The sequence below is a fragment of the Vitis vinifera genome, chromosome 4 (assembly GCF_030704535.1).
Source record: "Vitis vinifera cultivar Pinot Noir 40024 chromosome 4, ASM3070453v1".
Lineage (NCBI taxonomy): Eukaryota > Viridiplantae > Streptophyta > Magnoliopsida > Vitales > Vitaceae > Vitis > Vitis vinifera.
In genome coordinates this window covers 24,816,846-24,888,147 of record NC_081808.1, presented here as the reverse complement: position 1 = coordinate 24,888,147, position 71,302 = coordinate 24,816,846, and the positions used below count along the sequence as shown (strand labels likewise).

At 34.2% G+C, this 71,302-nt stretch overlaps 5 protein-coding genes across 11 annotated transcripts in view; 2 read left to right on the top strand and 3 right to left on the bottom strand.

Moving 5' to 3' along the window:
- The window catches only part of LOC100254013 (uncharacterized), an 8,997-nt gene extending 6,877 nt beyond the window's left edge, over nt 1-2,120 (bottom strand). The window contains exons 1-2 of the mRNA XM_002274272.5: nt 998-2,120; nt 819-924 (exon numbers count right to left, since the gene is read on the bottom strand). Of these exons, the coding sequence (XP_002274308.1) occupies nt 819-924; nt 998-1,186 (295 nt within the window). The 5' untranslated portion in view covers nt 1,187-2,120. The remainder of the gene's footprint in view (nt 1-818; nt 925-997) is intronic.
- A 136-nt stretch (nt 2,121-2,256) lies between these two features.
- On the bottom strand, nt 2,257-8,239 carry LOC100243772 (mitogen-activated protein kinase kinase kinase 3). The gene is made up of 11 exons (XM_002280646.4): nt 7,509-8,239; nt 6,611-6,916; nt 6,197-6,284; nt 5,963-6,025; nt 5,615-5,775; nt 5,451-5,526; nt 5,041-5,100; nt 4,733-4,840; nt 4,391-4,627; nt 2,997-3,100; nt 2,257-2,901 (listed from the first exon to the last, which is right to left on the bottom strand). The coding sequence occupies exons 1-11, from the start codon at nt 7,913-7,915 to the stop codon at nt 2,640-2,642; spliced, it is 1,872 nt and encodes a 623-aa protein (XP_002280682.1). The 5' UTR covers nt 7,916-8,239; the 3' UTR covers nt 2,257-2,639.
- Nucleotides 8,240-26,937: 18,698 nt separating this feature from the next.
- LOC100248918 (callose synthase 5) lies at nt 26,938-45,967 on the top strand. Its single transcript, XM_002274301.4, has 42 exons — nt 26,938-27,294; nt 27,385-27,593; nt 27,751-27,851; nt 28,395-28,516; nt 28,931-29,027; nt 29,141-29,380; nt 29,484-29,576; nt 29,869-29,960; nt 30,089-30,215; nt 30,334-30,471; nt 30,561-30,637; nt 30,731-30,812; nt 30,959-31,084; nt 31,189-31,306; nt 32,693-33,024; nt 34,249-34,301; nt 34,408-34,468; nt 34,564-34,645; nt 34,732-34,781; nt 34,898-34,984; nt 35,918-36,040; nt 36,137-36,231; nt 36,328-36,412; nt 36,486-36,646; nt 37,453-37,576; nt 37,689-37,783; nt 37,916-38,039; nt 38,125-38,276; nt 38,747-38,856; nt 38,977-39,102; nt 39,175-39,243; nt 40,138-40,327; nt 40,432-40,543; nt 40,624-40,743; nt 40,835-40,950; nt 41,055-41,138; nt 41,562-41,674; nt 41,752-41,981; nt 42,989-43,786; nt 44,309-44,359; nt 44,490-44,675; nt 45,452-45,967. Exons 2-42 carry the CDS (start codon nt 27,410-27,412, stop codon nt 45,680-45,682), a joined length of 5,757 nt encoding a protein of 1,918 aa, XP_002274337.1. The 5' UTR covers nt 26,938-27,294; nt 27,385-27,409; the 3' UTR covers nt 45,683-45,967.
- A 4,040-nt stretch (nt 45,968-50,007) lies between these two features.
- LOC104879179 (serine/threonine-protein phosphatase 7 long form homolog) lies at nt 50,008-54,673 on the top strand. 2 transcript variants are annotated; one of them, XM_010651073.3, is made up of 8 exons: nt 50,008-50,158; nt 50,391-50,417; nt 51,028-51,496; nt 51,577-52,224; nt 52,332-52,504; nt 52,590-52,677; nt 52,769-53,203; nt 53,289-54,673. In XM_010651073.3, exons 3-8 carry the CDS (start codon nt 51,053-51,055, stop codon nt 54,516-54,518), a joined length of 3,018 nt encoding a protein of 1,005 aa, XP_010649375.1. In that variant the 5' UTR covers nt 50,008-50,158; nt 50,391-50,417; nt 51,028-51,052; the 3' UTR covers nt 54,519-54,673. The 2 variants fall into 2 exon arrangements, with proteins under 2 accessions (XP_010649375.1, XP_010649373.1); XM_010651071.2 differs by lacking the exon at nt 50,391-50,417.
- Nucleotides 54,674-55,871: 1,198 nt separating this feature from the next.
- Nucleotides 55,872-67,705, bottom strand: LOC100266085 (transcriptional corepressor SEUSS). Of its 6 annotated transcripts, none has more exons than XR_002029942.2 (12): nt 67,411-67,658; nt 67,075-67,110; nt 65,273-66,236; nt 65,068-65,187; nt 64,567-64,615; nt 63,201-63,415; nt 62,980-63,048; nt 60,952-61,046; nt 59,550-59,643; nt 59,160-59,229; nt 55,946-57,348; nt 55,872-55,907 (listed from the first exon to the last, which is right to left on the bottom strand). XR_002029942.2 is itself a non-coding variant. In XM_010651075.3 (12 exons), the coding sequence occupies exons 4-12, from the start codon at nt 66,230-66,232 to the stop codon at nt 56,402-56,404; spliced, it is 2,619 nt and encodes an 872-aa protein (XP_010649377.1). In that variant the 5' UTR covers nt 66,233-66,236; nt 66,325-66,375; nt 67,075-67,110; nt 67,411-67,659; the 3' UTR covers nt 55,872-56,401. The 6 variants fall into 6 exon arrangements, 5 of the variants coding, with proteins under 5 accessions (XP_010649377.1, XP_010649378.1, XP_059592518.1 ...); XM_010651075.3 differs by adding an exon at nt 66,325-66,375 and having other exon boundaries at nt 55,872-57,348; nt 67,411-67,659; XM_010651076.3 differs by having other exon boundaries at nt 55,872-57,348; nt 65,273-65,937; nt 66,025-66,236; nt 67,411-67,659.
- Nucleotides 67,706-71,302: the final 3,597 nt, after the last annotated feature.

Here is a 71,302-nt window from a genome sequence, read left to right as displayed (position 1 = left end):
AAAGAAACACAAACAAACAAACAGACCTGTTGGATGTCTACAATTGTGGTTAAAATATTGATCACAAGGATCAAACCTGTCTCAAGGGAAAATAAACAGCCCCACCCAATTGCAAAATTTAGCTTGGGAACATACTCTTCCCCCTTCTATATTTCAATATTTTATATTATTTAACTGAGAGAAACCTATTCTTTCAGTGAGGCTAACTCCCATTTTGACAAATAAGGAGTTATTGTCCAATTTCTTTATTGTTTATATTTTAAAAAGCGGAATCAAGAGGGAACTAATCCACCTATCTACTCCTGTTAAAAGGTGGGACACATGTCTTCCACTTTTTCATAATGGTGAGCAAGGATATTGTATTGATGATTGTGTAACTTAATCCAATCTAGTTGAAGTTCATACATACATATTAACATAGAACTAGAACTAGAACTACTGAACCAAAATTTAGCACAACTTGAATTGAAACAATAACTGGACACGTATAAGAAAACAAAACAAAACATAGGCAGATTAACACAAATAAATAAATAAATAAATATATATATATATATATGTGTGTGTGTGTGTGTGTGTGTGTGTGATTTCTACCAGGTGGCAGAAGATGATAATGTCAATACAAATGGACTGTGAAACATATAATCACAGACATAAAAACGGAACAGAAACTAATCAGACATGAAAGTAACACAACAATAACACAAAATCCCAACCTCCATAAACCCATATAAGCAAAACAATAAAATAAATAAACGAAATTCAATTTAAAAAAAAAAAAACCAATAATCAATCTAATTAAAAAAAAAATCAAATACCAGGGCAGTGATTGGCATCAAAAGCCGTGACCCCAAATCTGCCATCCGGGTCGTCAACAACCATCGACTGTCCCACCTCGATACCCACAAACAATGAATCATCAAGCTGCAAAATCGACCCAAAATTAAAGCCCAATCAAATTTAACCAAAAAAATGAAAATGAGAAGTGAAGACAAACCTGGGGATATTGTTGAAGAATTAGGGTTTTGGTGAGGTGGGTAGAGTAAATTGGATATGCAGAGTGGGTGGAGATGCCAGAGGAGTGGTCTTTGTGGGCATGAGTGAGAAAATGGTGCCTCTTTTTCTTTGAAGATGGAGTCCATGTGTCCACTGAGAATGGTAGGCCTCTGGGCATCTCTATTGGCATCCTCTATTTGTTGTGGGTGTGTGGAAGGTGGAGAAATGGTAAGAGAAAATACGATGGAAAAACCGAAGAGCAGAGAAAATTGGAAAGAATGGTTGGGTGGGAGGGAGGGAAAAATTTATAAGGGGAAATAGGTGGGAAAATTGCAGGGGAAGATTGGGAATGATAGCCTGAAATCATCCGCTCCTCAAATTTTGCAGTCGCCACGGTGTCAGCATGACGTGGCAATACGTTAATAGAATCACATAATTTAAAAATATAGATGTCAAAATCAAATTTGGATCTTCTTTAAAAAAGAAATAGAATAATTAAATATCAAGTGTCTAGAAACCTTAGGGAAGTCGCTGTGCCAGAATTTTCAAGCCATCCGCCCTTCTTTCCTCTTCTTTCTTCTTTCTTCTTTCTTCCTTCTTCTTTCTTCTTTCACGTGGAAATGTCACCATCACTCAGTGACTCAATCCATTCCCCCTTCCCCTGCTTTTGAACCGCTTACTATTCCTGTCTATTTCATTAATCATTTATTTGAGATGAACAAAAAATGCCAATGGACTCTAGTGCATTTGGGTACCACTATTAAAGGCATTCATCTGTTAGGCTTGAAGACTTTGGTTATGTTCTTTAGATGGCTCAGTAGTAAGGATAAGAGAGTGTTGTCTTTATGATAGGCCTTCAATAATTGCATTCATCTACCTTTATGTAAACCCATACATTATGAATCTAGAAGGCTAAACCTAGACCTGAAGGAAAGAACAAACAGCTTGCTCCATTTCTGAATCCTGTGTTCTAATGTTTAATGTTGAATGTTGAATGTTGAATGTTCACAAGCTGCTCACAACTTTTCACAATGGATGTCATAATCCAACACCTCAATTTTGATTCATTATTCAGCTTGACTTCTTCATTTTCGTGGCATTCATCACATTCTGTTCTATGATATATGGGAACCAACATTAGTACTTTGGATTAGATTCAAGATAATCCTGCTATATAATACCTGTTCGAGAAGACCTCGCACATGAATAACAATTATTTTCTCCAACATGAAAAAACTAAAAGAGAAAGAACAGAGTGTGTGGCACAAGCAAACTATCCGGTACATTGAAAAAAACATCCTAATGTACAACAGGAATGACATCTTTCATCTACAGAGATAAGCCTGTCACAACTTACAAGAAGATATACCCACGTCTTTCCCATATATCCAAGTTTCCACTTTACCCATAAGACATTCCCTCTTCAACCCCAACCTATAAATAATCAATATCATGCCTTCACTATGGGAGCTAAGCTCTTCCATATTACAATCCTCATCCTTGGACCCAACTGCAGGCTTTGGAATGAGCAAGGGGGCAAGATGCCATTACCAATTTCTGCTAACCCAAAATGTTGTGTGACCCAGCAAACCAGGCATTTTCGCCCATCTGGAAGGATTTTGCCTTCTTGGTTTTTACTCAATTCAAATGGGTCTCGTTCTTGGGGATCCATTAGGTGTTAGGGATCTGAATGGGGGGTTGTCAGACCAAGGGTCATGTGTATATTTTGTGATTGCTCTTGTTGGATATAGTGAGTAATCGTTTGAGTTGTAACTGCTTTGTCCCACTATAGGATAAGATGGATGAGGAGGAGAAAGAAAGCAGCTCTTGTGTGCTGGTCCATAGTTCCGTAGTGGGCTTGAACATGGAGATACAGGCAAAGATGTGATCGTTCTCACACTGTCCCTGCATACAGAAATAAGATGGCAGAGTTAGTTTGAAGGTGTGAACAGATTCTAAGCGTGAACAGGGTGGAAAGGAAAAGAGCAGTGGTTTATTACCTTGAGTTCTTTGCAGCTCTCGAAACCGTGCCCACTGGTTTTGTCACATAATCTCCATCAAATAAAGTAAGACTCGTTCTGTTGGAATGAAGCTCTAATGCAGTCTGCTCAGAAAGTAACAAAGAAATCAGAACTTCAGCTTTACTTACGGATAAATACATTTCAAGGAGTACTTAATTTTACATTTCTAGAATGACAAGATGCTAATGAGGATATCCGATTATTTGATACAATAATGCAGTCAGGTGATGTCACTTCTTTACCTTTATTTTTATTGACATTTAATCCTCCCAAATCTGATGTGGAGAGCAATATAAGGTTTTGGTGAAGCATGTGCAAGAATACATGTAATGAAACTAAAATGAAGACATAAATCTACTGGCTATTTTATTGACAAAATAATCCTTCATGGGTAAGTTCGAATATCAAAAGGTACAGACAGGATGGGAAAGATACAAAGAACACCCAAAATAGACAAAGAAAAGAAAGAGAAGGACAGAAACATGTTGCAGTTACAGTCATCATACTTGAGTAACATGTTATAAGGATTTGAAAGGAAATATGCATGGGCCAACATGTCATAGTTAAATACTGCAGTTATTCATATACATAAACTAGTGAATTTCATTTTGAACACCAATTATATTATGCAATACATTGTCTGACAAATGACGTGCTCCTCTGCTCTGATCACTCAAAACAATTACACCCTAATCACACGCATATTATGATAAAATTATCAAATCCCAACCATTAAATAAATCTTCAGCTAGCATGATAAAAAGATTAACACCTCTCATTCTTATTACTTTTTAAATATGAAAAAAAAAAATTTGATCATTGTAAAGAAGGGTTATTCAAAACCAATTATGAATCCCTTCTCTCGTACTTCGAGCCCAAACTTCTTACAGAAGAAACAAGCTTTCACATCTTCTTAACTCAAAATAGCCAGGGACAGGAAAGGTTCCTCTTTTCATTGGATTGCATTATTGCACTTACTGAAAGGTTTTCTCATTCCTCACTCATTCGAAGACTTAATGAGATCATGTAATACCCAATTCAGTTCAACTTAGGATCCGAGATAAGCTTAGTCAGTCACATATCATGTTTCATGTGCACAATCTCCATTGAAGGAATTCCCTAACATAAAACTATGATAATAATATAGATTTCCTTTTACATTTTTTGTGGCTTCAAACCAGAAAACTCTCCCAAATATATCTCACACTAGCATTACAACAAAATACGGAATTATTTCAGAATAGGCATTACAAAAATTTGGGTCTAATATGTTAGACATTATATAAAAGCAATCTCTTCTTTTTCCTGATAAGAAATTATATAAAAGCAATCTAATACTTGACCAGAAAACATGAGAATGTTTAAGGTCATACCGGTGTGCGGCTTCCATCAAAGGTGGAAGGAAAGGCATCCTTTGTTATAGCAATATTAGCAATTCTTGTTGTGGCTTGGTCTCGAACAAAAGAGTGATCTAGTAGTTGTAAGGCTGTTGGCCGTGCCGATGGATCCCGTTGCAAGCATAGCCTTACAAAACTTTTTGCATCATTAGAAAGGTGATCGGGAATTTCAGGGACATCCCTGCTGTTTCCAATTTTAAAAATTGCAGCCACCTGTCACATTCAACATGATAAAATGGTTTGGTCTACGAACATTTCACACCTGACCTTAACAAAAATAACTACTATAAAATATGGCCCAAATATCCACAATCTCACCCCTTCATATTGACTCCAAGGTGGTTTTGATGTTGCCATTTCAAGAATTGTACATCCTAAGCTCCAAATATCCACCGCAAGGCTGTAGCCATTTGTATTCATTACAACCTGAGATTGGACACAAACACAAGGAAACTTGGTGTTCACGGAGAAAAAACATTGAAGCAAGGAAATAAAAAGAACATAACTGAAGCTAGTGTGCATGTTTATCTGTGTGTTTACTTGTTTTGTGTGTATGTGTGTGTGTGTGAGAGAGAGAGAGAGAAGGGGTGTTGGGGTGTGGGGTGTGGGGTGTTGTATGTAAATACCTCAGGCGCCATCCAATAGGGACTTCCCTTGAAAGAGAGCATTGAAGAAGAAGAATTTATCTGGTTCAGTAAAAATTGAAATCAGGCTTCAATAATTAACTGAAAAGCAAAACAAAACAAAATACTTTCCTTCACTTGCCAATGTGTTAGCTCTTCCATGCTTATGCTCCATTTGGTCATGAAGATAACAGAGGAAAAGAAAGGATAAGTTGGAATCTTACAACTATTTGAAATTGGAGGTCGAACAACATTCAAGATTTTCTTTCCTTGTCCTCTGTCTTCTTGTCAACCAAATTGAGCAGCATGGAATAAGAGATTTGTATGATCTTGTAATCAAATGAATTTTCACATCTATTTTTCTCAGTGTTCTACTAATAAGAATTTTGTCTACAGGCTAAGATGAGATATACATGTTTTGCCATGCCAAAATCAGCCAACTTGATCTCCCCATTAGGTCCCACTAATATGTTTGCCCCTTTGATATCCCTGCCATGAAAAAATATATTTATCTGAGTTGCCAGAAATAAGAGGAATCAGCAATCTCATACAAGTAATCATAACCACAACCCAGTACCTGTGCACAGTACTTCTCCCGTGTAAGTAGGCAAGCCCAGAAATAATCTGCCTAGCATAATTTTGAATGACAGGTTCCTTAAAGGGACCATATTCTTGAAGTAACTTGTGGATAGAGCCACCAGAGACATACTCCAAATAAACTGATAGTGTTTCTTCACCCTGACAACATGACAATCCAGAATGTTACAAGAACAGGGTCAAATACACCGTCCACTCACTTGGAATGAACAGATTGGAAAGAGATTGCATGTCGGGAAAAGGATAGCATTCATGTGTGTGCACTCATGCATGGGTGAGTAGATGCATGAACCCTAACTTTTTTAAACATTAGGAGAGTAGCTCATACCATTTCACTACCATAGTATTGAACGATATTTGGATGTGAAAGTTGACTGAGTAAATTTATCTCCTGTTGACAAAAGGAAAATGTGTCACAGATCCACCACTTGCAAATGATTATATGAAATTGAAACTTGTACACAAAATTCCCATCGAATTGTATAACGAACAACTAGAAATTAAATATGATGAGATGTAAGCATTATCCATGATTAATTCTAAAAAAAAATGAAAGAACTACCTGGTTCAGTTGCTTAAGGCATTCTTTTGATGTATGATCATCTGAAACAACCTTGACTTCTTTTATCGCACACATTTGCCCGTTTTCACTGTTAAAATTGCATACACAACATTTAGAAAAATAAAATAAACTGAATAAAGCAACAAATATATAGTCTCCTTACCATTTAACATGGGTTTTTGAAATAGCCATGAATAGAACCTGATATTATTCTTAAATGATTACACTAGACGTGTTGTTAAGCATAACTAGAATGATCATTAGTGTTAACTTTGAGGGTTTTTCAAAATAGTTCATTCATATAACATTATAACTCGATAATTAAACTCTCCCAAGATTTCAAGAACAGTAAATTAATTTTCAATTTCTTCATTTTTCTATTACCAAGCAATAAATAGGAAGAATCATCATCACCTGTTAAATCCAACGTAAACATGCCCAAAAGTCCCCCTTCCTAGAAGCCTCCCTTTCTTCCACTTTGACATATTACAAGTTGTGCTTTCAGTCACTACGCAAGTCCTAGTGCTGGACAAGGTAGAAGGGCTGGTAGGAGAACCCGGCGGAAGGGGCAACCGATGACAGCTCCTCCCTTCTTCCTGCTTTCCCGTCAGAGAATCTATATTCGAGGTACTAAACCGAGGATGAAGCGGTGATGTAGCAGATCGTGACCCTGGACCTGGACTTCTTGATCTTGTGTTGGACTTGGTTTCCCCCTGTCCTCTGGGATCAACACGGGTTTCCGTTAGAAGTAGCACAAAAGAAGCAGGAACTAAAGTCCAGTGCTCTTGTTTTCTCCATCTTCAAAGTTTTCCTACTTACAAAGTTTATAATAGCCTAATTGGCCACTAAACTTTGTAAAACCAGAAGAAAGCAATATGGAACCGATAGAACTGATAACTAACATTATTGCTAATGATGCAAAACCATGGATTCCTAACGATGAGTAATTAACTAAAACACTAAATTTTCTAACAAGTTTATCAATCAACATACGAAATTTCTTAGAACTCCATATACTTTTGATCACCGATTTATAGAGAAAGATCCAGATATGGAAAACAGACCAAATTGGAGAGATGGTGAGTCCCTTTTTTTGGGTGAACAGTTAAATGACAAGTTGCTATATATTGATAGCAATTTAATGAATTGATGATCATCCACATCATAGTTGATCGATCTATCAATCAATAAGAGTCTATCAATCGATAAGAATCAATCAATCGATCATCCAAAGCCCAAGATAAAATCAACAACAAAACAACAACCCAAGACCTAATTTTAAAAAATTCAAACCAAAACCCCAGAAACCCACCTATATACGCCAAAGGGAGCGTGATCATGAGGGCTGGGATGATCATCGGACGACCCAGAAGAGCTAACACTCGAAACCGACCCCGACCCAGATCCCACCCCATGTTCAATTCCCGCCGACGGCAGAGGCAGTGGGTGTCCCCTGATCTTGTCTCCACAATCCGAATCGAACCCGGAAAACCCCGACGACCCACCACCACCGCTGACCGTCAACGCCCCATAGTCCTTGCTGCTCCTGGGCGAATTTCGCGAAAACAGCCCCTCATCGAAGCTCTTGGGCTTGTCCTTGCCATTCTTCTTGTCGTTTCTGATCGAGATTTTCGATATATTATAGAGAGTGCTCTCTGGGTTCTGCTGCTGCACTTCTTCTTTGCACTTGCTCGACTTTCTCCCCCACCAAGCAGGCATTTTTCAACAAAGTCACCAAAAAAAATCCTAACGGATTCAACAAATACCAATCCTACAATCCCAGAGGAGGAGAGCAAAACTTGATTTGGGTGTCTGCAATTGATTTATATAGAAAGGAAGCTGCCAGGAAGAAGGAAAAGTGGAAAAAAGAAAAAAGAAAATAAATTAAAAAATGAAATGAAGATATGGAGAAGACATGTGTAGTTTTTTTAGATTGGGGCCAAGCAACAGTGAGAGACAGCTAAGCCAGTTAGGGACGGCAGCCGCTGGTTGGATTAAACCCCCAACCCCTTGCTGACGTGTGAATTATCATGTGGTGGTCCCCACCCCTTCTGCTGTGTATTTCATATTTGTGTATCCTCGAATCATTTTAGGTCATTGTGCATCTCTCCCTCTCTCTCTAGACCCTAGAGTGAGAAACCACACTAAATAAATAAATAATAACACGTAAATGGAGTAATAAAAGGTGAGAAAAAAGATCATGTGTGACAGTGAACAACCTTTTTTTCGTGTGTACCAGCATGACGTCACATGCCACATCATCGCACACGTATTGTGACGTCATAGGTACCTTCTAAAATTTTAATCCAATTTACAAGTTAAAGATATTTATCTACCGTTTTATTATTTATATCATATTTATAATAATATAATAATTGACTTATGTTATGGAGGCAACGAAGAACTTGACCTTTTATCCATCAAATGAAAAATGTCACTAGTAATGGGACCCACTTCCCTGATTTTAAAACATCCTTTTTCATTACATTTTCAATTACTCGTATTGAGAGAAAATGGGCGTTGGAGAGGAAAAGGTTAATGTGAAAGAACTAGGTTAGGGAATAATTTGTTTTATTTTATTATTATTTTTTAATAATTATGAGAAAGGCCAATGACTTCTTCCACTGCGTGGGATGAGAGTCTAGAGATGGTGACAATGAATTAGGTTGATGGGTATAAAATTAACCACCAAACCAATTATCTGAATTATTAATGAAGGATTACATGTCTTTCAATGGATTAAATTTAGGGTTTTTGTTATTAAATTTGCGTGATTTGAATTTGGGTGACCTACTTCTCACCAATTTTATTAATGTAACAAACCCGATTTCAAAGTCTTCGTCCACATTTAAGAGAATGATTACAAGAAATGTTTATAATATTTTTATTATAAATATGATATGAAATTAATTTACTGTCTTATTCATTGCATTGGTGTTAAGTCACAATTTGCCGTTGAGATTAAAAAAAAAACAACAAACATGAGGGGTTAGTCCAATAATAAGGTTCCATAATCATCTTCTTTAAAAAACAAGCATATTGGAAGTGAAAATTTGCATTTATTATAATTTAACCTTTTGTTTTTTTCATTACAATAATAAAATTGTGATATTTTGTATCAGATGGAGAATAAAACTCTTAATTCGTAAAAGTGTTTTAAAGTCATGTAGATCATTTTGATTTAAAATGGACAACATCTAAATGGTTAGATGCATGTAATTATAAATGATATAAAAATTAATTATCGATCATATCGTAAACGACTATTTATTTAACATCAAGATTGTTTGTCTGTTCAACCCCATAATTTTATGAGACACAATGATGTTATATTTGTATGAAGATGATTACAGTATCCCGTATTTAGATATAAAATAATCATTTCTATCATGATTTATTCAAAAAAAAAAAGTATATCGATTTTATGAAAAATCTCAACATCCATATGAAAGGATAAGAGTGGGTTTTGATTTTAAAGATACCCATGATATAATAAGAAAAAGAAGGGAGGTGTATATAGTAGATAAAGGAGAAGAACTAGAAAAAGAGGAGATTAGTTAAAAAGGGGAAAAGGGCGTGTTTGGGGGGGCGGGGATGGTTGGTGGGGTTCACACACACTCACTCACGCGGCTTTGTTTAGTATATACGTGAAAGGCGTGTGGTCACGTGCTCGTTGACTAATCGATCTGTGATTAATTAAATAAATTTAAATATTAACCTTAATCATTTTCTCTCCCTTGGAATAAGTCAATTCATCCCTCCCCAAGCATTTTAGTTTTTATCACACGCTTCTCCCTCCATCACTTTTAACTCCCTCCCATTTTTGTTATGTACCCTGGATTGCATGTGCATATTTAAATATGTGATTTTTTTAATAAAATATAATATTATTGGACATACTTATTTTACTAACACGATATTTTAAAATGATATTTAACGAAATATGTTATATTATATTATATTTATATTTAATTTATGAAATCAATAAAAATAATATAATATGGAATGTATATTATTTTTAATGTTTCAAATAAAAATTATATCACATTCTAATATTTTTTTATTTAAAATAATAAAATTTTTCTTATACTCTATAATATTCATGATTAAAATATTTAAATTTTGTAAATAACTTTTTTATATTATACTTGTATATACATATTTCATAAATATGATATTATAAAATAATATATCCAATAGATATGTTATGTTATGTTATATTTATATTTAATTTATAAAATAAATAAAAAATAATATAAAATATATATCGTCACAGTAGTACAAGATTAACATATTTCGCGTAGAATGGTTAAAGAAAGATGATAAATAATATATCTCATTATTTATCCTATATAATGTTAGGTTGAATATGAGATAAGATATAATATCGTTTAATTTTATCTCATATTATATCTGATCAATCAAATATATAGTTTTTTTCATATTTGATTTATCTTAAAATATAAAAAAAAATTAATTAAAATTTTATGTAGTTTAAAATAATTTAAAAATAAGGGATATGCATTTGAAAAACATGAAAAAAAAATCATATATAAGTTTTAAGTCTTTTTTTTTCATGATTATTTTATTTTATTTCCATTTTTCCAAAAAACCAAACAAAGGGTTAGGAAATGTAAATGAAGCAATATCCCATGAGTGTGACCTAAGAAAGGCCAATAAAATGTTGAGCCCTTGAGTACGGACGGACACATTAATATGGGGGTGTTCAGACTTCAGACTTCAGACTTCAGAGTCCCTAAAATGTCCTTTGAGTGCCCCGAGGCCACAAATTAATTTAGTAGAGGGATGGGTTTGTGGGTCACAAACTGCCCAACTACCATTTGAATTTTGGATGACTACCTTTTGGGAAATATTCCTTCATACCTCTCTAGTCTCTACCTACTACTATCTCATTCTTTCACATCTTTGCAATTTTCTTTTTCTTTTTTTAATTTTTTTAAAATTACATTTGTGAAAAAATAATTTGTAAGGAAAATTGGTTCAATTTCTTTACAATATGACCAAATATTAATTTCACATGGATTTTTTTTTTTATAATAATTCTATGAATATTATTTATTTATTGATCTTGGAAAGTTATGAATAGGGAAAGTATGGTGGCAGAAAGTCAGTGCATTCCCTCATTAAAAGGCTTTACATAATTGCTTCATTAATGTTTGTGCTGATATTTTCTTCCTGATGTCAACCATTCAACTTGTCCTTCTTCTGCTCTGCTAAACTTTTTACATGAAGAGAATTAATATATATATCTTTTTTCTTTTTTTTTTAATCGAAGAGCATCGCCTCCGTTTTTGAACCCAAAGGCACGAGAAGCCAAAATCAATGGGCTGGAAGGCAAAGGCATGATTAAGAAGCGGAGGATAATGTGGGGTTGGTTTCCTTTGTCTTTTTCTTTATAGGATTTGAAATTTTATTTAATATTTTCACTTGATTTTTTAGAAATTATTATTCGTGGTAATTGTAATTCCAACCTAAATAGAAGATTTTTGACGTTGCACCTATTTCCCTTCCTTTTCGATTTTTTTTTTTTTTTTTATGATTTTTATTTTTATTTACTTTATTAGTTTATTTTCATTGTTTATTTTATTTTTTTAACTTTATAGTTTTTAAAATGTATGATTTTAAACATAATGATTTTAAAAACTCGTTTGATAATGATTTTAAAAAGTATTTTTGATATTTTTAATATTTATTTTTTTTTAATTATTTAAGTGTTAAAAAAGTTAAAAATATTTTATAAAATTACTATCAAATATACTCTAAATAAATTTTTAAAAATATTATACCTCTTATTTTTTTAATAACTTTCTCATTTTAAAATAAGTTTTTGGTTTAAAAATAAAAATAAAATTTAAATTTAAATTTCCAAAACTAATTTTTCAGTTTTCAAATAATTTTATAAATTTTAAATAAAATTTTGATTTTTAAATAATATATAAATCATTATTTTTATTTTTTATAATTATTTTTAATTTTAATGATATATAAATTATATATTTATAACGTTATCCATTTCGTCACAGTTTAACCAATAAAAGAAAATATAAATAAATAAATAAATTTAAACTAATGCTTGAAAGAAAAAAAGTCTTTTTCATCAATAATTCAGAAACATTGAATCTAAATATCAACATTAAATTGAATGACAAAGACCTCCAACTAAGATCATTAATTTTTATGTTTTTTGAAAATGATGTGGACCCACAAATGAAATAAAAAAACATCCAAATTAAATTAAAAAAAATCAATACTAAATTAATTTAACAAGAAAAAAAAATATTCTTAGGTAGGTCAAACTTTAATATCTTCTAGTTTGGTTAAGAATCACACTTGGTCAACCCAATAGAAATTGAAAAGACAGATGAATTTATCCACCATATACTTATATTTAAATGCTGAGACCATTTCAATTTTGGTATGGTGAGAAAATGAAAATTGTGCAAAATTATTACACTTTTTAGAGTGGTCTATTACTAGGACTTTATGTAGACTCGGTTTGTTTGACCAAGTCTCTGACCTAGTCATGTATGTGATAAAAAAAAATGTAATAGTGGCAAACCCTTTGATTATGGGTGGACCAATTATAAATTGGACCATTATTTATTTATATTATTATTATTATTATTATTATTATTGGGCCAGAGGAAAATATTTAAATGGAGTGAGTCTTCACCCGTGACTGCTTGGTCCTCACCATTTTAGAAAATGGGGTATGCCTTCCCTTTTATTTCAATTTCTCGATAAAGATATATTAAAAAAGATCGGTGAATTAGGGTGGGTTTGAAGGTGATTTAATAAAAGTGTTTGTAGCATATATTAAGGTTATGTTTGGTTTCAAAAAATAAAAATGCTAAGAATAATAGTTGTCTCATGTTTAGTTTCATTATAGAAAATATAAAAGAAAATTAAATATGATTAAAATTAATTTAAAATTTATATATTTTTAAATTATTTAATCTTACTATAAGATAGAAAAATAAGTAAAATGAGTTTGAAGAAACGTATAAAAATAATTTATTAAATTTAATTTTTTTTTATCACATTTTTCTTTAAATTTTCGAGAAATCAAATATAGCAAAAATTTTGTTTTTTTTTATTTAAACAAAATATCTAAAAGTCAGACATAAATTTAAGAAATGAGGGGTACCAAGAATTTTTTTGATAGTAATTTCAAAAAACATTTCTTAACATAACCGAGAAAAATGAGATATCTGACAAAATTTATAAAATATTAAAAAATCACTTGTAATACCTTTTAAAAAGACACTTGAAATACTTATGAAAAACAACCATTCAATTAAAAGTAAATTTGACAATGATTTTGAAAAGTATTTTTAATATTTTAACTATTAAAAAAACTAAAGACACTTTTCAACATCATTCTCAAACATACTTTCAGAGTACTTCCGACCACCCCAAATAACAAATGTTTTGAGGTATACCTCCTCAAAAGAAAATATTAATTCATTTTTTAAAACCATAGCTTGTGGAATGAGATACAATGATAGATCATAGAGAGATATGATGTGGGCATGATTGGAATCATAAATTAGCTTGGGAATATATTGTGTGGTAGGAAGGTTTGATTTTAATTACATCAATCATAGCAACAAAGGATTATGATTTGTTTCCTTGGCAACATTATTATTAATGAAAAATACAAAGGTTGGTGACAAAGCCATCTTATCATAAATAATTAATCACAAAATGGTACCATATGAATACAAAGCAAAGGCCCCAATTTCCTAATGTGGCATATGGTTTTGGGTTTGTTATCTATTGTCCATTTTGGTTCCTTCCATTAGGTAGATTTAAGCAAAAAGAAAAAGGTCCCATATGAACACAAGCCACCTCAATTCAATATACGATTAGTCGGACCGACCATGAGAATATTAATAATTTAAGCGCATAATCTAGTTAATGTTATCATTAATCTAGAAGGATTGGGAAACACCCTATTCAAAAACCATAGTAGTAAGGATTAGTTTATGGTAAACGTGGTTGACAAAAGAGGACACATGTTGAAGATGGTCACATTTACGTACCCAGATGCCAAAACTACTTTGTAGTTTATAGAAGAGTTTTTGAACCCAACCCAAGCCTACCACTAGTCATTGGGCCTCAAGCAGGCAAGCTCCTTAGGCCTGTGCTTACTCCATTCCCTTTAATTTCTCATGGGCACTGCATTCACAACACAACCAGGGCCCAGTAATTCCTATAAATTTACAAATTAGAAGCTAGTTTGAGTTACTGAAGTTGTGGTTAGAGACCAAAACAGCATGCATGCATCATGCAGGTACAGAATAAATATGCAAGTATCAAACGATTTACCCCAGGCTAAATGGAACACAGACCAGTTCATCTTGGTTCGTCTTCAATAAACAGTCTGCAATTTTCCGTGCACAGCTTGGTTTTACAAGTCCACAGATAGAAATGGAGGAAGGATTGTCATCTTCCTCACAAGTTTTCTTCTGAGGAATGCTCCTATTAGAACTCTCAGCTGAATGGGATTCACACTTCTTGCTTTAAGACTTCAGCTTTTGTATTAAATAATGTTCCAATCCTTGACAAACTGCCATGTCCAACAAGCAATTTGGAGTGCAGGACTCACCTGTTTGTCCTACAAATTAATGCACTTTGACTGCTGTATTCCAGATAGAGATCAACAACAAGATGTCTGGGAACTACCTCATACCGCACTAATAGGATTTGCATCCAAAATGATTTTGGCCTCCGCCACTAAAATTGACAAAAATTTACGTAAATAAGTTAGATAGAGCAACACCATGGCGTGTTAACGTATATAACAGGAGTTTTTGCAGGTAAACTAGCTGAATACAACACGGACTTTAGTGATAAGAAACAAAAATCCAGGAGAAAAATATAAAGCATGAAATGACATTGCTTTAAAAGGGTGCTATAAATTCAATTCCACCATCAAACCAAACACAAGTGAGTCAACAATATCTCATGTCAGCTTTGAAACTGCGCTATAGGCCAGGTAAGAAGTTCTTTTCCACTGTCGTTACTGTTTTTCTTTTTTCTGATAGGCAAGGTAAGAAGTTGACTACCGCACCAGCGTTTCTCTTCCTGGTAGGGCGTTGATCATTAAGATCTTTGGCTCGTCTTTTCCTTTGCATTTCAATATTCTGAAATATTGAAGATATATTAATAGGTCTAGATGAATCTAACCATTAAGATTCAAATTAACTTCAGATTATTGGTTTTACGTCAAACTCTTCAGATAGTTTAGAAGCCACAAAATCAAGCCATTGATTAAGCTTGATGTAATTGTAGACTAATGGTGGCTGCTTGAGGTGATTGGCCTGATCCTTGAAAGGAAGAATGTAGGACTTGAAGAGAGTATTCTTGAATAATCTGAATTTGTCTCTAATTGATGACATAATGTTTTCCCTGCTCCTCATGTCCACCACGAATGCGCTCTATGTTAGAATAAATGTGGACTCACGTCATATTAACCATTGTTCAGGATTTAAATATATATATATATATGTAGAGTATGCGTCACCTTATGTGTAGAGCCCAATGTCATCACATCTTTTGAATAAATAACAGAACCTGTTCTCTCCCGCTCCCATCACCAGAGAGAATACTGAGAAAGGTGGTGTCCTCCACAACCTTTAGAAGATCCATAAATCTTCGTCAAACGCATAAATTGATTCAGGTTGGTTCCCTTTTTATAGAAATTTCTGGCATGGTTTCTTCACATGATTAAACATATGATTCTTGTATGATATTATGCGATTTGCAATGGAATTACTTTCACTCTACACATTAGGAATTCCTTCGAATCATAAGGTATTAAGTTGGAAGAGTCGAGAATGTACTAAATCCCTACATACCTGAACACAATCCCACAAGTTTTCTTTTAATTCATCGGGGAATTGCCATTATCACTGGCATAACCTTCACTGCCACCATCAAGGAGGTGGTTCTAAAATGGGTCAGAGATTTTTTTTAGCCTATATGTAAACAAAAAAATCATCACACACATACAAATTGAGTGTATAATTGGTCGATGCATGGAAAGAACATTATCAAAACTTCGGACATGCTCGGTTTTGTTTTGTTTTTTCTTAATTTATTGGAAGCAGAGCAGCCTTGAAACAAACCTCCAGATTTTCATTGCCAAAAGGGGCTGCATCATTTCTTGGAAACAGTTTTTAGAAACATTTTTTTGGTTGATTTCCATTTTGGAAAACAGAAAAAAAAAATAATAATTTAGGCTCTGTTTAGGAAATATTTTTGAAAAACATTTTTCGAAAACAATTTTTGAAAATTATTCTCTAATATTTTGTAGAACAAAAATATGTTTGGGAACTCGAAATGTTATTAGCCTATTTTATATATTTTTAAATATGTTTGAAATAAAAATTTTATTCATTGCTTTATTTTTAATCATTTTTCACATTTACATAATTATTTTTTAAAACAACCATCAGAAAATAAGTGAAAACAACTAAAAGATACTCTCTTAAAATACCGTGTTTTTTGTTTTTAATAACGAAAAAATGTTTGTTGTTTTATGATTGCCAAACATTTTTTCCTATTTTATTTGTTCTGAAAAATGGAAAAACTATATTAAAATATAGTTTCTAAACAAGACCTAATTATTCCCAAAACTTTATATCCAAAAATCATGACGCAATATATAACCCCATTAATCAAATCAAATTAGTTTACGAAACCAAAAACAAATGCTACAATGACTAAGAGTGTATTGGACAGTGATTTTAAAAAGTGTTTATAACATTTTTAATATTTGAAAGATATAAAATTTTAAACACTAAAAAAACTAAAAATACTTCCTAAAATCACCGTCATACACATAATTAGAAAACTTTGAAACCTTATAATAAATACAAAAACAGTGGTCTCAAACTTACAAATAAGAAAAGAGGGCAAAATCAGAACAAATCCAGAAAGAAATTTCAATTCTAAACCGAAATTTGCATACTTGCAAGAACAAGGTTGGGTCACTGAACTTCACTCAGATACCCACATGCTCCACACATCACAAAACCCTTCTCACAGGCAAACCCATATCACAAATCACATTTTGAACAAACCCCACAAGTTCCATATTAAAAAAGGAAGCTGCACACCTAGACATGATATTATAAATGCTCAAATTCATATATAAGAAAATCAATATTCCAAGTGTCTTGAGCGAATCACCCAAATGAAATCCAGCCTTGATAAGAGAAGGTGGAATCAGTGACGGACATGGTGATAGAATTACTAGGGTTTCAGCAGAGAAAAGGATTTGGGGTTGGGATGCAAATGAACAGGCCGTTTTATGTATAAATGTATGGGGGCTTTGGTGACACTTTTTTAAAAGCGTCAACAAAGAGTCCAATAGGAATGATCCAGACCGTCCACGTGTTGGTATTGAATTCTCCATTTATGGCCCAACATTGGAAAACGGTGAATATGGATGTGTTTTCAAAATTACAAAACAGTTAATATGGAAAATGAAAACATTTTTTGACAACTGGTTTTAAAACAATTTGAAAACTATTTTTAATTATTTTTTTCTGTTATCTAAAAAAAATGCATTTGACAATTAGAAACAATTTTATATTTTCTATTATTAAAAATAGAAAAAAAGATGTTTTTAGATAATATTGTTTAATTGTTTTTCATTATTTTTATTTGTTTTTTAAAGATTGTTTTATAAAATAATTATACAAACATATCAAATAATTTAAAATAAAATAATGGATATACAAATTATTTTTAAAATATATTTAAAAATGTTTAAAATATTTTAAATTTTCAAATAGAATTTTGTTTTATAAAACATCGTAAAATAATTTAAAAAACTATTTTTTAGAACTGTTTTTGAAAATAATTATCAAATAAAGCAATGATTACTAACTTCTCTTGAAAGCATTCTCAGATTAATTTTTTTTTAAATCATATACCAAAACGAAAAATATGTACTAGCAAAAAGCATAAAAAATAAAATAAAAAAGTAGTATGGAGGAAAAATTTTGGGTAGAGAAGATGGATAAGGAATTTTGTGAGAAATAAATGAAAAAGCAATGAAATTAAATGTTATATAAGCAATGTGATATCAAAATTTTATTTTGTCTTATTTATTTTTATCAATTTATTATTTAAATTATGCATTAAGATTATTAATTTAAGGATAAGTAAAATAGTAATTTATCTGTATTCTTCGAAATATTTTTGTTGAACTAATACAAGAATCTTAAGTTTCAATATATATTATTATGCTAAAATTTATATATTTCTAATTTCATATGAATAAGAGTATTAATTAGTAAATAATAATCTTGAATATATAGCTTTTATATGCTTATTTTATAATTTTAAATTAAAATTATGCTATTTATACACACAACATATATGCCTTGAAAATATATTTTAAATTAATTAGTGTAATTAATTTTAAAAAGGATAGTGCAAAATGTAATTTTTACAAACTTTATCAAAGTCACAAAAAAATATCCACTAAACATTCATATAATGAGATAATAAATAAATAAATAAATAATCTCATATGTCTTCACAAGAAGACAACCTATATCTAATTGATACTTTCTTTCTCTTTAGCTACCCATTAAAAGACTATTACCCAAGCAAAATGATTGAGGATAAAAGTCCTAAAAAAGTATTTTTAGTATTTCCAATATAAAAACAACAAAATTCATGACTTCTTATTGCAAATTAAGAAACTTTTAAAAATGACCCATTTCTCATACTTAGCAAAATCAGGTAAGCTAAGTCAACATACTAGATGATTTGAAATCTTCTAACCTATTAGACCATGTTATCTATACTTTTAAATGAAATAATTATCTAAAAACTTGTTATAATAAAGTTTAATATGATTATTATTTTATAATGCTTGAAAAACCTCAAGAAATTCTAGTACATCGGAATTAGAATTCTTGAATATGTAAATAAATTATTAGTATAATATAACATAAACAATACATCATTTTTCATTCCTTAATTCACACTTCAAGTGTTTGTTTGTGGATCAAACTTGGATTTTTACGTTAAACCATGATTTTCGACTCTAGGGTGTGACAATTTGGTATTATAGCCAATGGTATTAGGTACTAGGGACAAAATTGAAATAAATGAGGATGATTGCTTGATATGTACTTGTTAGGATAAAACTCTCAAAAACATGACATGATGTAACAATGAATGAATTTATTATTTATAATATGGTTATAGTTTCCCAATTTATCTAATCTTATTCATGCATTATACTTTCTAAGTATTTAGACATAACATTTCAAACATTTAGACATAATATTTATTGTATTGTACATGACTTGAGTGCATTAGGAGATGTATGAAAAATCCAAGTCATGAATGAGTTCATTACAAGTGGATAAGTTGTTTACAATTGATTCATGGACTTAAATAATCCATTTGAGGTTATAAAGTACACTTGTACTACCTTTTAATAGAGATGATGATTTTTTTTAGTAATCAAAATGATTTTCTCATGGTAAGTAAATTAGTATGAATAGCTACACATTGGATAAGACTTACAATAAATTATGACATTAATAATTAAATAGTTATTATCTCATCAAGTTATTATATTGTATGAGCTTTCAACGTTAATAGGATATTGAGATAGTGCTAAAGTTTTCAATAACCTTAACCTACGGGTGAGATCTTAAGGTGGTCATATATTATTTAAGCATTAGGTCACTAATTAATTGAGCTTGGTAGCAATAAGTTGTTGGGATTGAGCTCCTAAAGTAAGACATGATGTAACAAAATTAGACTTAAATGCCCCCTTGCAATCCCTTTTATGCATTAACATTAATTTGAGCATTCATCCTATATCTCTTACATTGTACATGACTTGAGTGCATTAGGAGTTGCATGAAGGATACAAGCCATGAGTTTCATGTGAGTAGATAAATTGTTTACAGTTAGTTCATGGATTTGGGCAATCTAGTAGAGACTATAGTGCATTACCTCTTAATTGGAGGGATGACTTGTCTTAACCATCGGAATGGGTTTCCTATGACGAGTATACTAGTGTTTGTGATGCACATTGGATAAGACCTATGGTGAATCTGACTTAAGGTTATAAGTTGTCATGATTCACCAAACTGCTATACTATATGGACTCTAAACTTTGAGAGAATATTGAGTTTGTGCCAAAATCAACAGGAGACTTTGACCTATGAGTGAGATCTTGAAGTAATCATATATCCATATTGATTGGGTCACTGTTGATGAAGACTGGTGGCAATGGGTATTCTTAATAGAGACACCATGATATCTCATGAGATTGAGATAGTGTGTCCCATTGAGTGATGAAAGGACATGTGATCATGAAATATGTGGTTAGAATAATTCATTTAATGGAATTTGACATATGCTCATTAGAACTAGAGTATGTTAGTTGATCACATAATAAGTGAGATTTGTAACTCAATGATTTGTGAGGTAATCTTGATAGGTAATAACACTACTTTGTTAGATTATAAACACTAGTTCATGAGGAGTCTACATCTAATAGATAGTAGGATATGAACTTGATTTTCATCTCGTTGTTATTTACATAGGGTATTGGAGTGCCATTGATTCTTTTTAGTGGAATGTTGAATCAACTTTAAAATTGTATTTCAAGAGAGCCGATACTCTTATGGGTTTCGTGGCCCCTACTCTAAGGTCATATACCATGATGACATGACTTACAAGGGTTGGATTGACTTTAGGTTACTCTTCTGCATAAAGGCGTTTTACTAATTACAAAAGCTTCTTTATCACTTCTTATTGATTGATAGTCTTCTCCGGTTTTTCATTCACCTTAGCTTCAAGGTCCTCTTTCTTTGTACTGCTTCCTTTCTTCTTTCCTTTGTTTTCTTCCATCTTCTTTTTCTCTGCTTTAGTCTCTGGTTCTTGCTCTGGCTCTTGCTTTGGCTTGGGTGTAGGCAGATCAACCTCTTTACCACTCCTTAGAGTGATCACTGCTTTGACTTCCCTCATTTGAGAAGATTTTCCCTCATGAGCCTCCACTTCATGGATAACCTTTGGATTCTGATGAGGTTGAGAAGGAAATTTTCCTCTTTCGTGCACTGTGTTGAGATTGGTAAGCCTTGAAATCTGGTATTGGAGGTTATCTATCTTCTAAGATAGATCATTGTGCTTCCCATCCATCATTCTGTCTCTATTGGCCAATTCTTGCATGATATGAGCATTTTCTTGTCTGATATGAGCATTGATGAATTTCTGGTCTGCAACAAAGTCTCCCACGACCTTGTTAAGATTTAGAATGGCTTGTTCAAGATTTGAAGCTTGCGAGGGTGCTTGGTTAGGTTGCGTGTACTGAGGTGCCCTTGGCTTCCAAGAGAAATTCGGATGGTTCCTCCAATTTGAATTGTAGGTGTTGCTATACAGAGCATTATTATTGGGCTTGAATTGTCCAATAAAATTTGCTTGATCCCCAAACATTTCTCTTATAGCTGGCATCATAGGACACTCTTCCACCAAGTGCTCAAAAGATTGACAAATTGAACACGACTTAGCTTGCATTGGTGTGTCTGAAATGGCCTGCACTTCAAGTTCCTCCATTCTTCTTCTTGCCAAAGTTGCATAATTTGCTTTCGTATCAGTTCCTTCATTCAAAGTATACATCCCAGCCTTAGCATTTGAAGCATTTGGTTGAGAATTCATTATTCCCACTTCTCTGGCATTGGGCTCATCCCATCTTCTTGAAACTTCAGCTACATAACTCAAGAAATCCATGGCTTCCTCCGGATTCTTACTCATAAAGTCTCATCCGCACATTGTTTTTAAGAGTTGCTTCATTGAGGAAGACATACCGTCATAAAAATAGCTCACCAATAGCCATGTATCAAAGCCATGGTGAGGACAAGTGTTGATAGCTTCCACGCATCTTTCCTAACATCCATAGAATTTCTCATTCTCCTTAGCTGAGAAGTTTGAGATTTGCCTTTTCAAGCCGTTTGTCCTGTGAGTCGAGAAAAATTTCTTGAGAAATTTAGCTTGCAAATCAGTCCAAGATCGGATACTCCTTAGTCTTAAAGAATTAAGTCAAACTTTGGCCTTGTCCTTTAAACTGAAAGGAAATAGCTTAAGCCTCATCAAGTCGATTGAAGCTCCTCCATCTCGGAAAGTGTTGCAAACTTCTTCAAATTCCTTGATATGCTGGTAGGGATTCTCACGGTCCATTCCATGAAAAATAGGTAGAAATGGCACAATATGTGGTCGGATCACTAGTTGCTCTGTAGGTGGCACTATACATGACGGTGCACTCATACGAGACGGATGCATGCGGTCCCTTGTGGATCGGTATGCGTTGAGATTTTCAGTTGGAGCATGTTGACTATGCTGATCTTCAGGTATAGCTTCCATGACTTCCACTTCCAATTCCAACTCTGTTTCGTGAGGATTTTTTATTTTCACAAGTCTTCCCTCACTGTCTCGTATCCAATATGGCATACACAACTAGCAATATTTGAAACAAAAATAAAAACAAAGAAAAAACAAGAAAAACAATTCTAGAAAGAAAGAAAATTACGACTAAATAAAAACTAATTAAAAAAATTAACTAAAAAAAATAGAGATAGATAAAAAGAAATAAAAATAAAGAGTTAGTAAAAGAAAAGAAAATTCACCAAACTTGTGATGAAGATCACAAGTATTCTAAAAAAATAACATCACTGTGAAGTGGCACCATCCCCAGAAACGACGCCATTTGATTCAGTGCCCAGTTGGTGTCTTCTAATTCAGTCCTTAGATGAGAGTAATCAACAAAATTTATAACTTATTTCACCATATACTAGGATAACCTCAATTAGCATAGCATAGTGGCTCTAGGATCGTTCACTGGGATGAATTTTCATTTCACACCTGATATTAATTTAAAGAATTGGATTGGTGTTTTTTCTTTTCTAAGTTAGCTTTAAAAGAAAACATAAACTTTGGTTTGAAAAGGTTGGTTTTAAGCTAACCAAAAAAATAGTAACTGAGTTTTAATTACAAAGAAAAGGGTCTTTTGGATTTTCAGGTTACTAAGTTCAGGCCCCTTATACAAAAGTGGAGATTCCGGACCTTTTCTCGCATTAGGGATTTAACTTATAGTTATCCTCCCAACCGGTGTGTTACAGTTGCTTCCCATTAATGGTTTCAACTCTAATTCCCTCTCACTAATGCATCTTGCAATGACTCATGCCTCTCACCTAACATTTGCCATTCAAGGTGATCCTTACATTGGATTACTCTTCACAGGCTCGCAAGAGATAACTAATGGATGTCTCCTTAGAGTACCAAGTGTTGGCTATTCTAAAAAATCCTACCTTTAAACCACCTACCAGAGGCTCACAAGAGATAAACTAGTGTAACTCAATGGATGGAGTCCACTTGCCTTACCAAGTGTTAGCCCAGGTGATTTTAAGGCGTTTTAAGTTAACTAAAAATATAAAAACCATTAACGGGTCACAACTTCCTCTTCATTAAAAACTGAAACAAGGAAAACTCTCACTTTTGTAGTCGGGTCCCTTACCAAGCTCCTTTCCGTCCAAGAGACAAAAAGTCTAGCCACTCATCCTTTGAGAAAACATTTTCAGAGGTTGTTTGGCTAGAATGAAAAATACAATCAAAATGAGAAGGTAAGGTAGACCAATGCTCTGTATATTTCTTACTAAAAACATGTACAAGTGATCTCCACTCCAATATCTTCCCCTCCTCAGAGAGACGAGAGATATCAGAGATGGTTTTGAGATATGGAATTGTATCGGGGATATCTATTACAAGGAGATATCTTAGGATATATAAGGAGAGGTATTTTCAACCTCTTAATTAGATATTCTAAATATCTTAAAAGATCTTCAACTGATTACAAGGAGAGAATTGATAATTTATACCAAATATCTTAAGGTAAAAAGATCTAAAAGAGTCAGTGTAAAATATCTAACTATTACATTTTCGCATTGGAGAAAGATGGTGCGAAAAATTTCGCATCGGAGAAAGTCAGTGCGAAAATTTTCGCATCAAGGAATGTCAATGCGAAAATTTTCGCATCAGGAAATGTCAATGCGAAATTCCTCTTCAGCTTTGCATAGTTTCCTTAAATTGGCCATAACTTCCTCGTTTCAGCTCCAAATTGCATACCGTTTAAAGCGTTGGACTCCTGACTTCTCGAGCTTCGAAATGATATATGGTATGTAAAAAATGGACTCCAGACCAAATTTGCCTTGAAACTGCTATCCTCTGAATTTCGCATAGCATGTGAAGATTTCGCATCACGATGCAAAATTGCTTCATGATGGATTTCTTTCTCTAATCCTCTTCGTTGAATCTCTTGATTGGCTTGGAAGCTTATTCCCAAGGGTTGCACAAAGTTCTCCCTCATTCTTAGCTTGCTTCAATGATCAAAAAGCTACCAAAAACATCAAAACTAGCCAAAATTTGATTAAAAACATTTGCAAGGGTCCTTAACGTGCTAATTGAGTTAAAATGTATTAATTACTACTCAAAAGTGTTTAAAAGAGTTTATAACAAGTTATAAAAGAACACTTTTTGAGTAGTAATCAATTTGAAATAACATGTCAAAGAGGTTAAATTCCTAAATTTTGGCATTGAAGTCATCAAAACCTTCCTTCCTTCTATTGTGATAAAGTTAAACATAGTTCAGTTCATAGGGAGTGGCTGTAAGGTTCTATTGCTACCACTCAAAAACTGTTTTATCCTAGGAGATAGACGTCTTGCAATTCTTAAAGCACTAGCGGAGAAGGTGAATATGTTTTAAGGAAATTGTGACTTCACAAGACTCGGTTTTGTTCCTTATTCCATTCTCTGCTATTTATTTATTTATTTATTTTTTTTCATCTTCATTTTCTTTTCTTTTTTCTAACGGATTAACCAAGGTATGGCTTACATATATAAAATTTTTTAAATAACTAAAAAAATGAAATATTTTTTTCCTCAATTTTTCTTAATGAAAGCTAAAAAAATTTAAATTAAAATATATAATATTTTGAAAATAAAATATTTTATTTCCCTTGATGTTTTTCTTAATAAAAGATGATTAGCCAACATTGTATTATATTATTTTTAAATAAATATTAAAAATAGAAAAGAGTAAAAGAACTTATTTTATCTACATGGAAGATGTCATGTCATTATTTCTCTTTTGCAAATTACATTATTCTTTATCATTTGTAATTAATAAATAAAAACTTTTATTATACAAATAATTACTATTTTATTTTAAATTGAATAATAATTAAAAAAATTGTTTCTCTTAGTCTTCAATTTTGTATTGAAAATTAATTTACATCAATTAATTATAAAATAAGAAATTAATTTATTTTTTTATATTTTTTTTTACATCTTTTGCTGTTAAATTTCAAATTAAAGAATAAATATTTTTAATTTTCAAGTTGATCTACTAAAATGAATTAAAAACTATTTATTTTTTTAAAAATAATTTAATACACTGAAAGAGAAATCGATAATAGATTTACTTTTTAAAAACTCAAATTTAAAAAATTGATAATATATAGATTTATTTTTTAAAAACTTGAATAAAATCCATAATTTATTTTAAACATTTTAGTTATTTCTTCTTTTTAAACATTTTCTGTAACAAGCTAAATATATAAAATTAATATGATCACTTACAAGAAAATTAAAATTTTATTTGGCCTTAATATTTCAAATCAATTAAAAATAATCGTGATTCAGTTAAAAATGATTAAGAAGCAATGTGGAAGTGAAAGAAAAAAAATAATAAATAAAATTTTGAAATTAAAATGTTTGTTATTTATAGTAGAAAGAAAAAAGAATATGAAATTAAATAATTTCTATTTTTAATAATAATTATTTAAATTAATTGAAAAATAAAATTTGAGCTAAAGACCAAAATATATATTTTTTTAATCCATAACTAATTTAATATAAAAATAATAATTTTTAGTGCAAATGAGAAGAAGGGCATATTTGGCCTTTCAAATGCATTTTCTAGTTCAAAATAATGAAAATGAAATGGGTGTGGACTAAGAATATTAAGACGAAATATTTAACAACACTTTTTGTTTTACAATGTAATTAATTTGCTTAACCATGTAGAGAATGTACCCAACAAATAGGTCATAATTGTTTATATCGTTTTTTTTTTTTTTCATTTTCTAGAAAACAAAAATATGATTTGAAAAGTATTTAGGCTTTATTTAGAAAGTGTTTCCAAAACAATTGAGAAAAACATTAATTATTTTATGATGTATTTTTTAGAACAAAAGTTGATTTGAAACTTAAAATGTTTTAATTTTTTTTATATATAATATTTCATTTTTAATCATTCTCTTGGTATAATTATTTTTCAAAATAAATTTTAAAAATTAAGTAAAAATAATTGAATAATGCTTCATTTGATGACCCTTTTAAAAAACAGTTATGATGTTTTATAAAATAAAAATTGAGACCTTGAAATATTTTTAATATTTTAAAAAATAACTTTTATATTTATTACTTTATTTTTAATTGTTTTATTTGTATACTTGTTTTTTAAAAATGACTAAAAAATAATTAAGAGAAGTTAAATAATGAAATATTTGGAAAGTGGATAGAGAATTGCATGGGGGTGGTTTTAGCGGGCGGTCGGCGGAGGGGCAAAAGCAGTTGGCAAGAAATGATAAGAAAGAAACAGAAGAGGGAGAGAGAGAAAAGAGACAGAGAGAAGAGAAAGGCGGAGGACCAATGAATCGAAGTGGAAGCGTTCAAATACATTCCACACTGTCTCCGTGAATCGTGTGCCTCCACTTCTTTCACCAACGCACCCTCTCACCACTTTACACCTTCCAGTTCAACCCCCTACCCAACACCCCTCTCCCACCTCTCCACCTCTCTCTCTTTCTCTCTCTCTCTCTCTCTCTCTCTCTCTCTCTCTCAGACTCAATCTTGTGTGCTAGAACTGTTCTTGTGGTTTATTAATATGGTGTGAGCTGGGTGTTGTGAAAGACTATGGTGTTTTTCTTGGAGTCTTGATCTGGATTTTTGCTGAAGGCGGCTCCCGAGATTGAAAGGTTTCTTGTTTATATCTGGATTGGAGATTGTTTTTTCTTTTGGTTGGTTTTGTGATGCTGGGTGTTGATCGGAGGCGTTTTTGTGGTTAGGTAGTGAGCTCGAGGTGGCAAGAGAATGTCATCCATCGACTCGGGGCCACAGGGCCTGACAAGGCGGCCTTCCCGCAGCTCCGCCACCACCACCTTCTCCACCGAGGTCTTCGACCACGAGGTCGTCCCCTCTTCCCTCGGTTCCATCGTACCAATCCTCCGCGTCGCAACGGAGATCGAACCCGAGCGTCCGCGCGTCGCCTATCTCTGTCAGTCCAGTACCTCGATTCTGTTTCTTCTTTTCCTCCATTTCTTGCTGAACATCGCGCATTAGGATTTCTTGGATGTGGTAATGGCCTATTCCACCTTGTTTCTACGTGGCTTTTGATTGTGTGTTTTTTTTTCTTCTCTGATTTGGATTGGAAGGTCGGTTCTATGCGTTCGAGAAGGCGGATCGCTTGGATCCGAACTCGAGCGGTCGTGGTGTCAGGCAGTTCAAGACAGGTCTCCTGCAGCGACTAGAGCGGGTAAGATTAGGTTTTCCGTCTTCGATATTATCACCTCTGTTTGGTTGCCGAGAAAGCGTCTAATGGGAAAAAAGGATGTGCCGTTTTTCCCATCTTTAATTTTCCTCGATATTCTCAGCATCCAAACGGAGGCTACGCTGAGTCCAACTACAAAGACACAGTCAGTGCATCGTTGCATGATGATATTTCACAAGCGTCGAAAACGTGTTTAAAAGCTGATTCTATAAGCTACAGCCTATGTGAGCTTGACACGTGTTATTAAATGGTTGGTTCCTAATGTGTTAGAAAAATGCACCCTTTTTGAATTAGCATTAATTAATGACACAGCCCTCACTAATCCTAATTAGAGAAATGCGTATGAAATAAGCTTGAAGGAATGAGATAGTAGTCACCTGTGCCTCTGTAGTTGGCAGTTTGGCACTCGTTGCTGAAAAATCTATGAGATGCGGAAATGTGTAGTTTTAAAATTTCAATTAGGTTTTATGAGAATCCTCAAGATCAAGAATGATCTCCTGATTGAATGAGAAAGTGGTTGGTGGTCAGGAAAATTCGTCGAGTCTGGCCTCTCGTGTTAAAAAGTCGGATGCGAGAGAAATCCAGAGCTTTTACCAGCAATACTATCAGAACTATGTTAGAGCACTGGACAAGGGGGAGCAGGCTGACAGGTATACCCTCTTCTTAATTATCCCTTTTTTTTCTAGTGAATGCATGCCATTGATAATCTCGATTTAGTATTGTGCAATAGAATTGGATTAAGAAAAAAGGGCGTTAAGGGCCTAGTATTGATATGTGCTGCTTTGGTCGTGGTATCACTATCAGAGCCTTGATTTACGGGTTTCTTGGGTTTCTGGGGTTTAAACCTCTTCAGCTCTTTCTCCATTCATTGAGCCCACTCACTGGGCGTGACGCCTGAGAGAGGCTGCATATATATTGTTGCCCATTAGCTAAGCGTTTAAGTTTTTGGGTTAATGCCGTAGTTTAACAAAGGGGGACAAATGTGGAGGCATAATTCGGTTACCACGTGACAACAAATGGAATGAATGTTTCCCATTGTAATACGATTTCCCGTTTTTGGACAGAGCCCAACTGGGCAAAGCTTACCAGACAGCAGGGGTGCTTTTTGAAGTGCTTTGTGCAGTTAATAAGACTGAGAAAGTTGAAGAAGTTGCTCCTGAGGTTAGTCCCATCTCGAAGACGTTTTTGTTTTTCTTTGTTTTCCAAAATTGGTACTATCCTAGAGTTTCTGTATGCCAATCCTTTTGCCTTTTGTTTTTGTATTCTGTGAGCAGATTATTGCGGCTGCCACAGATGTCCAAGAAAAGAAGGAAATCTATGCACCATATAACATTCTTCCTCTCGATTCTGCTGGGGCCACACAGTCTATCATGCAGCTTGAAGAGGTCAAGGCTGCTGTGGGTGCACTATGGAATACTCGTGGCTTGAACTGGCCTACTGAATTTGAGCGGCACAGGCAGAAAGCAGGAGATCTAGACCTTCTTGACTGGCTCAGGGCCATGTTTGGATTCCAGGCATGTGGTGTTTGCATGAAGGATGAGATGTTAATCATTTACTCTCTATATGAGCATGAAGAAATGATTCTATTGGCCTTTTGTTTTAATTTGGTGATTGCAGAGAGACAATGTCAGGAACCAGAGGGAGCATTTGATTTTGTTACTTGCCAATAATCATACAGCTTTGCATCCCAAGCCTGAGCCTCTTAATAAGGCATGCACAGACCTCTCCTTTGAAGTTGTAACATTTTTGCGCTTTTTCATCTCAAATACTGATGACAACAATAGCATCACTAAAGATTTAGATGCAAATAAATGGGTTGTGTTTTTGCATGTTTAGGTAGTTACTTCTCACACCCTCGGGACAAATTTGTTAGATTCTCCTTGTTGATTTTTCCTCTCAAATATGTTATTGTAATGCATTCTGAATTCCATCTTTCTGGTAACTTCTCCTGTATATTTTTCTCAACACTTGGACAGTGGTTTAACCCATTTCTCTCGTGCAGCTCGATGAGCGAGCTATTGATGCAATCATGGACAAGCTGTTTAAGAACTACAAAACGTGGTGCAAGTTTTTGGGACGTAAACACAGTCTACGGTGAGTTGTGTCCTACATTTGTTAGTGTTCTTGTGATGCATGATTGTGCTCTTATTTGCTGAATTGGAGCTTTTTATGTGTGATTTGAGATTTGTGATAATAAATTATACAAATGTTATTGCTAATAGTCTTCCTCAAGGGCAACAAGAAATTCAGCAACGAAAGATGCTTTACATGGGTCTGTATCTCCTAATCTGGGGTGAAGCAGCTAATGTGCGCTTCATGCCAGAATGCCTATGCTACATTTTTCATAATGTGAGTATTGTTCATTTATCTAGGTCTGTCTTCTTGGTGTCTGTTAACCTATTATGCGTTTCTGTGAAGCATCATTCTGTATCACTTGTTTACTAGCAATACCCCTATCTACATTCAGATGGCATATGAGCTCCATGGCTTGTTGGCTGGAAATGTCAGCATCGTTACTGGAGAAAACATTAAGCCTTCTTACGGTGGAGATGATGAGTCTTTCCTGCGGAAGGTTATAACGCCGCTTTATCGTGTAATTGAAAAGGTATGTTAAGGGAAACATTAGATGTCTTCAATCTTTAAGTTTCTATTCTTGACATAATGTGGAGGTGGTTAATACTTATGATATTCCAGGAAGCGAAGAAGAGTAAACATGGAAAAGCTCCTCACTCATCTTGGTGCAACTATGATGATCTTAATGAGTATTTTTGGTGTGGAAAAATTTAATGGCAAATCTTCAATTCTATTGGATTGTTGATATCTTCATTTGTTTTAAAATTTGATTTTTTCCACATATCACTCAGGTCGTCTGATTGCTTCTCTCTGGGTTGGCCTATGCGCGATGATGGTGATTTCTTCAAATCAACGCGTGACATGGTGGCTCAGGTACTCTTAAATTCTAAGCAGAATCCCCTCTCACCACTCTTCTACTCAAGTTAGTTTGCTAGTTCACTGTTCGCATAATTGCAAGTTTCTCCCCCTTAATTCAAATTAGTCTATTGGTTCACGGCTTAACATAACTACTTTGCCAGGGAAGAAAGGGATCCAATAGAAAATCTGGAAGCACGGGTAAATCATATTTTGTTGAGACACGGACATTCTGGCACATCTTTCGAAGTTTTGATCGTTTATGGACCTTTTATATACTGGCTCTGCAGGTATTTAATTGCAGCAGAATATAAATACTAAGAGACACTATCTTTTCTCTTTACTTTTGGCTACATTTATTAATAATGAAATATTTGAAACTGTTTTATTGCAGGCAATGATAATTATTGCATGGCATGATAATCTTTCACTATCGGACATCTTTCGAACGGATATGCTGCATAACCTTTCCAGTATTTTCATCCCAGCATCCTTCCTTCGCTTCCTTCAAAGTATAATATTCTAACTTAGTTGCTACTATGCTCAAGTTGAAACATCAATAATGAAGCATTTTGAATCCAATAAATGTTGTTACAGTTGATGCTAGATATAATAAATCCAAAGATTTTAAGTAGCATGACTTCTAGTACAATGCATTCTTTGTTAAAATTCCTTCAATATTTTATGTTTGAATAACATAATAACGAAGCAAAAAATTTAATATAGTCATAATTTAAGCCACACAGATTCCTATGTGTTGATGAAACGAGCAAAAAGGAGGAAAAAATTGAATAAAAAAACTTGGTTGAGTTCTGCTATAAAATTTAATAAATGAATATATACTGTCATATTTCAACTTGTGTTCAAATGCTAGTTCCTTAAATGATTGATGCAGTATCATGTGGTGGAACAGATATTAGTTTATCTGTGATTATGTCTTAGAAAATTTTTCTTTCAATGTTTTGGCATCATTTCTTTTTATATTTATAGACAGATTAGAAAAAGGGGCAAATCTTGAAAATTTTCTGAAAGCCTTGTAAAACTGAATATTTTGGTTTATTGGATACACATTTGGTTTAAACATATAATGACTATAGAGATTTTGTTTGTTTAAAGAAATTATGTAGAAAAAGATATCAAGGAATTTCAAGTTTATAATTTAAATTAATTACTGGAAGTATGTTCAGAATTACACCCCATTTTTTTTTTTTTTTTTCCGGGAGTATTCAATTTAAAGGTCCATGTCTTCATTTTCAAAAAGCAGATTGCTTTACTATTGACTTGTTTTTGTGTATCTTGTTGTGATTTGCACATTCAGTGATTACTGAATTGTTGGGGAGCCTATTTTGGGGTGGTCTAATAAAAAATGACTCTTCCTTGAAGCAGAGTGGGCATCCAAAGACTATCCCTTAAACCTCCTCCTCTTGTTGGTTGTGATAGTGCCATTAAAATATCTTGTTTCTTTGCAAATTTATCTACTGTTGGAAACTTGACTACACATATGCACCCACTTATCACCTATGAATTTATTTTTTATTATAGGATTTTTATTCTTGACAAAGCAAAGAAAGATGAAAAGTTTTGTTAGTTGGCTTGAAAATCTACATAGTTACGACTGGAAAATTTAAATATGTTTGAATTTCTTAAATCATTTCATCAGGAATGTCCTGGAGTCATAGCTTGCTTCTTTTCTTTCAGATATGTAGGATATATTTAGTTGTCTGAAGAATGCCACTTAGTGATTATGCTGAAAAAGGAAAAGGTGCCATTTAGTGATAATGCTGAAAAAAGAAAAAGCTACCATTTTTGTGGATCTTCATTTTCAGATTAAGCATTGAGTTTAAAGTATTGAGGAAATGTTCTTATTGGTTCTTCTTATTTCTGTCTTTATAATTTAGGTATTTTGGACCTTATTCTGAACTTCCCGGGCTATCATAGGTGGAAGTTCACTGATGTGCTGAGAAACATTCTCAAGATGGTTGTTAGTCTTGCATGGGCTGTCATTCTTCCACTGTTCTATGTGCATTCCTTTGTGGCCCCTAACAAAATTAGAGATGTGCTGTCACGGCTTCATGAAATAAAGGGCATTCCTACTTTATATGTTGTGGCTGTGTTTTTATATTTGCTTCCAAATTTACTGGCAGCAGTGTTGTTTATTTTTCCAATGCTCCGACGTTGGATTGAGAACTCAGACTGGCATATCATAAGGTTTCTTTTGTGGTGGTCACAGGTATATATCCATGTTTCTCTGGGTTACTTTTCTATTTTTCATCTATTTATATATCATTTTTATCTATCGAAGGTCTGATTGTTTAACTGTTAGAGAATTGTGGTATGATTTGTTTAATTAAAATATGGAATCAAAGCATACCAAGACCCTATGAGTGAAAATTAATATTATTTTCTAAGAAGCATCTCTGACTGAATTATGTACATAATTGAGCAGCAGTTCATGTGCAGAGTTATCTTCCAGTTATTAAATTCTGGGGCTTTATATAGGATGCAGTCTTGAACTCAAGCATCTGATATAGGAAGGACTTAAAGATTTTCCTTTAGCTACCAGACCTTGTTCTTAGTAAGAAATTTTCTCACATGAGAAGCTCTTTTATATAAATGATTTAGTAATTGAAGAATTTATGCAATATTGAGTTGCAAAGTTGCTAGTAATTTCCACTTGCTTGCTGCAGTCATGGATATAGAAATTGCATAACGAACTAAAATGTCTATTCAATGAAATTGAAGTGGTTTCTGGCTAGAACTGCAAGCCTCTCTCATGGTTATGAAATGGAGCTTCCAATTTGCTCTTCATTGCATCAAGTATTTATTCTTGACTGATTCAGGTTTCACAACATTCTATATACTAATAATTTTTTAATGAAACCAACCTGGTGCCATGATTTACAAGTAATAGTCTTTTTCTTTACTATTTAATGGTGTTTGCAAGATTTATTTTATATTACTAATATAAGAATGTAGGTTTTCAATAGATAAATACATGCAGATTTGTTAGATGGCCATTTTAGGGAAATTGAGCATAATAAATTAATCGGTTGTATCAATAAAAAGGTCAGCTTTGCAGTTATTCCTTTGATGTCAAAAGATATTGAGTATATGGATCTTTGTTAATCTTCAGTGGGGCTTTAGTAGAATGTGCTTACAATTTACAATTGATATTCACAGGATTAGATGAATGCATGAAATGGAGTCTGCATCATAACTTTTGTAAAAGTATTTTCTAGTACTTAATAAAATGTGTATACTTTATATGTTAAATTATTAGAGAGCCTAATATTTTTTGAAACAGACAATCATTTACTAACACTTTGTGGTACTTCCTCGCATAACATTTTCAGGATTATAACCACTGCCTGGTTCTGTGCTCTCATATTTCATTTTCTTAAGGTATAAACATGTATAGCTTCATCTCATAAATGAATCTGTTTCTTTTCTACAGCCCAGGATTTATGTTGGAAGGGGGATGCATGAAAGTCAATTTGCACTTCTAAAGTGAGTTTGATAAAGAATTTTTCTTTTCTTGGATCTGGATTGATAAATTATTGGGGTTTAATTGGTTGAGGTTTGCTTCTCCACTTAAATATATTTTCTGTTTTAGGTATACTATATTTTGGGCTCTACTTCTGTGTTCCAAATTTGCATTTAGCTATTTTATTCAGGTAATTGTCAGATCTTTTATTGTTATGGTTCATAGAGAATAGAGATATGTGAGGCAGGTGGGTTCTCTTTAATCCATTATGTATTGTTTCTCCAGATAAAACCTTTGGTGAAGCCAACAAAATCTATAATGCGTATCAACCTTGTTCATTATGCTTGGCATGAATTTTTCCCTCAAGGTATTCATCTGTTATTGGTCATTGTTGTCGTTGGCTTCCTTTTTATTTGTTTGTGGTTTGATGTTGACATAACTCTGTCGATGCAGCTAAAAAAAACTATGGTGCAGTTGTCTCTCTCTGGGCACCAGTTGTTTTGGTGTGTCTTATCATTTCCTTTTTAATTTCAAACATTCATTACTTGGCTCAGCTTCTGTTTGATTCATATCTTGTCCATGGTGAAGTATCTCATGTGATTTTCCAAGTTTTATGCAGGTTTATTTTATGGACACTCAAATTTGGTATGCTATTTACTCAACCTTGTATGGTGGTATTGTTGGGGCCTTTGATCGTCTTGGAGAGGTAGTCTTTTTGAATGTTGTTTCCTATATTCTTTTATGACTCTTTATCAACTGTTCTCAGGCCATTCAGGCAGGTATTCTTTTAGTTTATTTGGAATGGATTGTTTGCCTGCCATTGTCACTTGTGAAAACACGAGTCACGGTTGCTGGGGCTGGAGTGATATAAGTTTAAAATCTTACTTGAGATGGTGTTGGATGGGAAATGACATCTTTGGGATCTATTAAGAGATTGTATTCTTGTATTAGATCCAAGGTTATCATAATCAATTTCGGATTCTTAAAATCTTTCGTTTTTTTTATTCCTATCCAATATAGTTTCCCTTTCCATCTCTAATGTCAGAATTGTCATAGACTTGCTATAGAATCATTAGACATGGGAATTGGTTCATATTCAAGCATATTATTAATTACTTTTATGGTGAAGTATTTGCTTGAGCCATTAGGTTGGCTTTCTGAGGAAAGGATGGGTTATGAATATCATTTCATTTTATTTAAATTTAAAAACAAAAATTTTAGATTTGTGTGTTTTTAACAAACTCAGCTGGGTTCACTTTTATTTATCCTTGTGGGCCTCTTGCACACTCACCTTTAGGGGTGTTCTACTCATTGTTATTCAACTCAGCTGGTACTTGGTTTGGAATTCAAAAGAGGTGGATATTATGAGAGAGTTTTGAGTCTTGAGGAGATTTGAGGTTGTCTATATGTATAGTCTTCCTTGTACAGCATAGGTATTTATTCTTTTGTGTGATTTTTGTAGTAAGAGGGGAGGACCTCTCATCCTTCTCTTGTACTTTTTCCCTTTCTAATATATATCTTGTTTCCGACCAAAAAAAAAGGGTAAATAATGTAATTTGCATGACATTGACACTTTGACTAGTTGATGCTTGTGATGATTTTAATACATTAACAGTGTTGCTAGCTGTATTTATTGCAGATACGAACTCTAGGGATGCTAAGGTCTCGGTTCCAGTCTCTACCTGGTGCTTTCAACACATGTTTGGTGCCCTCTGATAAGACAAAGAAAAGGGGGTTTTCTTTATCAAAACGTTTTGCTGAGGTTGAATCTCTTGTTCCTAAAAAATTAATATTTAAGCACATTCTAAGAAGAGGAGAAACTTTTGGATATAATAATTTTGTCTTTATATCTGAACAGGTTCCAGCAAGCAGGAGAAGTGAAGCTGCAAAATTCGCTCAGATATGGAATGAAGTGATATGTTCTTTCCGTGAAGAAGACCTCATAAGTGACGGGCAAGGCCTCCATTGGGTTGAATGGTTTTTCTGTTCAGCCTATTAGTTTTTTTTGTTTATTATGCTGAAATTAAACTGGGTGTTGTTTTGATCCAGGGAGATGGATATGTTGTTAGTTCCTTATTCATCAGATCCTAGCCTGAAAATAATTCAATGGCCACCATTTTTACTTGCTAGCAAGGTCGGCACAGTCCTCTTAAAATTTCTGATATTTGTTACTTTCTTCTCCTGTAACGTTTCAATCACCTTTGCAGATCCCTATAGCACTGGACATGGCTGCTCAATTTCGATCCAGGGATGCTGATCTTTGGAAGCGTATATGTGCGGATGAATATATGAAATGTGCTGTGATTGAATGCTATGAATCTTTCAAATATCTCCTGAACATTTTGGTTGTTGGAGAAAATGAGAAAAGGTTGTCTTTGATACTTTTCTCTGCAAGCAATTTGCTAGCATTAAGTGTTGTTCATTATTTGATCCTTCTAGTAAGACATGTCTTCCATAAGATTTGTTTCCTAGATTAATACCAAGAGTTGAAGAAATTCTGATTTTCAAGTGTATCTCATTTTTGGTCTATGTCATCCTTTAAATGCTCAACTTAGTGGCATCCTTAGAGCCATGGTTCAGCTTATAATCCCAATATATGTTTATAGTTTTTCAGATGTATATTCTTTTTATACCTAAGTTGGTAAAAGAAATATAATGTATCATAAAGGTTTCTAAATTTTTTGCCTCTCTGGCCATGTTAGATGGCCTGGATGCACTTGTTTGCTTGTTATTGTTAGTCTGATATGCATTCTTGATTTGTTACCCAATAGCTTAAGCTTTTGGGTCAATTGGTGGATTAACATAGTATTAGAGCTCTGGTTTGCTAGGGGTCCCAACGTTTGAGTTTCTATTGTATATTCCCTCATTTATTTCTTTGTGATCCATGGCTGGCCAAGCTTTTAGGTCAGTCGGTGGCTTAACAGTTACAACATAATCGTGTTTTTTTGAAGTTGAATTGCTTGGTCACTGACAGCCATAGTTTATCTCCTCCTTGAGTACAATCTGATGCTTGAACCAGATATTCTGAAGAGTAGCATTGCATCCTGCAGGATTAGAACTTGAAAAGAAGATTTTCTTTATTATGTCTATTTCATATTGATTCATATAAATACTGTCATTTTCATTCTCTTGTTCCAGTATTAGTATTTTTAATTCTTTTCTTTTATGTTACAGGATGATTGGCATCATTATTAAAGAAATTGAAAGCAACATTTCAAAGAACACGTTTCTTGCAAATTTTAGAATGAGTCCTTTGCCTACTCTTTGCAAGAAATTTGTGGAACTTGTGGAGATCTTGGTGTGTTGTGTTTCAAAAAATGCTATTCTTTTCTGCTTTATATATTAATAAATATAAACATCTTCATTATTATGTATAGATGCTTACCATGTTCTTTTCTTTTATTTTATAGAAAGATGGTGACCCGTCCAAGCGAGACACTGTGGTGCTATTGCTACAAGACATGTTAGAAGTAGTAACCCGTGATATGATGGTGAATGAGATTCGGTTGGTGAACTGGCTTTGATATAATTGGATTACAGTTATTCTTTTGATTTGCATTTAGAATTTTATCTGGACAAAGTCTTTATATCATTGCATCTTTACAATGCTTGCGTTTTCATATGTAATATTTGTCAGTGAATTGGCGGAACTTGGTCATGGTAACAAGGATTCTATCTCTAGAAACCAACTTTTTGCTGGTACCAACCCAAAACCAGCTATAATATTCCCTCCTATCGTTACAGCCCAATGGGAAGAACAGGTAAAATAATCTAAACCAGTCTATATTTCTTGATCCCTTGTTTTCCCTAATAGATTATATATTGGTTTGCTTATTATTGTTTCAGATAAGACGTCTCTATCTCCTCTTGACGGTAAAAGAATCAGCCAGTGATGTTCCAACAAACCTTGAAGCAAGAAGAAGAGTTGCATTCTTTGCTAATTCATTGTTCATGGATATGCCCCGAGCTCCTCGAGTCCGTAAAATGCTTTCATTCAGGTCTGGATCATGTTTCCTTTGTATGGGCATATAATATATGTTGATTTGGTAAGACTACGTTTTCTAAGACAATGGGTTGTCAGAAATGCTTCTTTCTTCATGGATATGCCCGCTTGTTAAATTACTCTGAGTTCAATCATCTTCTCCATCCTGCACATATTCAAGAATAATGGAGCACCTAAAGATTGCATGAGCTAAGGAAAAGATCTATGTACAGCTAGTTATGGTTGATGCTTCTGTTGCTTTTTATTAATTTTCTTCTTCTTTTTTTTTTTTAATTAAAAAATGGTAGCATATAGTGCTATCATATCCATCATAAATCTGTAAAAGCCACCTAGAATTACTTATTGATTTAGAACAAAACTTGTCCAGTTATGTTGTTGGTCACATCCTGAGTACTGTTAATTTTTTAAGCTATTGTAATTCTTCACTTGTCACATCTTTATAAACATTTTGCTTGCCATTGGCAGTGTCATGACTCCATATTATAGTGAGGAGACCGTCTATTCTAAAAGTGACCTTGAGATGGAGAATGAAGATGGTGTATCAATCATATACTACCTACAAAAAATCTTCCCAGGTTTCAAATATAATAAACTTCTGAAGCAGCACTCTGATTCACATATGATGAACTCTTGTTTTAAATGGCTTCAATATGGTTGCTATTACTGATTTGTCAGATATATTGTAACTTTCTTAGATGAATGGAATAACTTCATGGAGCGGCTGAATTGTAAAAAAGAGAGTGAGGTCTGGGAAAATGAAGAGAACATTTTGCATCTACGTCATTGGGTGTCCTTAAGAGGACAGACCCTCTGTAGAACAGGTAGATTCTTAATTATCACCTTCAGGCTTGTCTTTCACATTTGTCTCTTATTAATACATATTGTTTTTGCAGTTAGAGGGATGATGTATTACCGAAGGGCACTGAGGCTTCAGGCCTTTCTTGACATGGCTTCTGAAAAAGGTTAGGGAGTAGGAAAACTTTTTCTGACAATATTAGAATGTCTGACATGTGAGAGGGGCGAATCATCATTTTTTCTACTCCTTGCGCCTTTGGGTTTTGTTTATTTTTTCTTTTCTTATAATAAACAAATGAATAGAGATAAGATGAGTACCAAAAGAAATACAAAGTCTTTCAATGAAAGATTCAACTTGTTAATACCAAGTACGAAGCATCTCTGTGATTCCATGCACCCTAATTCAAGATCCTAAGCTTCCCATAAATTCAGCAACAGGTATAAGAGAAAAATTTGATTGAGATGTTTTGCAGTTAAAGCCTAATCAAATTATTATAAGACAAATAAGCTGGACGGTATGTTGCAACCAAAATCTAGAAATGTGCCTACTTGTCTGAAACAATTAAATAATAGGTGTATTCTTTAAGAAACAGAAAATCAGGGCCTCTGGTTTCAAGGAGAGAACTGGGCTTTTAGTGAGGGAACTCACAGCAATCAACATATTTTATTATCATGAGGTCACTGTTTCCATTTCTCTGTGCAATCATAAAATCCCTTAACTGTCTCTTGTATAAGGAGAGAACCATTTTTTTTTCTTCCTCTTATCTTAGTTTAACCAAACATAGCAAATTAATTAGTAGCTTAAGAGATTCTAGAGAGTGAAAACAAAATTAGGTTTATGATTTGATGTCAAACATCTAAGGTAAACAGCTTTGACCTGTGGTTTCTAAAGAAGTATAGCATGTATTGGCATATAACTTTTTAGTGTTTTCAACCTGTGGTCTCTGCCTTGTGTATATGTATGCTTTTAAATCTACATCACTGAGGTTATGCTTTGTGGTGTCCACTGAGTTATTTTTGGAGGTATTGGTTCCTGACACGTTATGTTGTGAACTGATCAGAGATTCTGGAAGGCTACAAAGCTTTTACAGTTCCATCAGAAGAAGATAAGAAAAGTCAGAGATCCACATATGCCCAATTAGAGGCTGTTGCTGACATGAAATTCACATACGTGGCTACCTGTCAGAACTATGGGAATCAGAAGCGGAGTGGAGATCGCCGTGCCACAGACATTCTGAATTTGATGGTTAAGTATGTTGTCCATCTAGTGAAGTTCTCCTGCAACCAACTTCGTTGAAAATTTTCTTCTATAAGTTCCATTTATTTGAGAACCTGATTCTGGTGGTTGTCTACAGCAATCCAGCTCTCCGAGTAGCATACATTGATGAAGTTGAAGAAGGAGAAAATGGAAAGGTACAGAAAGTATATTACTCGGTCTTGGTTAAAGCTGTTGATACACTTGATCAGGTAATTATCCTTAAAACCATAACAAAACCACCTTGTTCACTTACCATGAATGCTGATTGCCTCTGTTTCCTATCCTATAGGAAATCTACCGTATAAAATTGCCGGGCTCGGCAAAAGTAGGAGAAGGGAAGCCTGAAAATCAGAACCATGCTATAGTTTTTACACGAGGTGAAGCTCTTCAGACCATTGACATGAATCAGGTAAAATTCTAGAAATGTGAATAACATTAAAGTTATACTATGGATGTTTCAGGCAATTGGTCATGATTCACCATGCCTACTTTTGTTATAGGACAATTACTTGGAAGAAGCTTTTAAAATGCGTAACCTTCTGGAAGAATTTAAGGAGGATCATGGAGTGCGTCCACCTTCAATTCTAGGTGTTCGTGAGCATATCTTTACTGGAAGGTTGGATGGCCATTTCCTGTTTTGGAACTATGAGCTGTTTTTTTGGAAGTAAGATCCTGTTTTTTTTCTATTATTTCTGACATTTTAGTACATCATCACTGCAGTGTGTCTTCTTTGGCTTGGTTCATGTCGAATCAAGAAACAAGCTTTGTCACCATTGGACAAAGAGTGCTTGCAAGACCTTTGAAGTATGTTTTTCTTCTGTATTTACCTTCTCATGTTATACAATTGGTAATCATTTCAAGAAAGTTATGTGATGGCAGCATTGATGTTACCCACAAAAAATAAATGGAATAAGATTATACAATCATTGTGTGATGGTACACTTATATTGAAGATTGTTGATGTACGACCAGAATCATATAAAAACTTTTGGAAACCCTTTAAAATGTGTCTTATTATTCCAACAAAAAGATCTGTGCTCCCTGCTGCATCATTTTGATTTCACCGCTAAATCCTCCTCAATCTCTGCAGATGAGTTTTAACAGCCTATAATACCTGCCTTAGAAGGAGACTGATATATTCTTTGCTTTCCTTCATATGAAACCATTTAATTTTATCCGGGTCACAGAATTTTATTTGTTTCTCAAAGTTGTATTGGTTGGTTTTAGGGTTCGATTCCACTATGGTCATCCTGATGTGTTTGATAGACTTTTCCACATTACTCGTGGTGGCATTAGCAAGGCTTCTGCGGGCATTAATTTGAGCGAGGACATCTTTGCTGGTAGCATTCTCAATGCATCCCCCGTCTTAGAGGAATGTAATTTAGTTTACTTATTGATGACTGTTTTTCCTCCATAGGTTTCAATTCAACACTAAGGCGTGGGAATGTTACTCACCATGAATATATTCAAGTGGGGAAGGGACGTGATGTTGGGCTCAATCAAATCTCACTGTTTGAAGCAAAAGTGGCCTGTGGCAATGGGGAGCAGACACTCAGTCGAGATGTCTATCGATTAGGTCACCGTTTCGACTTTTTCCGCATGCTGTCATGTTATTTTACAACAGTGGGATTTTACGTCAGCTCAATGGTAACTCCTGTTTACAAACACATTATAATCTGGAAGAAATTGGACATCTGCTCTGAATATTTGAATTAGAAGCCAAATTATGTTATAGGTTACATTTTTTTTTTTTTACTAAATTAGTATACATATAAGCCCTAATAAACACTTAATACTTTTGAGCTAGGTTGCAAAAACTCGCACCTCTTGGATAGAATTCTTAATTTTGCATATGTTTGCCACTCTAGTTGCTTTGGATATGCTGGCTGTAAGGGTAACCATGGAACAATTTATAAAAATTGTACTTCAAAGGGAACCGACGACAACAGCAAGGGTTTAAATTGGAAACACAGTGTAACAACACTGGGATTTAAACTTGTAACTATAAGGCTGTCTCTTTCCTTATTAATATGTGCACATTCTTGATTTAGGCTGTTCTTTTAGTTTGTTTATATCTTAGATTTACAATTATTATGTTCGTATAATTTGGATGTGGTCATGCCATTTTGAATTTTATGTACTGGTCTGCATTGAAGTCCATGAAGCATCTTTTAGAAATATCTTATGAACTGAAGGAAGACTGTATGAAATAGTTCATCGCTGTCCATTCCCACTTTCTGTCTGGCACTTGATAAGATATTCTTGCAAATTCAAGATACATGGACTGTTAGCACATTTGCAATTCATTTCTTCTCTTTTCCCTGTTTCAAAGAGGCGACTGAGGGATTTTTAGAACCCAAACAAATATTTATTTAGATAGCATTTTTGCCTCTATGAGCAACCACCATTTAATTTTGAACCACTTCTCTAACTGAGAATTTGATTTCTGTAGGTTTGCATGAAACCCTCATTAGTACTACCCTCCATTTTCAAGAAATTTTTTTAGGAGTTTGGACAGAGGGGGTGTCTTTCCTCCCCTGTATGATATGCTATGCAGAACACTATGGACAGATTATGAGAAAGTTTACCAATTTTGTTTGGCATAACTTCTCTTCCACTTCTTCAACTCACACAAACTCCTTTCTGCTTTCCAGATTGTTGTCATTACTGTCTATGTTTTCTTGTACGGCAAACTGTACCTATCACTGAGTGGATTAGAGGAGGCAATAATTAAGTTTGCTAGGTCTAAAGGAGATCATGCTCTGAGAACAGTTATGGCTTCACAATCCCTTGTTCAAATAGGTCTTCTGATGGCTTTGCCCATGCTCATGGAGATTGGACTTGAAAGGGGCTTCAGAACTGCATTAGGTGACATGATTATCATGCAGCTTCAGCTGGCCTCCGTCTTCTTCACCTTCTCACTTGGAACGAAGGTGCATTATTTTGGGCGCACAGTTTTACATGGTGGGGCTAAGTACAGAGCCACTGGCCGTGGTTTTGTTGTACGGCATGAGAAGTTTGCAGAGAACTATAGAATGTACTCAAGAAGCCATTTCGTGAAAGGAATGGAGCTGATGATATTGCTTATAGCATATGAGGTTTATGGGTCAGCAGCTAGTGATCCTGCTACTTATATTCTCTTCACGTGCTCAATGTGGTTCCTTGTGGCTTCTTGGTTGTTTGCTCCTTTTCTTTTTAACCCTTCAGGATTTGAATGGCAGAAGATAGTGGATGATTGGGATGATTGGTCAAAGTGGATGAACAGCCGAGGGGGTATTGGTGTTCCGGCAAACAAGAGCTGGGAGTCCTGGTGGGAGGAGGAGCAGGAGCATCTTCAGTACACTGGATTTCTAGGACGGTTCTGGGAGACTGTTCTTTCTCTGCGCTTCTTTATCTATCAGTATGGAATTGTTTATCATCTACATGTGGCCAATGGTGATAAAAGCATTGTTGTAAGTATATCACCTATATATTGGCATATTGGGTTTTATTGGTTTTATATGCTGTCCAAGAAAACTTTCAACCGACTTTCAGAAATTTCACAATTTCAGTTTGATTATCAACCATTTAAAAATTTAGTCCTTCCTGGTTTATCATTGAAATAGTTGTGATCTTTTTTTGACTTTTTTTTAAAAAAAAAAAATTGATATTGCTTTTGAATCAAAATTAAACCCTTGTGTTGCCAATTAAGATCTATGAGTGCACAAAAAGGATGCACACAACTATCTGTTACTTGTCAGATCGAGATTGTAACAGCAGGGTGATTGCAGTAGTCTAATAAATAATCTCTCTCATGATGACTACTCACTTATGATAGAGTTCCTTTATGGTGCTGTGCACTTTGACTAGGCTAAGATGTTAAAAAGTTAATTGCTTTAACACAGATTGCAAGATTATTGAGCTTGTTTATTGTGATGATTAAGATGTAATTAATACAGTAATAATGTTTTTGTCTAATTTCCCTATCATTTCAGGTTTATGGTCTTTCATGGCTGGTCATTGCTGCTGTGATTATCATCTTGAAGGTAAGTACTCACATCCCAAATGGCGAACCTGTGTGATAAAGATTATCCTGAACGAGAAGACTCTGATTCATTGATTTCTGGTTATCTTTCTAAAATTTATTTCATTAATTTATGCATCCTGCAACTGCAGATTGTGTCTATGGGTAGGAAGAAGTTCAGTGCAGATTTCCAACTGATGTTCAGGCTTCTGAAGCTGATCCTGTTCATTGGGTTCATAGGCACCCTGGTGATACTATTTGTATTCCTGAGTCTCACAGTAGGAGACATCTTTGCCAGCCTACTGGCCTTCATACCAACTGGATGGGCACTTCTTGGGGTACATTTCTCATGCTCTATGTTTCATTTTGCATATTGCATGATTATTCAAAGAAACTGCATTTAAGCAACACTGCTAAACTTTGTATTATGGTATATGCAGCATATTTGCATTCATATGCATTGTTTTGATTTTGAAAATATCTTTTATGAACTTTTTAAACTTTGCTTTGATTTTTCACCATTTTGTAATTAATAGATATCTCTGAATCTTGAGATTTCTTTTTGATGAAATGTTATATTCCATTCAATTAAAAAAAGAGTAAAATTCATGTGACAGGGTTCTTTTTCAGTTATAGATTTTTCCATGATGAATGTTGATCTACCAATTTGCCAAAAAGCTTAAGCTTGTGGGACTTGGGTTTACAATGTATAACATGACCTTTAACACCCTCCCACACTTGTGGCCCCATACCCACACTTGGAGAGATACACAAGCCCATAGGCAAACAACCACAATTAGTCTCTTTTAAGCTTAATAAATTGAGAAAATAAACATGCGGTGATGTGGTTCAAACACTAGACCTCCCGCTAAATGAGGTCTGATACCATATCATGTTGGATATGGGAAATAAGAGTGTCTCATTCGTCAAGGACCACCGTACAAAGCAAAATAACTAAACTACCCCTTATCCAATAACAATACTAATATCTCTTTAACAGACTTCAAAAAATAACTACCCTTTTAATTTTTATTTTTTTTTATTGTTAGATTCAGCTGCAATTTCGGTGTTATTTTCTACTGTTTTATACTCTAAATATGCTGTTGCATGACAGATATCACAAGCATTGAGGCCAGCAGTGAAGGCCTTAGGAATGTGGGGGTCTGTAAAAGCTCTAGGACGAGGATACGAATACATGATGGGGCTGTCGATCTTTGCACCAGTGGCTATCCTGGCATGGTTCCCATTTGTCTCAGAGTTCCAAACCAGGTTGTTATTCAACCAAGCCTTCAGCAGAGGACTTCAGATCCAACGTATCCTTGCTGGTGGGAAGAAGAACAAATGAAACTAGCAGAGTGAGGCTGTGATGATAGAGCCCAGCAAGAAGAGACAAAAAGTGACTGATTAAAGGAGACACAGAGAGACATTGAAGCCAAATGACAGAGATGGAGAATGCATACTGTGATATATGTGCTCAAATAGGTGTTTTCTCTCTACCTCCTGTTTCTTCTGCTTCTGCTTGGAACCCTCCTTGTACTGTGTGGGGAAAAAAAACAATACCAGTTGCTTGTCTGTAAAGTCACTTAGAGCAGCCAATAAATGCTTCAGTACCATGTTTTCACTGCGCTCATAGGGCAAACCTGCCTGCTATTGAAATCTTCTCTGCAAAGTCCCTAACACATTCACCAACAATCATAGAATATAAGAGAGTTTAAAACGATCACGGAGTCTCAATTCAAGGCAGCTGCAGATTGGCAATGCCCAGGGTCAGGTTCCTACTACAACCCCAACTACCTATCTACTTGGGTATATGCATTCTATGTTGATGTATAAATCTTGCAAGATGTCCCAGTAGAACTCATGATTCAAGTTTAGAAAGTTCATAATTTCAATAAATACTTCTTTTTTAGTGACCATTTTATTTTTATATATCAAGAACATTTTACAAACACCTTTAGGATTTTAAAAAGATTATATTTTCTTTAAAAAGGATTTGTATTTCACAATTTTTTTTCTCTTAAAGAGAGGTTTGATAGAATTGGCAATTAAGAAATGACAAAAACTTTATTACAAACTATATTTACTAAATCTTTAAGTATTGAATTTGTAGAGGGTAATTCTACGGCCCTCATGGAAAGTTAGGGGCATAGTTATAATTTTAGAAATTGATAGAATGATTATGGATTTTAAACAAATTGCTTTGAATATTTGGAATGTTAATTATGATTTGGCCCTTAGCTCAGCTTTTGAGTTCTCTTTTTAGTCTAAATGAACTGAAGGAAAAGGAAGGGGCAAGGAAAACTGTTGAGGCTAAAATTTGGGTTTGACAGATGTAGGTGGATGTGAAGAAGATCAACAAGATGCATTCTCTCTTTATCCTTTTACAACAATTGCTATTTTTTTTTTTATTTTAAAGAAAAGAAATTGGGTATGTGAAAATATAGTTCTTGATTTTTAAGCTCATGAACTTATCTACTGGCACAATATATTTTGGAATTCTTGAGCTAGAAAGTAAAGTTTATGAAAGTGAACTCCAATAGATATTTATGAAGGTGAAAAAATGATAGTAACCTATGTTCTCTAAAATGATATTTATTCTTGCTACTTGATCTGTTACCTTCTATATGAAGGTTTGGACATGCAATAGGTCAAAAGCTGTCCTAAAAAAAGCACTAGTTTTTACAAGTTAAGGGGCAGTGTTGACAGATCAATTAAGAATCCTTGTATGATAGAGAAGTCAAGGTTTGATTATTAGCTTATTTTCAAATTTAGAAAATTTCCTATTTTTCCATGTAATTCCGATTCTTTCATTCCTTAAGTAGTTATTTTTCTATTATTTGTAGGCACCCATAAAGATGGTATGTATTTATTATTCAAAATACATTAATACATATTGATAGAAGAAGTTTCGGTTTACAAGAAGAACCTAGATTGAATGTTCCATTAAGTTATTAACAAATTTTTTGTTTCTAGTTGTGAATGAAATTATAAATATGATAACCATTATTATTTTTACAGCACAAGGGTCTTGATCTTTATTTTTGCGAAGAAAACATAAATCTTCAAAAGAAGATTTATTTGGAGAGAAAACAACTGCATTCTACTTTTTTTTTTCGAAGAGAGTATATTAGCAGTTTTTGGATAGTTATAAAACTTTCAGAATCTGTTATCTCTATTTCTTTATTTATTTATTTTTGTTCATTTATATTATGTCGAGTTTAGTTGGGTGAGCCTACTTGGGCACTCAACCCATTTTCAACATTGATTAGTTTGAAATTGTTCATTAACTAGCATAGTAAATTATACACACTCGCAACATTTCATGTATATAACACCTCATTTACCTTGATTTATCAATAAAAGTGCCTTAAGCATTTTGTAAGTTTTGCAAGAAAAATAAGGGCAAAAGATGGCTAAAATGTGACACTTTGGAAGGATTAGCAATCTTAGAAGGAAGATGTCTTAATACCCCCTTAATTTTGCTTCAAAAACCACAAAAAAAAATGCTTTGATTGGCTAAGAGCCTAGCAACTTCCATGCTTTTTCTCAATCTTTCAAACCTAAATAGCCTCGTGACCTTCCTAACTCTCTCTTTCTTAATTCCTTACTCGCCCTCTCTTTCCATTAGTAGAGATTTGAACTTTAAATCACTAAATTTCACCCACGCCTTCCCATTCCCATCCTTCATCTCTTATTTCTCTTCGAGTATAGCTCACTAAGATAATTGTCAATGCATTGGGAGGTGAATCAAAGTTGCTATACAAGCTCCAACTACCATGGCATGCATGACACCGGACAAGCATGGAAGGTCACCTTGTGTTTTCGTTGTTGAAGATTAGCAAGGTAAAGAGACACTCTAGTTGTCTTCTTAGTTGACTGTCTTCCTACCTTAGCTTTTTCTGCTATAAATATCAATCATGAAGGGAGCAATGAATGTAGTTAGAAAGTAAATAAGAGAAAGCGGGGTTAATGGAAGCTTAGTTAGGTGGTGTTTGTTTTTTTACTTAATTCTAAATAGAACCTTAATGCTTAATAGTGTTAAATATTAGGTTGTTTGTTTTTGTAGTATTTTATTTCTATTAAGTATTAAAAAGTAAAAAAAACCAATATGTTATTTTTTCTAATTAGAAAAAGTTACATATTTTTGCTTTTTCTATTTAGTAAAAAGTTTATAATAAGTCATGAAAAAGTAAAAAAACAAATAACCTAAATTCTAAAACTAAATTACTTTCAGCAAAAAGCCAAAAAAACAAACACCACCTTAGATTTTTTTTCTTTAACAATAAGGCACAATCATCTCATTGATCGAAATGACCACTTAATTCTTTTATGCAAAAAAGTTCAATTGTCATGTTTTGAAATTTTTTTCCTCCTTTTCATTTTTAGTTACTATTAGGATCATATGTTGATGCATAGTTCTTTATGTCAAGTGGAAAATTCTCCCTTACTTAAGTTTACTGGCAGTAGAGTAAATGAGGGAATTAAGTGAGGTGAGTGAGTGATTTCCTTCTTCATTGGGTCTAAGTTATAGAGCCACAATTCTTGAGGTTGATTTCAGGTTAGTTGAGAAAAATTTCTCCATTATTATCATCACACACCGCTAGTGCTTGAGGAGATGGTGGACGGTAGAGTGATAACCATACCCAAATATCCCTATGAATATTTTGGACTGATATGGCGAAAGCCCTTCTAGTGGCATTTATCATAGATGTCACAACATTTGCACTGAGGAAACAAGAAAATGAAAGTAGGAACTCTCTCATTCTCTATGATTAATTTTTAGTCAATTGATTGCTCATTTTAATCACTAAGAATTTAGAGAACTTTCTCCTCTTATTTTCTTTAATACACCACATTTCAACTCTTCTTTCTCAAGATTTGAGAGTAGTATTCTAAGCCACAAAATTTGACTTCAACCATGTTTTTATCTAGGGTTTTAGTCCAACCATGTTCTTAAAGCAAGAATTTGCTTTGTGAATTTCATGGTTAAAACCAATCAAAACCTTTGAAAAAGTTTGACTTCAACGAGGCTTAGAGAAGTATGATCATGGTAGTTTGAAGCCTAGGTCAATTTAGGTTAGGTACATAAGGATTTCCTCCTCAAAATTCATATGGAAAGTTGTTAAAAGAAAAAGAAAAAAAAAATCCTAAATCTAGTCTCTTACAAGTTTTAAGGTCTTCACTTTGGTTGAAAAACTTCTCTACAACTTCGTTTACAAACGCAAAGATTAAAAAGATTGAAATTGACATTAATTAATTTGGATTTGCGTGTACGTGTCAAATAGTTCAACCTGATCAAACACTTGTCAATCAATGACAATAAAATTCAAAGTCAATCGAACTCCAAGAATTAGACACATGTTAAAGGTTAAGTTACGATTTAGTCAATAAAAAAAAAGGTTATTTAATTAAAAGGGCCTCTCAAAATCTAATTTTTGAAATTTAACCTCCTACTATTTTTTGGTATTATTTGGACAAAATTACCCTCACTATATTTTTGTAAAAATAATCATTTCTTTTAAAATCAACATATAAATACTTGAAATAGAAAATGACATTTATGTCAAAAATGAGTTATTTTTTCAAAAAAAAAAAAGAAAAAAGAAAAAACATAGAATGAAACAAAGACCCCGATTTGTAAACATAAAACATCACTATGTGAAACCGCTGTTTCCATTCCTTAAATGAAACTAAAACCGCTACTTGAATGGGTTTCCTGAATTGACATCAATAGGCGCTAGCGCTGGTGGCGGGTCTTGAGTGAAGCAGCGGAGAAAAGGAGGGAAAAAGGCAGGGAAAAGGGTGTCCACCATTTCAGAAGGTACTCTCTTCCTCTGGAGTTTGGTTTCCCATCAAAACTCTGCTGAGAGATTGTTTGGTTGGGATTTTGGAAGCGATTTTCTTGCTCCCCAAAGCAAAAAATTGCTCTCTTTCTTTCTTTTTTTTCGTTCTTAAAAGCAAGAAAAACACTTCCACCACGCCAAAATTGGATTGATTTGAAATGGGCGTCCGGTGGAATGGCTTGGGAACTTTGATTTGCTTGTGTTTTGCAGTTGAATTGCCCTGGCTGTGGATCACAGGTGATTTTGACAGACTCTGAAACTCTGGTTTGGATTTTCTTGCAGTTATTGTCGTTGTCGTCTTGTCTTTTCCTTCTCTTTTTCCTCTTTTTATTTTTATTTTTTGATTTTTTTATTTTGACTCTGCTTTGGTTGATGGGGATGGACCAGGGTCTCAATGCATGTTAAGGCAAATGGACCTAGATTTGCATTCACATGTTTGATTTGCTATGACTACTTTTTTTTTTTTTTTTAATTGAATTTTTTCCAATTATGCTTTCTATGTGAATATCAGTTGGGAAATTTGTTATTCTGGGAATGCCAATTGTGTTTTATTTCACACAGAAGCTGCAAAAGAATTAGGAAAGTGAATGAACGCCATTGAGCTAATGTTTGGTATGTAAACACATATAAATTGTTTAATCTGAAGGAAAGAAATGGACTTTTTCTTTTTCGGTTTTCTTTTCATGAATTGGATGCTCAACAATGATTTATCCTTTAACAATTTGCAGCATCTACTGCATGCTGTATATAATCTAATAATATGTATCTCACCATGCACATGGCTCACACTTTGCATTGCATTCAAGTGTAAATGTTTCAAGCATTGCTGATATAATAGCTTTTTCAGTGGTTGTGAGTGCAAATGCTAGAGTATGGCTAGGGGGAGTGTCACACTGTTGTGTTACTGGAATGGGAAGAAGACAAAAGGAGAACATGGCATTGCTTACGAAGGCGCTGCTCCAAGGCCCATCAGGGTTAACCATGGAATAACCCACAATGAGTTGTTGGATAAGATGTACACTATTAGTGGGTTTGACAGAAAGCAGTTTGAACTGAAAATCATGTGCAGGTATCCAGTAACATTAATGGAATATATAGCTGTGCCAATAGAGGATGATCAGTCAGTAGATCTTATGTTGGAAGTGCCATGCAATCCTGGAGTGCATTGTGTAGAAATTTATTTGGAACAAGTGCCGATTCGCATTGATAGTCAAGCAAATACAACACAGGAGGACATGTTTAATCCAGGGCCTATTGATGGTTCTGTGCTTGTGCTACAGCATGAGCACAGATCTGGAGCAATTTGGACAGGACAAGTTAGTAGTGTATTGTTTACTTCATTGATTCTATAAAAATGTACTCTAAATTGATGGCTGTACTTTATATAACCCTGCAGAATCGCAACATTTTGACATGTAGACAGAGGTTGGCCAGATTTATGCGGGAGTGGCCTCTAGATCATCGTGTGCGTCCATACATCATCCAAGCTGGATTCTATGGGGTATACAGAGTTGGATTTATACAGTTGGACTGGACATTAATTACAGCTTTAGTAGAGAGATGGCGACAGGAGACCCACACCTTCCATCTTGCTGTGGGTGAGAGCACTATCACTCTACAAGACACAGCAGTATTATTGGGCCTTCGAGTACATGGTGATCCAGTTACCGGCACCACTGATGTACAGTGGCCTAACCTGTGCGAGGAGTTGTTGGGGAGGAGACCTGATGGCAATTCTCTTCAGGGGTCAGCTCTCAAACTTAGTTGGTTACGGATGCATTTCTTGCAGCCACCTTCAGATGCAGACGATCTTATAGTGCAACAGTATGCCAGGGCGTATATCTTGGCATTGATAGGTGGTGCCCTCTTTGCAGATAAGTCAGGATCAGATGTCCAGTTAATATTTTTGCCCTTACTTAGGGATTTTGTGGCTGCGGGACGACTGAGTTGGGGTAGTGCCACGTTGGCCCACTTATATCGAGAGCTCTGTCGAGCCAGTAAGGCAGGGGCATCAGAAATTGCTGGCCCTCTTATACTTCTACAGGTATATATTATGTGTTCTAATCATGTTATGAATTTGTGTTACACTTAAAGCATGGTTACACATAAATAATATGCATAGTCTTCTTATTAAGTTAATAGCTGTTATAGCTATGGGCATGGGAGCGATTGCATGTTGGTCGGCCTGAAAAACGAGTTTCCCGGAGTCAACATATGGTTATACCAAGGGGGGAGTGTGTAGGGGCAGAACCACCATTTTTGGATGTTGCAGATGGGGCAGTCATCAATGATCAAACATTACCTGTGGATCCATTAGGATGCATGTATGGTACCATGTTGCTGAAATCCTATGACTTTATCTGCTTATATAACAATTTATTCAAAATAACTAACATGCATTGAATGTAGGTGGCGGGTTCCTTTGTCTCGCATCCAGAATCCCCATGGTGTGTTAATGCTCTATAGGGATCAGCTTGATCAGCAAAAGGATGATCAGGTCAGTCAATAAAGACTAATCTCTTTTTTATCAATTTTATGCATGCATGTATTGGCTCACACTTTTTTTTTTTCAATCACTATACAACCAGATGATATGGCAGCCATATACACAAGAAATACTTTCACAGTTACCAGAAATATGCACTGCAGACCAGCATGTGTGGCGAACAGTGGCACCACTTATTTGCTTTGATATTGTTGAGTGGCATCATCCTGATCGAGTTCTTCGTCAATTTGGTTTTCGCCAGGGGATTCCTAGACCTTGCGATACCAATCTAAAACTCCATTCTATTGACAGGCGAGGAAGACATGACTATTGTTGGTGGCAGTATCATGCTCAGTACATTGATCTATGGGCAGCACGTGAACAGAGTATTGTGTCAGGCGAGCCAGAGCAACAACCAATGTCTCATTATGATCCATACATGGAGTGGTACCGTAGCATTACTCGTCGATTTGTTACTCCTCTTGCTGACAGATCAAATACGGGCTTTCAGCCTACAGCAGTGACCACACACTTACTTGTATGGCTTGTTTGAACCCATTGTTTTGTGTATATGTTTTTGTTATTACTCAAAATCATGAGATTATTTGTTTTTGAAATTACAGGTTCAGAGCTTGACTAATATTCATAAACAGTGTGGCATGACGGTCAGTGCTTTCAACAGTGATGATGCACATAGTGCATTGATAAATATCCAAACCATTTGTAGTGATGTCTTGCGCTTGATTGGTGAAGGTCGCCAGCTTGAGGTAGCACACAAACTTGCACCTCCACCTCCAAGTGTGGCCAGAGAACCTGTTAGACAGCAATGTCGAGGTAGAGCTCGTGGTGGAAGGCATGGCATAATACACCCTGCAGCAGTTTCATCCTTAGTTTCACCAGCCACACTTGCGATATCACTACCTGATGCTTCTGTAAAAGCAAGAGATGATAAGCCATTTTTAGCACCATCTCTGGCAGCAATGTCAGCATCAGCAGCCTCACCAAAACCACAAACTCCATCAGATCCTGACTCCATTGAGGGCCCATCACGGGTTGCTCAGGAGGTTGCTTCTTCTATTCTCTCTACAACAATTACGGTTTCTTCAATTAGAAAGCGAAGTCGAGGTAGAGGTAGTAGCAAAGGTCATTTGTGTGGTCCAACAGAAAATGTAGGAATACCCATAGTAATTCCAGTAGACAGGTCATCGTCACAACCACCGCCATCCCCAAGAGTAGCATCAAAAGCAACGGTAAGACTAGAGGGGCTAGCTCAGGTCACCCAGGGGGCTGCTTCAACACCTCTTGCTGAATTAGCATCGCTAGCTACTCCATTAGACACAGCACCATCACCCTCTATGGTATTATCAGAAGCAATGACATCATCAACTACAGTAGACATCAACCCTATTGAGGGGCTATCTGAAGTCATTGACAAGAGTGCAGCTACACCTCCCCCTACCTCAGCATCACCTTCAGATGATTTCATTGAGGGCATGTCTCGGTCTACTCAGGTGGCTGCATTAGCACCTCCCCCTACTGCAGCAACACCTTTGGTCATTTCAGCAAACGTGGCTCCGCTGTCACCATCAGCAGTAGCATCAGAAGCAGTGGTATCATCAATAGCCCCACCTCCATCAGTTATCAGTTCCATTGAGGGGCCATCCCAAGTCACTAAGAATGCTGCATCAGCACCTTCCCCTATCAGAGTTACAGCTCCACCAAGTGAAGGACAAGGCAGAGGCAAAGTAGTCCGGGTTGATCTAACCAAGACCATGCCAACATCCTCTGCAATGCCATCAGATCCACCAGCTTCACTCCTGAATATAATAAGTAAGAGAGCAAAACACCTTTGACTTTATGTTCCTGTAGGATGAGAGAGCAATTCCCTGTTGTTTATTGTACTTATCCTGATACCTAACTACCTAGGGGTTTTGTATCTTTTATCTGAAATGGATTTGTATTTCACCACATTGCATATGATGTCAATATACATGTGTAGGTTGTTTAATTTGTCCAAAGTTCAAACGAATTGATTAAAAGGGCACACAACTAGTTCTTTAGTTGAATCATGATGACTAGGAAGTGGGGAAACAACTGTTTTGCCAACCATCAGAGCAACATCCTGTCTCTGAAAGTCGCAAGGCCTCCAGATGTTCTCTCCTCTCCCCTGCTTTCTTTCCCAACAGTCCTATCTTGAAGTTGCAGCAATGTTTTTATGCAGTTCTTTCCCAAAAGATTTACTATGGCCATCGTGAACTGATGATGCAGAAATGGTATTTAGATTGCACGGCCATTGTGAATTGATGATGCAGAACTGGTGCTTAGAGCACCTGCAAGAGATCTTTTACCAACATATTTGCCTTAACCGCATTTTGCAACTACTCACATCTCCTCACACACACTGGCTTACATCACTTGCTAATCATTTTGGCTGCACATTCATGTCTAGCGTATTTGGCATCAGAAGATGAAGTCAGGATGAAGACAGCAAAATTATGGATAGTTCAGATTTGGCACTATTTTAGTAGTTATGTTCAGTGATTTTAAAAAGTCTATTATTAGTGTGCTGAGTTCACAACTAATGGGACTTCAGATTCTCTTTGCTGGAAGGTTACTTGATGAATTTTAAAAGCATTCCAATTCATAACAAGCAATTCAAATATATAAGATTATTATTATTATTATTGTTATTATTATCATTATTATTATTTAATAACTTTGTTGATAATCAAAGGCAGTTTGATCTTTTAAAAGCCCCAAAAAATGATGACCAAAATGGATAGTTGACAATTTGTGGGAAGTGCACTCTCATCATATCCGGGCAAGGTTGCCACATTAATATGCCATCACACAACCCTGTTGAACCCAATCTCTGATATCAAATCTAAAGATTTCTCTTTCTTTTCCTGAGATGATTTCATAAGATTCTAATTAAAGAAAAGAAAAGAAATTGGTGATATCCGGAGGAAGAATTTCACCCACATGATTAAGGGCATCTCAGCACCTTACAATCTCATAAAATCACAACTGCCAATACTCTTGAATGTTTCCTTAAGAGTACCAACCAATGGCTTGAGCATCGCCCAGGTCGGAGACCTGAATTTGTCACCATGGTTTGGAGCATTCAGTTTCTAAACAGGATCCTTTTATTTTAACTGTAGTAGTAAAGTCCAGTGGCATGGAACAGAAAACAAATGGAAAGGATATGTAACAAATGCCTGACCTCCATTATGATTTCCTCACTAAAATGAAACACAAACATAGTCCATGGAATTTATACCTCAGCAGAGTTATTATACCATAGTCAACAAGGACCAAAGAAACCTCAAAACTTCCTAAAACTGTAGTCCCTCTAGTTGAACTTCCATTATGAAACAATGAGAGAAGCTGCTATGTGAAACCTTAAGACACCAACTAATTATGAAAGGAAACCCCACAAACGAGGTACTAAACTGAGCATAGAAGGAGAAACTGAAAGAGGATCAAGTTTGAAACGGAAATTGCCAGACTATGTGTGTCATTTTCCTATGAAATTAGTACCATGCCCGAGAAAAAGCCCCTGTCACTATGGATCACAGCTTACAAACTCACATGTTGTCGAAGCAGTCACCAATGCACCATGGACGAGCACCTTTCATCAACATCAGAAACTTATCAGATTAGTAGGAGCAGGTTACTTTCATTATTGAGAAACAAACAGATCAGAAGACTAAAAAATCCCTTAAGGAGATGATTTCTAGTTGAACCGGAGATTATTGAAATCATTTAATCCTCCTCCAACCCCATTGAGAGATTTCATATCCTGTTGCTTATTGTTCATAGTAACATCCTGAGGCATCGATGGCATGCCTACCTCAACACTTGAGGTCATAGAGTTATTCCCCATGGTTGCTCTGATTCTATTAACTGTGGCAGAGACACCAATTCCACCATCAAAGTTTCCAAATCCTGCAGCCCCAACACTTGAATTGCTATTTATCCTGCTTCCCATTGTGCTGTCACCACCACCAATAGAACTGTGGTTTATTTGTGTCATCCCACTACCATTTTTCACATTGTTTCCAACGGAACCTACACTGATCATGCTACCTGCACTGTTAAACTGTGATGAACTCATAATTTCTTGTATTATTCTCTCAACAGAGCTCAGGTGTTCATTTGGATCTGCCTCGTTTGACTCAGAGGATTTTTGGAAAAGGATATTTGTAGGTGAATTTTCTGAAGTGATGTGGTTTGCAGTGGCTTCTGCTGTTAAGACAGTCTGAGAAAGTGGAGTGGGATTGTGAGATGAGGATGGTGTCAGACACGAGAAAGGAGAGGAGGGGTTGAGTTGTGTTGATGGTGGTGTAGTTGAGGACCCAGCAGATGGGATCTGACCTGGAGTTGCGGAAAAGGGACTATTAGGATTATTCATCTGGTTTTCATGCCTGGAGTTCATGGAATTCTGGCAGAGAAGCCCAACAATTGCGGTGGCAGATGTTGAAGTAGATGTTATGCTGTGGCCATTACTGACACTTGGAACACCATTACAGGCAGAAACCTGAGTGGCTGATCCCCTTAAAGCATAATCATCATTATTCATCCTCTGCCTTGTATTTTGCTGCTGAAGGTGTTGCTCCTCCTCCAATTGGTTATGCATCCCAGATGATCGGCTGCTTCTACGAGGAAACTCGGCCAAACATTCTGAAGAAGAAACAGATGTCACTAATTATCATACATGATAAGTGATAAATTATTCAGTAACACGGCTCTTTTCATCTCAAGTTACAAAATTTCAACAAACATGTTCAACGTTGCAATAATTGCAGTTATACATCATGCATTTTTATCTTAGAACTAATTATATGAATAGTCATTAGAAGAGACCCACTTTATTGCAAGGAAGTACATAACAAGGATTGTAGATAAAACCTCCCACGGCATAGACATCCAGATTCTCGCCTGAGACACTTACGGCTACTAAGTCTCAACAACCACCACTATGGCCATGTGGTCCATGTTCAATGGGCTACTCATCTGTCCTAAGTTCAGTGGAACTCCCACCATGTGGCATAATGCAAGAACGATGGCTGATATATGGATGCACATTTTACTGATATAATTAAATAACTGAAGCAAAACCATGAAAATATCACCCCATACCCAGTTCCACCATGAATAAAGTGGAAAATAGAAAAAAATTCATATGCCAATTGGAGTTCAATAGTGAATGTTGTCCAAATGCTATCACTATGTTTAGTTTGCAGAAAATTTAAATTTAATAAATTATTTTTGCATATTTCTTTAAACTCATTTGACTTATTTTTCCTATTCTATATAAAGAATAAATAATTTGAAAATACATTTGTTTCCATCTAATTTAAATTATATTTGATTTTCTTTCGTATTTTCTATGGTCAACCAAACATGAGATAATAATTTTCCTTAAGAAATTTTTTTCCTTTCCTTAGCACTTTCCACGAACCAAACACAGCCTATATTACAAGTAATGCTAGAAGAAAACAATTCCTAACTCCTTATGATCCACATGGTGTACGCATATCATGGCATGATTTAGTCAAGTTCATTAAATTAGAAATTTTTTCCCCTCAACCCAAGTCAACAATGTAAATAGAATGGAAATCAACAGTGAGTGCTACAAGAAACAGCACTTCCTAAATCCTGATAACATCCGAGAAAATTAGCTATTTCTTAATTCTCTTTTTCTTTTTGCAGTAACAGGGAGATGGTGCCCAACATGCATAAAAGGTTGTATACATTATTAAAAAGAAAAAAGGAAAACAATTGTTGGATTAACTGTTTGAGTTAGTCTTCCTCTTAATTAAGATTTCTTCTCTTGCATATTTTTGGAGTTGTTTAGGCTAGTTGATGTTGCTTCCCCATATTCATTAACAAAACTTGACTTTAAAAGCCAGTGTTTTCTAAATTTTGGTCCTCATTTAAAAGGTTTACTTGTCGCTTATTTTTTCTTTTTCTTTTGGTGAGTGGGTGAGGGGTGGGTGCAACTCTAGAGATGAAGCTTTAAGCCCGTATATTTTAGTCAGCCACAATACAAGAACAATTTACCTTGATTAGCAAGCACAAAAAAAAAGAAAAAAGAAAATTAAAAAAAAGAAGACGGATTCAGGACATTGAAAATCTAACCTCCAAAAGCAGCTAAAAGTATTCAAATATTTAAAACAAACAACAAGAGATAAGAAATAAAGAACTGAAGTTCAGCATTACTATCTGAAGCCCAACTGAATTATGAAGAACAAGAAGCAGCACTTATGAATCATGGGCCAACAATAGAAGCAAGGTATAATCATAGGTTCAACAAAAGGAGTTCCTGTATTGTAAAACATTCTACAGCCTATGTAGCTCCTGAAAAGAGAAGGATACGAGAGATTCAGTTATATAGCATGCACTATTTACATCCTGTATGCAATGATTTGATATCTTCAGGGTAAGTGAAAGAAGATTGCAATCAAAAGAGGAAAACATGCCAAGCCTACCTATAGGTCCTTTCTCGGTTTCTCGGCTATAGTCAATCAAATCTTTCATACAGTTCACAACCTCTGATATCTGCAATTTAACAAAGGATAATAGTTTTTAGTAGAGCTGAATGTTTAAAAGAGGTTCACACATCAAAAATCTAAGGTTCTTTTTCTCCTAATTTTCTGCAACACTCTTTACAACTATTAATCACCACCTGTTTTCTTGTTTTTCCAAGTTGGGGTTGAGGGAACTAACCCAACCCAAATGTTCTGAACATGATAGTCTTAAAACAATAAATTTGTTTTCTGACCCTGCAACTGCAGGGTGCAGAAGAGACGAGCTATATTCAAATTCTAATCATGGCTATAACCAACTGGAAATCAGAGTCCGTCAAGAACAAATAATACCTGAAGGCACCGCACAAATCTCTTTGTATATCCTAAATCATTAACTAATGGCACTTCCAATGCTTTTGCTAATTGACGAGCTGATGAGACAAACCTGAGAAATTGCATTTAATAATTGGTAAACATACAAATAGGGAAATTTAATGTAAGAATTAGAAAAGTTCATCAATCTTAACATAAAATGCAGGAATCATAGAAAAATTGAATGCTGCCTTTGCCTTAAGGGTAAGATCAATGTGAACAAAACAAAAGAAGAAAGAAGAAAGAAAAAATATGATAAAAAACAAGAACTGCACAACTCAGTCATTAACTGTACAAATATGGTTTCCATCTCACTCACAGAGTTATCCAAACAAATAAAACTGACTTCATGCTTAAAACTAAAGGATACCATAGAAAAAAGTTGTATGAATTATGAATCATGCCCCAAGGGAACTTAAAACAGATTTTCCTTTTCTTAGTCTGCATCTTCAAGATGATGGCACAAATTATGAAGGTAAAGTTGACTATGCCTAAAATGCATGAGTTAATTCCACAAGTTATCCACTGTTTCCCTTTCTTTTACTGTCTTCTCTCCCTTCCCCATTTTTGTGAGAAAGGAGTTCAACCTAAGATGAGAACCAGCATAACACCATTGCCAATGCCATATGAAAATGAGTCCTGAATAAATAGAATGGAAAAATAGGACTCCTGCAGCCAAGTGGAGATATTGGGGGAAATAAAGGGAAAGAAAAGGCTTTGCCAGGTTAAGTCTTCAAGCTATTCAATCCTTGTTGGCTCTCAGGCTGTAGATAACCATGCAAGAACTCATGATGGGTCACATGAGAGAGAGAATTATTACTTTTCAAGTCATAAACTTGTAAGTAGCTTTTCAAAAAATGTATTGCACAACTGTTCTTGCACTTTTCACAGAGAAAGAGAATCCAGTTTTTTAGTCATACATTACTTGGTGGCTTTACTGTCCAGCACCAATTGAGAATGCATGCATTTTTTGTGTATCAGCTAACACAAGCAGAAATGTGTACACTCTCATACACATAAACCTCTACATTCATGAGACAAAAAGTAAGGAGAGTTTTTGAGTCACGCTATTCTAGATGGCTTTTCAACTGTCCTGCATCATACAGGAATGTGTATACATTGTTTGCATGCACCCTGGGATGCAAATCTGTGTCGATGCTCATGGGCACATGTACACACAGCAGAGAGAGCAGAGCATTAGATGCAGAAAAAACCAAGCTTCCAAATTTTACACCATTCAGAAAAAAGGAAAATTTTCTGAACTGAATATATACATGAAATATTTGAAGAGCCACGTGGCACCTTAACAAATAAGATAGCAACAAGTAGAGTTCAGTTAATCTACAAAAGCAAGGTAACAAATGTTAAAAGAGTGACTTACGTATTACAGTTATTTTTTAATTCTTGCATTGAAATGTTTGATGGATTTTGAGCAGCAGCATGGTATTTTTGCGCCACAACTCCAAGCTGACTAACCTGGAACAACATTGACTTTGGTCAACATCCCTTTGCTGTGAGATGATACTATTTTATCATAACCCCACAACCATCATACCACCTCAACAGTACCACTAGATGAGAACGAATCAAACATAAAAGGGTAGAAACGTAACATGAGCAAAATCACCATAAAAAGAGTGGGAAAATTGAAGATAAACCCCCGAGAGATATTTCCATAAAGGAATTAGGCACAAGGTGCAGCTAGGTTTCAAAGGTACTTTAAACATTGTAATAGGATCATTTTCCTTCTTTAAATCTCTTTAAAATATATTTTTTTTTTTTAAAAAAAAAAAGAAGAGAAAAGAAAATTCTTCTTCTGACACTTAGCATCTAACTCTGTTTTGTACTTTCTCCCATCTTCCATGAACTTCATATATGCCTTCATATATATTGGTGTCTTAACATTTTTTCTTTCTTTCCAACTGTTTGTGTTTCTAATCTCAGCAAGAATCCAATGATACAAATTTTTTCAACAAATTTTGTGAACTCTGTGGTTTCAACATCCCTAGTCTGTCTATTTTTACTTGTCAATGGTTTACTTTTGGTATGTTGGTCTCTAATAGTTGGAAGCTTTGGTATAATGGTCAATAGACAGTTGATAGTAGTAGCCTAGTTGAAACTTTAAAGCATAGATGAAATTTTAAAGAGTTTACTTGTTGATTTTGTGATAAATTAAGTCAATGAATTATCACATTGAATTACACATATTTCATCTAACCTCTAGTGTGTCACATCTGTACATGCACAAATTGAAGCATGTTTTAGCCTTGCTGCCATGCACAAGTTTGATAAAAGTAAATATTGGTACTGGAAAACTTGGGTGCCGAATTTGTACAAGTGAGTGCCTCTGAGCCCTAGCTCAACTGGCAATGGCAGAGTGAGGATAGAGAGGTTCTAGGTTCAATTCATGTACCAAAATAATTATAATAAGTTCCCTATCACTGCTGAAATGACAACTATGTTGTTAAGCCAATAAAACAAGAGCAAATTTTTTATGTTGATTTGATAGTTTAAAACCCCACATAGGAAAGATATTCAGTTTGCAATAAGCTAGCACACTCCAGGTGAAAAGTTCAAACTCATTTACAGTGAATAAGGAAATTCCAGTGATTACTGTAATCTGTTATCTAAAGAACTTGGCATGGAAAATTTCGGTGCTCATACTGGACTATTTTATCAAACAACCCCAAAATATTTTCAAAAAAGGGCTATATATGGCTTATGCCTCAGACTTGTGATAAATGCATTTCATGCATGTTTACTTGTTTTTCTGTATATTCTCTCAAGATTTAACTGTGTATGATAAGTAACACAAAAAATTTTTAGGGAAAGGATTCATGATAAGATGCACAAATTGATGATTACTGCTGCAATCACTTTACCTGAGACATTCCAGACTCCTGATTATTAGGAAAGCATCTTACTTGAGTCCAACAGGTCCACAAAGTCTACCTCCAGTACGAGGGTGGCTATGATTCTTTGGCAAGCTCATTTACTTGATAAGTCAGAAGTAGAAGCACCTTATTTAGTTCAACCATTTATGCTTTTTTCTAGTTCAAACATTTATGTTTCAAGTCTCAGCTCTCAACTTTAAGTTAGCTTTCTTGCACTTTTGCAGAAAGGATAAATGCTATCACTCCAGCTCCTCATTATTATTATTATTTTTTTCCCTCTCATTTTCTATGAGTTGCATTCCTATCAATATTTATAAAAGATCAAAAGGAAGGCCCACTCAACAATGGATAACAAAGAGTAGATATATCAGCAAAACCATACATACAAAGGCTCAATCAAACCATTTAACCACACTAAATGAAGGTCCCAAAGAATGTATAGTAAGTTCACAAGTTTATTGCTAATCAGAAGAGCATTATTCTATGCAAGAAAGTGAAAGCACTGGATTGTTTACCTGAGGTATGATTGATCTTCGAGGGATAAGTTCCTCATGATGCCGAGCACAAAACAGCCAAGAGCAGATCTAGAAAATTAAAAAATAATATATATATATATATATAAACAAAAATATAAGTAGTTGGGAAAAAAAAAAAAAAAAAGAAGAAAAGAAGGAAAAGGAGCACAAGAGATTTACTTTAAGCTGAAATCTCTTGTACAAGAAGATCATTTACCAACCTTTAGATCTGGGGAGAAAACAATACGAAGTTGCCCATCACGAACTACACGTAGTTGCTCAAAGACACTTTCTTGTACTGCTTTAGCAAAGTCTAGTACAATCTGACCGGCTGCATCCTGATATTCATGGGGCATATCAAAATATAGAAGCTCTTCCAAAGTGCCACTGTCATACTTGATTTTGCATAGCCTGGGGAGAACTTCAAAAGTTGTTTCTGAAGTGCAATAACAAAATCATTTATAACCAAAAAAAGAAAGCATGAAGTTCCATCAGATTTTGAATCTCAAAAATGTCAAAAGAAAAATGCAACTTATTCATTTTTCATCAAGTATATACTCGGTTAATAATTTAAGAATTTGTTAATATTTCTATAGAAAAATTTTAATAAGTTCTAAATTTTAATCAAAATTAAAAAAAAAATGGGGAAGAGTTCACTTAGATCTTGTTTGGATACACTTCTTGTTTTTTGTTTTTAAAATTGGAAAGGAATACTAACTTCTATATAAAAAGTAGAAACTCTTATACAAAAAGCATAGACTTACCTTACGTCCTTAAAAATTAATTTCAAACATTTTTAAATTTGAGTTAGTAAAATTTTTTTAATACTTCTTTTTTTTAAAAAAAATCAGTATCATTTCAATGTAAGCCTCTAAGAGTTTTTGTATTTTATATAAAAGTTACTACTATTTTCTATTTTCAAAAACAAAAAATAGGAAGTGTATCCAAACGGATACTCAATAATTCCATTTTTTTCTCTTTCATTTCCATAGATAAATAGATACACAATCACACACATAAAGAAGAGGGATGTGAGGGCTTGAGTGAAAGAAAGGGAAAAATCTAGGAGAGCATGGGGAAAAGTTTGAGCATTATGAGAGGGGTGGTCCTTAGAGATGACAACAGATTGTACAGAAAAGTTGCTGCCATTTCAATTTGTCACACCATATCCATAGTTTCATTGTGCCATCATGATAATTGGCACAAGAATGAATTTTGCAGCTAACAGGAATATAATAGATGAGAAGTCATAGAAAAACATCAGCTCCTTGAAATATAACAAAGCATGAGCTTTCCTCTACTATATGCCACATAAGTTCAGCATATGCAAAATGAATCAATCTGAACCAAATTGAGATATGCAAATTTCCAAATTCCCACCCTGTAAGAAATGACCCTAATATGTTGGATTTTTAGATCTTTCATCCTAGTCGCATAGTGATGGGCATCAAATCCAAAAAATGAAGATGCAGTAAAATTCATAAAATGGTATTCTTTAAGGAATTACAAAAAGCAAAAGGTTGAAGAATATATATATATATATATATATATATATATATATATATATTGAAAAAAAAAAGGACATACCAAAACCACGACCAGGCCTGCGATTGCATATTTCACAGTGCCAGACATCCTGCAAAATATTTTATCCAGATTATAATGTCATCTCACTTTGATTAGAAGGAAGGAAGGAATAGCAGTATCCTACAAAAAATAATTTAAATGTTGAATATTTGTTCCACTTGCATCACCACAAAAATCTCAGGTGGATCATAAAGGGAAGCTAAATCCACCAGAAACCTTCATAAAATAAAAAAAAAATAAAAAAATAAAAAAAAGAAAAAAAAAAAAGACCTCAAGGTTTGTATGAAACCTGCTAGGATTCAAAGGCAGTGTCCTTTTAGAGGATTAAATTATGCGCACCAAGGCAGGAACTTCAATTGCCAAAAACATGCATCTTAAAACATTATGTGACAGTGAATATAGTTCATTGTGGTAAAGCTTGACATCACAAGAGAGGCCATCCACCAATGAAATCCTTCCCTTTCTGAATTGTTAATCAACTGGTTTTATCTAGCAACATACCTGAGGAAAAGGGCTATTTGTTTGTCGGTTATTTCCATATTGTGATATACACCATCTTTTCTTTGCATTGGGAGCAAAAAATTCAGCAACAAATTTCTGCCAGAATTCAATATTGTTGCCCTGAATAAGAAATCATCACCACAATCAGACCAGTATAACACCAGATGCATAAGAAATACTCATTCCACAGTTGAAAAAACCATACATCAGGCCTATGCTTCTGCTGAATCATGTACTGAGTTAAACGCTGAGCACACATTCCAGGTTCATAGACCAGTTTTGCAGGCAGATTTGGCTGTTGAAACTGGGGCTGCAATTGGGGTTGCTGCTGAGTTGCCTTCAACAATTGTTGTTGCTGCTTTTGTTGTTGCAGCTGCAACAAACGCTGCTGTTGCAAAAGATTCAACTGAGCAGCAGTAGCGTGAGAAGACTGCCTCGACATGTGAAGAAATTGTTGACGTTGCTGTTGCTGCTGCAAAAACATTTGTTGGTCTAAACGATTAGGTTGAATTTTGACAGGCGGAATACCTCTGCCAACCTGGTTCTGTTGTGATAATTGCAACTGTTGCTGTGGGCAATTTTGATCATTCACACCCACACCCCCCGACCCACCTTGAGTTGCTTGATATGGCTGCTGTTGAGGGTGCAATTGATGTAGCTGCTGTTGGCTGAATTGCTGCAGCAACTGCTGTCCGTGGTGAAATTTCTGCCGCTCAAGCTGTTGGAGTTGAGATTGCAGTTGATCTGGCAATACCTGATTCCCAGAAGAGTTTAGAGGATGCTGGTTTTGAACTTGGCTGGATGAACCAGGATTCCCACTGTTCAGTTGTGGAAATGATGCAGCTGGTGGAGCGAAAGCAATGTCATTTGCTGCAATAGAAAGCGCATCAAACTCAGGTCCTGTATCAAGGCCTCCATGTTGAAAACTCCCTGAATGAGAGAGGCCAGAGTTCGAACCCCCACTTCCAAGAGATTGACTGAGGCCAGAGGAGATGTTTTGTGCATTTCCGACCAAATTCATGTCATACTGTGGCCGAACTGAAGAAAGTGAAGAATATGCTCCCTGTGGACCACCTTGAGCCAAAATCCCTGAGTTCGATCTCAGGAGTGCAGCCGAGGCAGACTGGGAACCACCAATTGATGTTGATGGTCCCGATGGCATCATCTTGCTGAAAGCAAAAACATAGATATTGGTCAAATACAAAAATTTAACCTAATGCAACAGGGGACAAAAATGAAAAAGAAAATGTATAATACCCTTGAGTAAGAACATTCTAGGAATCCACTCCTCCTTTAAAATAAGGATCCCTAAACAACAACTTAGTAGAATTTTATCAATTTTTTTTCCACCGATTGAGACTCAAACCATTCAAAGCAAACACCATTCGAATAAACCAAAACTGATCTATATAATAGACAGGGCTAAGAATCAAAGCAAAAGAAAGGAACTAGCTTTGACTATGACCAATCTAAAAATTGATTGCTCCTACAAAACAACAATCTCTCATCAACAACTCAGAAGTCAGGACAATGTTGCTGATTTTCCCATCAATTAAACCTCAAACCATTCTGTAAAACAATAAAACACAGAATAGATTGGAGCTGCATCACCAAATCAATCATATAGCAATCTTAATCAATATGGTGGCAGAAGATATGCTACAGTTGATTAAATAGCATCCATAGAGACTGGTCCATATCACAAAGTGCTTTGACAATCAAAGCTGAGGTTTACAGTACACCGGACCATGAATCAACCAGTTCAAAACAAAGGAACTAGCTGTGGCCATGAATACTACTCCTGAAAAATTACAATCTCTAATTAAAAACCCTGCAAAATTCTATCAATTCCTCCAACAATTGAGTCCCAAACCATTGGAAACAAACACCAGCAAAGAAAAAAAATTGTCGCACATCATGAAATAATTTATAAACAAATCTTAACCAATATGGCCTCTGAACAAATAGAACATTGATCAAGAGCATTCAGCGAAAGTATTTGCTTACGTGAACTTTTACACCCGAATTGGGCTCGTTTGGCTTCTGCGAAGATGGAGCAAAATAAAACAATCAGAATCTTTAAAAAAAACAAAAAACTCAATCCACCATTTGGAAGACCTGGAATCAACACTGCCCAATGAAACCAATTGGCTCACTTGAGTAGCCACAAAACAAAAAATTCAAAACTTGTTTCTTTCCAATCATTTTCTTTTCGTCGTTTTTCTCGACAACCAAACAGAGGAAGAAGAAAACCAAACACAACCCAGATAAGAGAACCAAAGACCCAAATGAGAAACAACCCAAAATCCGAAAATTGACAAGTTTTAGAGAGAGAACACTCACCAGAGTTGCAGACTCAGATTCTCAACCTTTTGCTGATATTATATCAATGATTTTTTTTAATATATATATGCGTATATATAGACATATATTAAAAGTGAAGAAAAAAAATATAAAAACCGAAAGAGAGAGAATAGAAAAAATTAAAATTTAAGAAAAAAATAATTAATTATATTTCTATTGAATATGAACAAGATAGGATTTTCTGATGTGTATTCTCCATCCGTACTTAACTAGGATATTTACTATTTAGTGAGAGCGAGAGTTGGTGGACTTGTGGACTTGAAATTTCTTTTAATTTTCTTTTCTTTTCTTCTTCCTTCAAAGTGAAGTCAAAGTGTGTCTCACCACATCCATCCCATGACTCATGACTATGTTGTATACGTGTATGTTGAATCCCCATGCTTGGCCCTCAACATGAATCATAAACCCTCACCTTCATTCCATCAATCAATTTTTTCTTTTTCAAATATTAAATTTGAATTGTAAAATTTCAAGTATAGTTTAGAGATACGCATAAAAATGTTTATCACTATCTACTTCATAGTAATTCCATTTGTAAATTATTTTGCTATAAACATAATTTTTAAATCTTTAATATTATGTCCGGTTCTCAAAAAGTATTAAAGAAAAAAAATTGGAGAAAATGAATTTCTCATATTTAATTATTTTATGAAAAATATAAAAGAAAAGAAAATATAATTAAATTAATTAGAAACTTATATATTTTCAAATTATTTAATTTTCATGATAAATTAAAATAAGTGAAATGAGTTTGAAATATTATATAAAAATAATTTATTGGTTTTAAATCTATTTTAAAACTTTTTTAGTCCTTCTTTTCTTTTACTTTTTTTATTATTTTCTTTTCCGTATTTTTCTCAAATTTTCGAAGAACTAAACATAGCCTAAAACTAAAGTTTTTCTATGACATCACACACCACAAGTATGAATTCAAACATAGCCTTAAGATTTGTTACAATTTTTTTGGTGCATCTACCATCATTTTTTTTAAATTGTTTAAGTACAACTATCATAATTATTTTAATCTTCTTCAATTTAATATACCTAATTTCTTGTTGATAAGAAAAAAGAGTATTATTTTCCTTACAATGGCATGATTGTATTTTCATAAAATTAATCACATATATTTTCTTGAATAAAAAAAATAAAAAAATAGTAATTCTAGGTTATATCATTACAAAGTTTTAAAATAAATTAAACAATATCTGTAATAGAATACAAGATTTAAAGCCTATCACAGCATATGTGGGTAACCAAACTCCCCAAATGTTCATTTTAGGGATCATGGGAATGTGTATGCTACTAACTAATGAGGGGCAAATCTATTGGAGAGATTGATTCATGAGCTAGAAAAAATTCAGAACAATTATGCTAGAAAAAAAAAATTGCAGACGTATTTTGTTAATATGATACAATTTTTTTTTAATTAAAATCCATGATAATTACAATAAATTGAATATAAAATCACAAATCAGAGTAAGAGTTTAGAATAGCCTACAAACGATCGAAGCATGTCAACATTCGCTTTCTTGAAAAGCAATGCCTCCTTATGCACCAACCTTTCTCTTAAGATCGAGTAGTAAGACAAATTACTCTGTTCAATTCAAAAACAAAAATGAAAAATCACATTCATAAGGAAATATATATAAAAGAAATCAAAAACTTTTACTACTTCCTACAAGTCCCAAACCCAATCCAAGTATAAATTTTACTCATATTTCTAAACTATGATCACACTAGGGTTATTAGGGTTAAGCTCAACGATGAGTTTGCATTTAATTATTAGCTAATTACCAAGTAATGATGAGCATCTTTACCATTGATTGATGGAGATGGGGAAAAAGACATTGTACATTTGATTATAAGCTAATTACCAAGTAATAATGAGCATCTTTATCGTTGATTGATGGAGATAGGAAAAAAGACATCGTATATTTTGATTATTAGCTAATTACCAAGTAATGATGAGCATCTTTACCATTGATTGATGGAGATGGGGAAAAAGACATCGTACATTTGATTATTAGCTAATTACCAAGTAATGATGAGCATCATTATCGTTGATTGATGGAGATGGGGAAAAAAAACATCGTACATTTTGATTATTAGCTAATTACCAAGTAATGATGAACATCTTTATCGTTGATTAATGGAGATGGGGAAAAAGACATCGTACATTTGATTATTAGCTAATTAGCAAGAAATGATGAACATCTTTACTATTGATTGATGGAAATGGGGAAAGAGACATCTTACATTTGATTATTAGCTGATTAGCAAGCAATAATGAACATCTTTATCGTCGATGGAGATGGGGAAAAAAACATCTTATATAGGGTTTTTACTAGCTTGATTGACGTTTTGTTTTATATTATAGTAGTTAATACTTAAGTAAATAGTAATAATAATAAAAATAATAGTATAATTAAATAATTTTTTCAACCTGCAATGAGTTGGATTTGATTTTTTTTAAGCCTACCCCAAGCTAAAAAAAATGTAAAGATGTCAAAACACAACCTAAGATCAAGTGGGTCAAATGAGCTCAATCACATTGCAATCCTAGTGGTTATCTATTTACTTGTATCAAATAATTACTTAAATAGTAAAATGAAAATAGTAGACATGGAAAAAAAATGGAATGTGGATAAAGGAGGAAAATATTTGAAAACATAAAGATTATCCCTTTTAAATAAGATATTGATAGTAAAAATTAGGAAGGAAAAAAAAATTATTAAGGAAATCATGGTCATCATCTTCACATGCATAGTTTTTATAATATTTTCAGAAATGGTAGAAATAAATTGGTGGGTGAATAAAGAGGAGCCAATCTCAAAGTGTTTTCCCTCAAATTATTTGAAGTAATTAATATTTATAAATAAGAATGAGAGACCTAAATATGTTCATTTAAGAAAGTTTACGCAGGGCAAGAGAGGATATAGAAATCTTTCAAATTTGTCTCCTTTTGAGGTTGAATAATATGAGATTGGTCTTTTATATTGCTTTCAAGCCTTTTATTAAGTCCCTTTTTCTTCTAAATTTCTTCAAATTAAGGGCACTTAGACAAGTTGCACAAATTAGTACCTTAACTCTTATTTTGAAGCTTTATAGATTTTAATGAAATTGGCATAATACCATCTTTGTCTCCTTATTTTTAAAAGAAAAATTAAAATTTCAAATATATCCTAATTTAGTTTTCAACTATTTGATTTCTTTAATTTTTTTTATATTTATTTATTTTTTGACATGAGATAATATTGATTCTAATTTTTGTAAAACTTATTTTATTTATGATATTTCATTGTTATTTATTTGTAGTTTAAAAAGTGGCATTGTTTGTAATATTCAATTTATTTTTAATTATTGTTTATTGTACTTAAATTATAAAATATGGATATGTGAATTTTGGATGGATAAATTTATTATTAGATAAATATTTATTAGGCATAAAATAAAATTTAAATTTTTTATATATATTCAAACCAATCAAGAAAATACTTTCATTGGGATAAAATGGTCATTAAAAAGCAAATAAAAAATATTTAATAAAGGATTTTACCAAATAGACAAAAAGATTTTTTTGGCTCCGAAAACTTCTTTTAAAATATAATTTCCAAACATCAATTTATGAGATAAATAAAAATCATGGCTTATCCTTGTTCTTTTATTTCAAATAAAGCACAAATAATAAATTATCTTGAATAAAATCATTACCTTTGACACAGTCAAACCTTATCTGGAATAATTTTTAATTTTTTAATTTTTAGCTAGAAGTTAAGTCAAAGCCAAAGATATAATTTTATAAGATAATATTAGGTTTTTAAATTATTATCAAATATAAAATTGCTTCTTACATAAGTCAAAATTGATCTTT

Bases quoted from the DNA above. Each gene is read 5' to 3' on its own strand.
- LOC100266085 (XM_010651075.3), bottom strand. From the start codon at position 66,232: ATGATGCCATCGGGACCATCAACATCAATTGGTGGTTCCCAGTCTGCC. The intron at 65,188-65,272 runs GTATGGTTTTTT...TTTCTTATTCAG, and splicing joins AGCAGAAGCATAGGCCTGAT to GGCAACAATATTGAATTCTG. The intron at 57,349-59,159 runs GTAGGCTTGGCA...TTTCTTCTTCAG, and splicing joins AACCGAGAAAGGACCTATAG to AATGTTTGGCCGAGTTTCCT.
- LOC100243772 (XM_002280646.4), bottom strand. From the start codon at position 7,915: ATGCCTGCTTGGTGGGGGAGAAAGTCGAGCAAGTGCAAAGAAGAAGTG. The intron at 4,841-5,040 runs GTATTTACATAC...GTCCAATCTCAG, and splicing joins CCTATTGGATGGCGCCTGAG to GTTGTAATGAATACAAATGG. The intron at 2,902-2,996 runs GTAATAAACCAC...TTCTGTATGCAG, and splicing joins AGAGCTGCAAAGAACTCAAG to GGACAGTGTGAGAACGATCA.
- LOC104879179 (XM_010651071.2), top strand. From the start codon at position 51,053: ATGGCTAGGGGGAGTGTCACACTGTTGTGTTACTGGAATGGGAAGAAG. The intron at 51,497-51,576 runs GTTAGTAGTGTA...ATAACCCTGCAG, and splicing joins GAGCAATTTGGACAGGACAA to AATCGCAACATTTTGACATG. The intron at 52,505-52,589 runs GTATGGTACCAT...CATTGAATGTAG, and splicing joins GTGGATCCATTAGGATGCAT to GTGGCGGGTTCCTTTGTCTC.
- LOC100248918 (XM_002274301.4), top strand. From the start codon at position 27,410: ATGTCATCCATCGACTCGGGGCCACAGGGCCTGACAAGGCGGCCTTCC. The intron at 29,577-29,868 runs GCATGCACAGAC...TCTCTCGTGCAG, and splicing joins AGCCTGAGCCTCTTAATAAG to CTCGATGAGCGAGCTATTGA. The intron at 36,041-36,136 runs GTTGAATCTCTT...ATATCTGAACAG, and splicing joins TATCAAAACGTTTTGCTGAG to GTTCCAGCAAGCAGGAGAAG.